The sequence below is a fragment of the Triticum urartu genome, chromosome 2A (genome assembly GCF_056163025.1).
Source record: "Triticum urartu cultivar PI428250 chromosome 2A, HENAU_Tu73, whole genome shotgun sequence".
NCBI lineage: Eukaryota > Viridiplantae > Streptophyta > Magnoliopsida > Poales > Poaceae > Triticum > Triticum urartu.
Window position 1 is genome coordinate 202,808,762 of NC_141874.1, and position 72,089 is coordinate 202,880,850.

At 45.1% G+C, this 72,089-nt stretch overlaps 2 protein-coding genes and 1 pseudogene across 2 annotated transcripts; 2 read left to right on the plus strand and 1 right to left on the minus strand.

Annotated features, from left to right (window-relative positions):
• The first annotated feature begins 6,317 nt into the window (after positions 1-6,317).
• LOC125541401 (phenylalanine ammonia-lyase-like) lies at positions 6,318-16,228 on the plus strand (annotated as a pseudogene).
• A 32,144-nt stretch (positions 16,229-48,372) lies between these two features.
• Positions 48,373-54,116, plus strand: LOC125536726 (proteasome inhibitor-like protein). Its single transcript, XM_048699969.2, has 9 exons — positions 48,373-48,705; positions 50,060-50,246; positions 51,236-51,412; positions 51,654-51,698; positions 53,042-53,119; positions 53,207-53,235; positions 53,326-53,386; positions 53,471-53,548; positions 53,850-54,116. The coding sequence occupies exons 1-9, from the start codon at positions 48,543-48,545 to the stop codon at positions 53,917-53,919; spliced, it is 888 nt and encodes a 295-aa protein (XP_048555926.2). The 5' UTR covers positions 48,373-48,542; the 3' UTR covers positions 53,920-54,116.
• A 3,515-nt stretch (positions 54,117-57,631) lies between these two features.
• On the minus strand, positions 57,632-59,157 carry LOC147984546 (uncharacterized). Its single transcript, XM_087539774.1, has 2 exons — positions 58,361-59,157; positions 57,632-58,256 (listed from the first exon to the last, which is right to left on the minus strand). Exons 1-2 carry the CDS (start codon positions 59,155-59,157, stop codon positions 57,632-57,634), a joined length of 1,422 nt encoding a protein of 473 aa, XP_087395900.1.
• Between the last annotated feature and the right edge of the window lie 12,932 nt (positions 59,158-72,089).

Sequence of the window (72,089 nt, forward strand, 5' to 3'; positions counted from 1 at the left end):
AATCATCTTGTACCTGGCATTCCACTTTGGTAGCTTGATGCAGTAGCTCGATGAGGTTCGAGTATGGTTGGAAGTCGGTGATCTTCTTGATAGGATGGTTGAGTCCATTCAAGAAACGTGCCATTGTTTGCTCATCATCTTCTGTGACATTGGCTTGTATCATGGCAATCTCCATCTCCTTGTAGTACGCTTCAACGCTCTTGGTTCCTTGCTTGAGTAGTTGGAGTTTCTTGAAGAGGTCGCAGTTGTAGTAGGTAGGCACGAAGCATGCTCTTGTGACATCCTTCATTTGCGTCCAAGTAGTGATGGGTGGTTCACCTCTTGACTCACGGCGCTCGATGACTTGTTCCCACCAAATGAGGACATAGTCTTGGAACACAAGGGATGCCATCGAGATCTTCTTCTCTTCGTCGTAGTCGTGAAAACGTAAGATCTTGTCAACTTTCAATGCCCATGATAGGTACTCTTCGGGATCGTTGCTTCCATTGAACTTGGGCATGGTGAAATTGAGCTTGCCGTAGCGTTGCTCTTCATTGTGTTGGGGTCGGGGATGATGCCCACATTGTTGATGGTTGTCCAACTCGTGCTGCTCTTGGCGCGGAGGGTTGTCGACCTCATGTTGGTCTTGTGGTGGAGGATTTCCATTGTCTTCATGCTCTTGATGAACTTGATGTTCTTGGCGAGCTTGTGGAGGAACTTGTCGAGCTTGACGTTGCATGCGAGCTTGATGTCGTCGTTCATGAATTTCTTTGTGAAGTGCTTCCTCTTGTTCACGAGCTTGTCGGCCACGGTTGGCTACGACTCGACTTGAATCTTGGAGGGCTTGTTGCGCCTCAAGTGCTTGAGCTTCACGGAGTTGTTGTTCGTGACATTGTGCCTCGGCATCTTGTGCAACTTGGTGTAGATGCGCTCGCTCTTCCTCTTCATGTTGGCGTTGCCGTTGCCGTTCTCGTGCTAGTGCAAAAGCCTCTTGGATTTGATGTTGTCGGTGCTCTTGAGAGTTGGTGTCACGTAGAGGATTGAGGCTTGCTTGACGATCGTTGCGCGTGGCACGGCGAAGAGTGTTTGATGTCGGTGTACTTGAGCCGGAGAGGGTGAAGTCGGAGTGGCGACTTGAACGGCTCCTTCGTGTAGAGGACAAAGTGGAAGAAGAGCGGTTGAGCAACAAAGCCTGAATCTCGTCCATTCTTGCGTCGTTCTCTTGCTTGTGATCGCCGAGCTTGTGGTCGAAGTAGTCCCTTGTGCATTGCTCGGAGAGTCGCAAGTCGGCAGCGAGGTTGTCAATGCGTTCACTCATAGCTTGTTGCTCTTGATGCAAAGCACGTTGTGCGCCAAAGAGGTGACTCTTGGTGACGTAGGAGTTCATGTCGTCCTCGTGCTCAATGAAGAGTGGGTTGGTAGAAGTACTTGGCCTATCCATTATTCCAAGAAAAATGTGAGTGGTAGAAAGAGAACAACGAATACCAAATGTACCTTGACCGAAGTTGAAAGTGGATCAATGATCACTCCAATGTAGGACAAGGAAATATCACAATTGGTACTAGCTCTTGTCGGTTTCTCACACCTACACAAGTAAAAGCTTATGGTGGAGCTTGGTTAGGATGGTGGCACAAAATTTGATGCAATTGTAAGTGAGCTTCAATAATTTTGGAAAGGATTTGCAAGATTGCAATGTAACAAGTAGACCAAGCAAAAAAAAACTCAACACGACTAGTGAATTCAAATTAGAGTCACTTGCGGATTTCTTCAAATTGTTGTAGTGTAGTATTGTGGTTTTTCAGTAAAGACCCCGACCTATAAATATTCACAGCCCGGCTCATACGGGCGGACATATAAGGTACACGGAAACACACATGCAAAAAGATAAGTGGGGTCGTGCAACCAAGGATGAGCCAAAATGTGGAATCCACAAAAATGCTCTTGTTGCACAACACTAGAGAGACGCTAGCACGATTGCACAATAGGCAGATACAAAGACTTGTGCACAATCTACTTAGCAAAAATGCAACGACTTCTATCCCAAGTATGCTCTATGCAAGGTGTTTCTATGATATGATCCAAGATGATCTAGTATGACAATCTTAATGTTGTATGATGCTATGGTTCTTGCTTAAAAGCTCTTTGCTTATCGTTCCTTTTTGCTGAAAAGCTTGTTTGGCTCTTTGTTGTTTGAGCTCTTTTCTCATGCAATGCTTCACGAACCAAGATAGCAATTGTGTATGCGATGACAACCTTGTGACACAACAGATGATACCGAGATATGCAACAATGATGTATGTATGCTATGGGAAGAATGATCACTAATGTGCACAAGTCTCGTTGCCGGCAATACTCAAAGGCTAGTCTCGATGGGTAAGCAACGCAAAGGAGTAAGGCTATGATGGCTATCAATGTAATGGCAAGAATGATATGTCCAATACCAAGGTGAGGTTACCGTTCTTGCTTACGGTATGGTGTCAAAATGGTGGCACGAATACCAAGATATAGTCGATGTTGTCGTTGTTGATGACGCGTCCGTGGAGAAGATGAGCGACGGTGATGTTGATGTCGAACCGTACCTAAATAGCCGAAACACAAGTAGGACTCGGTACCGCAACTCAAATTCTCAAAGCTCGAAGTGGCAAACGTGTCGGAGAGCGAAATGGGTAAGCAATGGTGGTGGTATGCGGAAGTGGTGATGGTGTAAGGATTGTGGGAGTGCGTATGCGGAAATGTGGGGCGGTGGTGATGACTAAACTGAAAAGGTTCAGTTTCGTCAGGGATCATCGGACGTCCGGGCTGGGTCGGACGCCCGGTGCCTGCGTGACTTTCGGGCACGGGATGAACTTCACGTGTTCGAGGTGGAGAGGTGGAAATTCGACAATTGCGGGTGATTTTGTGGATGGAAAGGGTGGAGACAAGGGGGAAAAGCTAGATCCACTCAAAACAAAGCAAATCCATGGATCAAAACTAACAAAATTTCAACACACCAACAAATCACAAAACAAAAATTTGGGGCTATTTTTGTGGGGATTTTCGGATTAGGACGGAAAACAACAAAAACAAGGCTAGAAACACAACGGGAAGGCTCCGAAATCGTGATCAACGTGGCTCTAGATACCAAGATGATGTAGGGTAGGAACCCTAGGGGCCGATCTTTCACGAAAGGAGCGGATCCCGCGAAGAACACGAGGGGAAACCACAAAGAGGAACACTCAAACCAACATGAAATAGTCACACATGTGCTAGATCCTCGAGTACATAAGGGGAGATACACGATCCACGATCAATTAGGGACGATACAAAAGGTAGCCGGTCTTCTCCGTGAGGAGGTCTTGAGTTCTTCCCTAAAAGGGGTCTTGAATCCACTTGGGGGATCTTCTCCGGTGGAGGCCCGAATCTCCGAGGAGAAGGTAACCAAGTGGATGAGCAAAGCTCTCACACAAAATATGAGCTAATCCTTTGCTGACCCTAGAAAGGAGGAGGGAGAGGTCTATTTATAGTCTTAGTGTAAAAGGGGATGAAGTGGGGGGTACATGGGCTGCGGCCCAACACGTAACAGCACACAGGCGTCGGACATCCGGGAGTCACCGATCGTCCGGAGGCTCGCGAGGGTCCGGACGTCCGGTGCCTGTCGGACGTCCGTAGATTCGGCTCGGGTGGATTTCGGTCGGACGTCCGGTCGGGGTCGGACGTCCGGAGCCTGGAGGTCGTCGGTCGTCCGTAGCGCTTCGGAAGTCCGTAGTTTTGTCTCGGGTGTGGAAACGTCGGTCGTCCGGAGGGGGCCGGGCGTCCGGAGCCTGGAGGTCGTCGGATGTCCGGGGTTCGTCGGCCGTCTGGGGCCTGGGACTTCGAGTAGTTCTTCTTCTTGTCCCATGAACTTGGCGTCCTCACCGTCTTGTCCGTTGAGTGTAGATGGTTCGTGGCTTCCCTCAAAGCACCTGATCACACATAGGGTTTCCACTTGAGGTAGTAGCCAATTCTCATGCATGGAAAATGGAAGTTCGGAGAGGTGTGAGTTCACCTTATCTTCGATAGCCTTGGCTCGAGCTCTTGTCATTGGTCCAAGTGGTGTCGTTGGAGGTGTAGGCGCGTCCATAGAATGATCGTGAGATGCTCCGCATCAAAAAAGAACTAGTCTCACCTAATCATGGCCCGTGAGGGTTTCACCTAACATAAGTAGCAACATAATATGTGAATTGCCGATATGTTGTTTTTTCTTTTTTACGAGATTGTTGGTGTTTTGTGTTTTGGTTATGCAAAGCTGAGTGTTGTTCTTCTCACAGAAAAAAAGCTGAGTATTGTTCGTGTTTTGTGTTTTGGCTATGAAAAACCCGTTTGATGTTTTATTTTAAGTTAATATAAAATCACCCTCCATATTTATCCAAAAGACCAAACTCATGCAAATCTCCCATGTGAACTTGCCATCTTCAAGTCATGATCAAAAAGCCATGCTATAAGTCAGAGCTCCGCTACAGTATGTACCATGCATTTGCGAAGGATTAGTCTCACTTAGGGCCTATTCAGAAACACCCCGGCTCTCAACTCCGCTGCTGGAGTAGGCGGAGCGGATCCGAACTCTCCATATCCGCGGAGCTGAAGTCGCAGAGTGGAGCCGCGCGGTTCATTTTTATGGAGAAGCACTTCTGTCGCTCCATGTTTCAGCAGAATCTGAATCAACTCGAAATTACAGAAAATGCCATCGCCAAGTGAGAGACCTGAACCGGTACCCTCCCATTTATCTCATCTCTCTCTTGCACTTGAACGCTGTATTTGCCTGCAATGGTCTGGCAGCCCACACTTACGTGGAGCGGAGCCAGCCGAACGCACCACTACCGCTGTCGCTCGCTGGAGCGCTCCCAGCATTGAGCGGAGCGGAGTGAGTGATTTCACTGGAGTGGTCCGTTGCCGAACACGCCCCTAATCATACAAGAATCAGACTAGGACGTACTCTCTTTGTTTCTTTTTAGTTCGTATATAAGATTTGGTCAAAGTCAAGTTTTGTAGAGTTTGACTAATTTTATATTAAAAAATATAAACATTCACAATATGAAATCAACATTATCAGATGCATCATGAAACATATGTTCATACTATACAGTTTTAGTATTGTAGATGTTAATAAAATTTTTATATAAATTTGGTCCAACTTTATGCAGTTTGATTTTGACCAAATCTTATATGCAAAGTAAAAAGGAACGGAGGGAGTACTTCCTCCGTCCGCGAATAAGTGTACATCTAGCTTTTGTTCTAAGTCAAAGTTTTAAAATTTTGATCAACTTTATAAAAAATAATAGTAACATATATGACATCAAATTGATATATTATCAAAGTATATTTCAAAACGAATCTAATGGTACTAATTTGGTGTCATAAATGCTTTTACTTTTTCCTAAAAAAATGATCAAAATTTTAAAACTGTGACTTAAGACAAAAGCTAGATATACACTTATTTACGAATGGAGAAAGTACCTAATAACTGAAATAAATCTAAAACGGACTGGAACAATGATGGGAGCTCATCTCCAAACCAGACTAAAAGATGGCCGCCGAATGGTTAATCAGCGACCTAAAAATGGCAGACGAAAACCATCACCATCACGCAGCAACCGCGTGCAGGGGCGTCGACTCGTGCGTCCCCCTCGCACAGCACATTTGCACTGCATATTATACTAACATCCCATCGTCGCAGCAGCTGCGTGTCTTGGCCTTGTTCAAAGTCCGCACGTACGAGGCCAGGCAAATTTTCGTGTTTTGACTCTTTTCTAAACTTATTCAAGATTTGACCTTGGTTTAAATTTTTTTTGAGATCTGATCCTTTTGCTACCGCCAGAGTCCATGGCGGTAGGGTCTAACAACCTATCGCCAGGGACTTTGGCGGTAGGAAATATCGCTACCGCCAACCGGGCTGACGGTAGCCTGCACAACCCTATCGCTAAGGTGCTTGGCAGTAGGCACGAGCACGCACTGTGTTCAATACTTAGAAGGTTTTTAGTGGTAGGGCATGCAACCCTACAGCCAGGGACTTTGGCGGTAGGCTGTTATACCCTACCGCCATGATCCCTGACAGTAGCAAAAGGTCAGATCTTAAAAAAAATTCAAACTAGAATCAAATCTTGAATAGGTTTCAAAAAAGGATCAAGACACGAAATTTAGCCACGAGGCCACCAACCCAACCTTTGTGCCAAGTCCGGCGGTCAACACAACCATCCCGGTCATAGTCCACACCAATCCCTAGTTCCCCACCCACCCTGCTTGCACTACCTATTTAAATCCTTCCCTCTCCTCCATTCCCATCCAAGAAGAGCATCCTGACCTCTCCTACTCCAATGAGCTCTTCTCTCTCACGGCTGCTCCACAATTTCATCAGTCAATCGCCACATAAAAAATCCAGCTGACACAGTCGAGCTCTTCTCTCTCTCACAAGTCACAACTGCTGCAAGCGGGACTTCAAGATACAGTGTTGATCAAACCAATGGCCGCCAACGGCAGCGATGGTATTTTCGTGGCCCAGCCACGGAGTGCTGACCCGCTCAACTGGGGGAAGGCAGCGGAGGAGCTGTCGAGGAGCCATCTGGACGCCGTCAAGTGGATGGTGGAGGAGTACCGCAGGCCGGTGGTGGTCATGGAGGGCGCCAGCTTGACCATCACCCAGGTCGCGGCTGTGGCCGCTGCCGACGGTGCCAGGGTGGAGCTCGACGAGTCCGCCCGCGGCCGCGTCAAGGAGAGCAGCGACTGGGTCATGTCCAGCATGGCCAATGGCACCGACAGCTACGACGTCACCACCGGCTTCGGCGCCACCTCCCATCGGAGGACCAAGGAGGGCGGCGCTCTGCAGAGGGAGCTCATTCGGTTCCTTAACGCAGGGGCGTTCGGCACCGGCAGCGATGGTCACGTGCTGCCAGCGGCCACCACGCGCGCGGTGATGCTTGTCCGCGTCAACACCCTGCTCCAAGGGTACTCCGGCATCCGCTTTGAGATTCTTGAGACAATTGCCACGCTGCTCAATGCCAACGTTACATCGTGCCTGCCGCTCCGGGGCACCATCGCCGCTACCGGCGATCTCATTCTGCTCTCCTACATCGCGAGACTTGTCACCGGCCGCCCCAAATGCCGTGGCTATGGCTCCCGATGGTACCAAGGTTAATGCCTCCAGGCATTTAAGATTGCGGGCATGCAGCACGGCTTCTTCGAGCTATGATGTCTACTACACAACCTTCTTCTTGTAGACGTTGTTGGGCCTCCAAGTGCAGAGGTTTGTAGGACAGTAGCAAATTTCCCTCAAGTGGATGACCTAAGGTTTATCAATCCGTAGGAGGCATAGGATGAAGATGGTCTCTCTCGAGCAACCCTGCAACCAAATAACAAAGAGTCTCTTGTGTCCCCAACACACCCAATACAATGGTAAATGTATAGGTGCACTAGTTCGGCAAAGAGATGGTGATACAAGTGGTATATGGATGGTAGATAAAGGTATTTGTAATCTGAAATTATAAAAACAGCAAGGTAACTAATGATAAAAGTGAGCACAAACGGTATTGCAATACATGGAAATAAGGCCTAGGGTTCGTACTTTCACTAGTGTAAGTCCTCTCAACAATAATAACATAATTGGATCATATAACTATCCGTCAACATGCAACAAAGAGTCACTCCAAAGTCACTAATAGCGGAGAACGAACGAAGAGATTATGGTAGGGTACGAAACCACCTCAAAGTTATTCTTTCCGATCAATCCGTTGGGCTATTCCTATAAGTGTCACAAACAGCCCTAGAGTTCGTACTAGAATAACACCTTAAGACACAAATCAACCAAAACCCTAATGTCACCAAGATACTCCAATGTCACCTCAAGTATCCGTGGGTATGATTATACGATATGCGTCACACAATCTCAGATTCATCTATTCAACCAATACAAAGGACCTCAAAAGAGTGCCCCAAAGTTCTACCGGAGAATCACGACGAAAACGTGTGCCAACCCCTATGCATAGGTTCATGGGCGGAACCAGCAAGTTGATCACCAAAACATACATCAAGTGAATCACGTGGTATCCCATTGTCACCACAGATACGCACGGCAAGACATACATCAAGTGTTCTCAAATCTTTAAAGACTCAATCCGATAAGATTACTTCAAAGGGGAAACTCAATTCATTATAAGAGAGAAGAGGGGGAGGAGAAACATAGGATCCAACTATAATAGCAAAGCTCGCGATACATCAAGATCGTGCCAAATCAAGAACACGAGAGAGAGAGAGATCAAACACATAGCTACTGGTACATACCCTCAGCCCCGAGGGAGAACTACTCCCTCCTCGTCATGGAGAGCACCGGGATGATGAAGATGGCCACCGGAGAGGGATTCCCCCTCCGACAGGGTGCCGGAACGGGTCTAGATTGGTTTTCGGTGGCTACGGAGGCTTCTGGCGGCGGAACTCCCGATCTATTGTGCCCCCGGATGTTTTTAGGGTATATGGAGATATATAGGCGGAAGAAGTACGCCAGGGGGGCCACGAGGGGCTCGCGAGGGTGGAGGGTGCGCCCAGGGGGGTTGGTGCGCCCCTTGCCTCGTGACCTCCTCGCAGATCCCCCGACGTGCACTCCAAGTCATCTGGGCTTCTTTCCTTCCAAAAATGAGTTCCGTGAAGTTTCAGGTCAATTGGACTCCGTTTGGTTTTCCTTTTCTTCGAAACCCTAAAACAGGGTAAAAACAGAAACTGGCACTGGGCTCTGGGTTAATAGGTTAGTCCCAAAAATGATATAAAAGTGTATAATAAAGCCCATAAACATTCAAAACAGTAAATAATATAGCATGGTGCAATCAAAAATTATAGATACGTTGGAGACGTATCAGCATCCCCAAGCTTAATTCCTGCTCGTCCTCGAGTAGGTAAATGATATAAACAGAATTTTTTGATGCGGAGTGCTACTTGGCATAATTTCAATGTGATTCTTCTTAATTGTGGCATGAATATTCATATCCGAAAGATTCAAGACAAAAGTTCATATTGACATAAAAATAATAATATTTCAAGCATACTAACTAAGCAATTATGTCTTCTCAAAATAACATGGCCAAAGAAAGTTCATCCCTACAAAATCATATAGTTTAGTCATGCTCCATTTTCGTCACACAAGAATGCTCTCATCATGCACAACCCCGATGACAAGCCAATCAATTGTTTCATACTTTATAAATCTCAAACCTATAAACTTTCACGCAATACATGAGTGCGAGCCATGGATATAGCACTATGGATGGAATAGAATATAATGAGGGGGGTTATGTGGAGAAGAAAAAAAGGAGAAAGTCTCACATCAACGAGGCTAATCAATGGGCTATGGAGATGCCCACCGATTGATGTTAATGTAAGGAGTAGGGATTGCCATGCAACGGATGCACTAGAGCTATAAATGTATGAAAGCTCAACAAAAGAAACTAGTGGGTGTGCATCCAACTTGCTTGCTCATGAAGACCTAGGGTACTTGAGGAGGCCCATTGTTGGAATATACAAGCCAAGTTCTATAATGAAAAATTCCCACTAGTATATGAAAGTGACAAAACAAGAGACTCTCTATCATAAAGATTGAAGCACAAGTATGGAAAAGGATAGTAGCATTGTCCCTTCTCTCTTTTTCTCTCATTTTTTTGGGCCTTCTCTTTTTTATGGCCTTTCTCTTTTCTTTTTTTATGGCATTTCCCTTTTTTTTGGGCCTTCTCTTTTTATGGCATTTCTCTTTTTTTATTCCTCACTTGGGACAATGCTCTAATAATGATGATCATCACACTTCTATTTATTTACAACTCAATGATTACAACTCGATACTAGAACAAAGATGACTCTATATGAATGCCTCCGGCGGTGTACCGGGATATGCAATGAACCAAGAGTGACATGTATGAAAGAATTATGAACGGTGGCTTTGCCACAAATACTATGACAACTACATGATCATGTAAAGCAATATGACAATGATGATTGTGTCATGATAAATTGGATGGTGGAAAGTTGCATGGCAATATATCTCGGAATGGCTATGGAAATGCCATAATAGGTAGGTATGGTGGCTGTTTTGAGGAAGATATAAGGAGGTTTATGTGTGAAAGAGCGTATCATATCACGGGGTTTGGATGCACCGGCGAAGTTTGCGCCAACTCTCAATGTGAGAAAGGGCAATGCACGGTACCGAAGAGGCTAGCAAGGATGGAAGGGTGAGAGTGCGTATAATCCATGGACTCAACATTAGTCATAAAGAACTCACATACTTATTGCAAAAATCTACAAGTCATCAAAAACCTCGGCACTACACGCATGCTCCTAGGGGGATAGATTGGTAGGAAAAGACCATCGCTCGTCCCCGACCGCCACTCATAAGGAGGACAATCAAATAACACCTCATGTTTCAAATTTGTTACACAACGTTTACCATACGTGCATGCTACGGGACTTGCAAACTTCAGCACAAGCATTTCTCAATTTCACAACTACTCAACTAGCACGACTTTGATATTATTATCTCCATATCTCAAAACAATCATCAAGTATCAAACTTCTCTTAGTATTCAATACTCTATGTGAAAGTTTTTACTATTCTTATATACCTAGCATATTAGGATTTTAAGCAAATTACCATGCTGTTTAAGACTCTCAAAATAATATAAGTGAAGCGTGAGAGTTCATCTATTTCTTCAAAATAAAACTACCACCATGCTCTAAAAGATATAAGTGAAGCACTAGAGCAAATGACAAACTACTCCGAAAGATATAAGTGAAGATCAATGAGTAGTCGAATAATTATGCAACTATGTGAAGACTCTCTACCATTTAATAGATCTTGGTATTATATTCAAACAGCAATCAAAACAAAATAAATGACATTCTAAGAATGGCAAACATCATGTGAAGAAGCAAAAACTTAGGATCAACCGAAACTAACCGATAGTTGTTGAAGAAGAAAGGTGGGATGCCAACCGGGGCATCCCCAAGCTTAGATGCTTGAGACTTCTTGAAATATTATCTTGGGATGCCTTGGGCATCCCCAAGCTTGAGCTTTTGTGTCTCCTTAATTCCTCTGATATCATGGTTTCCCTAAATCTCAAAATCTTCATCCACACAAAACTCAATAAGGACTCGTGAGATAAGTTAGTATAAACCATTGCAAAAACCTTATCATACTCTACTGTAGCAAATAACTAAAATTATTATTCAACATTGCATACTAAATTCCTTTGCATATTTAATAGTCCTATCCTCAAATAGAATCATTAAAGAAGCAAACATATGCAAACAATGCAAACATAACAGCAATCTGCCTAAACAGGATAGTCTGTAAAGAATGCAGCAACATCCATACTTCCCTAGCTCCAAAAATTATGAAATAAAATTCCCACTGTAGTAAATTTATCAGAGCTTAATATTCAAAAGGTTTAAACATTTTATTACATTCTGACTTTTCTAGGGAATTATTGCAACAGCGGTAAACTTTCTGTTTTCAAACAGCAACATGAAGACTTGTAAAATAGGCATAGTAAAGGCTATCTATGCCACTTTTATTGAAATAAAAGATGCAAAAAATTGTTCTAAATAATAGCAAGCAAATTCTAACAAAATAAATTGACGCTCCAAGCAAAACACATATCATGTGGCGAATAAAAATATAGCTCCAAGTAAAGTTACCGATAGAAGTAGACGAAAGAGGGGATGCCTTCCGGGGCATCCCCAAGCTTTGGCTTTTAGGTATCCTTAGATTATCTTGGGGGTGCCTTATTTATTTATATTGGTGTTAAACCTACTGTATTACAACTTCTCTATGGTTTATAAACTATTTTACTAGCCATAGATTCATCAAAATAAGTAAACAACACATGAAAAACAGAATCTGTCGAAAACAGAACAGTCTGTAGTAATATGGATCAAACGTATACTTCTGGAACTAATAAAATTCTCAAATAAATTTCTGTACCTGAGGAATTTATCTATTAATCATATTCAAAAAGAATTAACTAAATATCACTCTCCAAATAAAAATTGCAGCAATTCTCGTGAGCGCTAAAGTTTTCTGTTTTTTACAGCATGATCACAAAGACTTCCCCCAAGTCTTCCCAAAGGTTCTACTTGGCACAAACACTTATTAAAACATAAAACCACATATAAACAGAGGCTATATGAATTATTTATTACTAAAAAGGAGCAAAAAGCAAGGAATAAAAATAAAATTGGGTTGCCTCCCAACAAGCGCTATCGTTTAACGCCCCTAGCTAGGCATGATGATTTCAATGATGCTCACATAAAGGATAAGAATTGAAACATAAAGAGAGCATCATGAAGAATATGACTAGCACATTTAAGCCTAACCCACTTCCTATGCATAGGGATTTTTTGAGCAAACAACTTATGAGAACAATAATCAACTAGCATAGGAAGGCAAAACAAGCATAACTTTGAAACTTTAAGCACATAGAGAGGAAACTTGAAATTATTGCAATTCCTACAAGCATATATTCCTCCCTCATAATAATTTGCAGTAGCATCATGAATGAATTCAACAATATAACCAGCACCTAAAGCAATCTTTTCATGATCTACAATCATAGAAATTTTATTACTCTCCACATAAGCAAAATTCTTCTCATGAATAATAGTGGGAGCAAACTCAACAAAGTAACTATCATGGGATTGAAAATTGAAATCAAGATGACAAGTTTCATTGTTATTATTATTCTTTAAGGCATACGTGTCATCACAATAATCATCATAGTTCATAGATAGGAGGCATGATTTCATCATAATAAATTTGCTCATCAAAACTTGGGGGACAAAAAAATATCATCTTCATCAAACATAGCTTCCCCAAGCTTGTGGCTTTGCATATCATTAGCATCGTGGATATTCAAGGAATTCATACTAACAACATTGAAATCATGCTCATCATTCAAATATTTAGTGCCAAACATTTTATAGATTTCTTCTTCTAATACTTCGGCACAATTTTCCTTTCCATCATACTCACGAAAGATATTAAAAAAGGTGAAGCGTATGAGACAAACTCAATTCCATTTTTTATAGTTTTCTTTTATAAACTAAACTAGTGATAAAACAAGAAACTAAAAGACTCGATTGCAAGATCTAAAGATATACCTTCAAGCACTCACCTCCCTGGCAATGGCTCTAGAAAAGAGCTTGATGTCTACTACACAACCTTCTTCTTGTAGACGTTGTTGGGCCTCCAAGTGCAGAGGTTTGTAGGAAAGTAGCAAATTTCCCTCAAGTGGATGACCTAAGGTTTATCAATCCGTAGGAGGCGTAGGATGAAGATGGTCTCTCTCGAGCAACCCTGCAACCAAATAACAAAGAGTCTCTTGTGTCCCCAACACACCCAATACAATGGTAAATTGTATGGGTGCACTAGTTCGGCGAAGAGATGGTGATACAAGTGGTATATGGATGGTAGATAAAGGTATTTGTAATCTGAAATTATAAAAACAGCAAGGTAACTAATGATAAAAGTGAGCACAAACGGCATTGCAATACGTGGAAATAAGGCCTAGGGTTCATACTTTCACTAGTGTAAGTCCTCTCAACAATAATAACATAATTGGATCACATAACTATCCGTCAACATGCAACAAACAGTCACTCCAAAGTCACTAATAGCGGAGAATGAACGAAGAGATTATGGTAGGGTACGAAACCACCTCAAAGTTATTCTTTCCAATCAATCCGTTGGGCTATTCCTATAAGTGTCACAAACAGCCCTAGAGTTCGTACTAGAATAACACCTGAAGACACAAATCAACCAAAACCCTAATGTCACCTAGATACTCCAATGTCACCTCAAGTATCCGTGGGTATGATTATACGATATGCGTCACACAATCTCAGATTCATCTATTCAACCAACACAAAGGACCTCAAAAGAGTGCCCCAAAGTTCTACCGGAGAATCACGACGAAAACGTGTGCCAACCCCTATGCATAGGTTCATGGGCGGAACCCGCAAGTTGATCACCAAAACATACATCAAGTGAATCACGTGGTATCCCATTGTCACCACAGATACGCACGGCAAGACATACATCAAGTGTTCTCAAATCTTTAAAGACTCAATCCGATAAGATTACTTCAAAGGGGAAACTCGATCCATTACAAGAGAGAAGAGGGGGAGGAGAAACATAGGATCCAACTATAATAGCAAAGCTCGCGATACATCAAGATCATGCCAAATGAAGAACACGAGAGAGAGAGAGATCAAACACATAGCTACTGGTACATACCCTCAGCCCTGAGGGAGAACTACTCCCTCCTCGTCATGGAGAGCACCGGGATGATGAAGATGGCCACTGGAGAGGGATTCCCCCTCCGGCAGGGTGCCGGAATGGGTCTAGATTGGTTTTCGGTGGCTACAGAGGCTTCTGGCGGCGGAACTCCCGATCTATTGTGCCCCCGGATGTTTTTAGGGTATATGGAGATATATAGGCGGAAGAAGTATGCCAGGGGGGCTACGAGGGGCTCACGAGGGTGGAGGGCGCGCCCAGGGGGTGGGCGCGCTCCCTGCCTCGTGACCTCCTCGCAGATCCCCCGATGTGCACTCCAAGTCTTCTGGCTTCTTTCCTTCCAAAAATGAGTTCCATGAAGTTTCTGGTCAATTGGACTCCGTTTGGTTTTTCTTTTCTTCGAAACCGTAAAACAGGGTAAAAACAGAAACTGGCACTGGGCTCTGGGTTAATAGGTTAGTCCCAAAAATGATATAAGAGTGTATAATCAAGCCCATAAACATTTAAAACAGTAAATAATATAGCATGGAGCAATAAAAAATTATAGATATGTTGGAGACGTATCAAGCTGCAGCCCAAGGAAGGCCTTGCTATGGTTAATGGCATGGCGGTGGGCTCTGGACTCGCGTCCATAGTTCTCTTTGAAGCGATTGTCCTTGGTGTGCTTGCTGAAGTTTTGTCAGCCGTGTTCTGCGAAGTGATGAACGACAAGCCAGAGTACACTAACCATATGACACACAAGTTGAAGCACCACCCTGGACAGATCGAGGCCGCGGCAATTATCTAGCACATCCTGGAGGGAAGCTCCTACATGATGCTCACGAAGAAGCTTGGTGAGCTCGACCTATTGATGAAGCCAAAGCAAGACAGATATGCTCTCCGCACATCGCCGCAATGGCTTGGGCCACAAATTGAGGTCATCCGTGCAGCGACGAAGTTGATTAAGCGCGAGATCAACTCCGTCAATGACAACCCACTCATTGACGTATCTCGTGGAAAGGCAATTCACGGTGGCAACTTCCAAGGCACGCCCATCGGTGTGTCGATGGACAACATGAGGCTTGCGGTTGCTGCTATTGGCAAGCTCATGTTTGCCCAGTTCTCGGAGCTAGTGAATGACTTCTAGAACAATGGTTTGCCCTCCAACCTCTCAGGTCGCCGCAACCCAAGCCTGGACTATGGCTTCAAGGGTGCCGAGATCGCCATGGCTTCATACTGCTCGGAGCTCCAATTCTTGGGCAACCCTGTGACCAACCATGTCCAGAGTGCGGAGCAACACAACCAAGACGTTAACTCCCTCTGATTAATCTCGGCCCGGAAGACTGCCGATGCCATCGACATTCTAAAGCTCATGTCCTCTACATTTTTGGTTGCGCTGTGCCAAGCCATCGACCCGCGCCACCTCGAGGAGAATGTCAAGAATGCCGTCAAGAATTGTGTCACAAGAGTGGCCAGGAAGACATTGATCACAAATGACATGGGTGGTCTCCACAACGCACTTTTTTATGAGAAGGACCTACTCCAAACAATTGACCGCGAGGCGGTGTTTGCATACGCGGACGACCCTTGTAGCGCCAACTACCCTCTCATGAAGAAGATGCGCGCGGTGCTGGTGGAGCATGCTCTGGCCAACGGTGAGGCTAAGCACAATGTGGAGACCTCGGTGTTTGCCAAGGTTGCCAAATTCGAGCAGGAGCTCTGCGCGACACTGCCTCGGGAGGTTGAGGCTGCTAGAGGTGCAGTGGAGAATGGCACTGCTGCAGAACCGAACCGTATCACTGACTGCCGATCATACCCTCTGTATCGGTTCGGCGCGAGGAGCTTGGAATGGTGTACTTGACCTGAGAGAAGACGCGATCACCTGGGGAGGAGGTGGACAAGGTGTTTATTGCCATGAACCAGGGTAAGCACAACGATGCGCTGTTGGAATGCCTCATGGAGTGGAACGGCGAGCCTTTGCCTATCTGCTAATCAAGGAGATGAAGAGAAGATATGCTGTGCTTCAGAACACTGAAAGGCACCACAATTTCTAAAGTGATAATACTATTGTTTGATTTCATTTTTTGCTCTCCTAATACTTGTAGCGCCACGCAGCAACTAGAGCCTGTGTTGATGTAAGCAAAAGGGCACAAATTTTCATGACAAATGTTGATGTTCTTGAAAAGTGCCGAAAGAAGCCAGTCTACTACTGAATCAGCAGGTTGAAACTAATGGATCGGAAATTCAGGATGACATGATGTTAAGGAAGATATGCTGATACTCACATCTGTCACACTGTCATTTTCTCCAAGTCCAGGTATAACCTCTTCATAGTCCGCCGTGTGCGAGCCTAACAAGATAGCTGCTACTAACCTGAGGAAAACAAAAACTGACCACCAAAAATGTGTCAGAAACATTAATTGGGATGAACTGAGGGAAAGATAGGTTGATGACTGAAGGATAAGTTGAAAAGTGTTTTCTCACTGTCTTCTGTTCGATCGTCAGTGCTAAAGAACTTGAGAAGTTTCCGCATAAGGTATCTGACAAAGAAGCAGATTAAGTCAGTGAGATGGAAGCATTTGGCCACAATACCTGGCCGGAATTGCAGAAAACCAAGCATATCAAAAACCTGTCAGTTAATACGGGGATCAATGTGCGTTTTTTCTTCCAGCTCTTTACTTTCTTTATCAACTCCTTAAATGGCTGAAACAATTCCATGAGTTAGCATATCGCATTTGGTAACCATTCCATACAGCTATGTAAGGCGATACCATCGGTTTCAAAAGTGCTTACATACACTATTGATACTAAATAACATGATATTAACAAACATAACTAGGGTAACAAATCACCTGAAAAACTTCAGTTATTAACAATCTAGGAGTACTATAAAATAGTTAAAGAGTATGAATACTTAGTAACAGAATGTTAAGATGGCTACATCATGAGAAGCAGCAGGTCTGAAGCATTTCAGTGTTCAATGAAGCATAGAATTATACTCTTGCGGTTTACATTGTCACACTAGTATCCCTTACAAATAAACTTAAGGTGCATTTTTGCTAAGTTGGGTTTCAGGTTGTAACATTATAATAAGCTTCAGACTTGAGTTTGCCTCAGCAGGGCGTAAACTGCAATGCCATGTCACTACTGCTAAGCAATTGTGCATCTCCTTCAAACGATACAACAATTATGGTTAGACAGCTGAATCTATTTTGGCATGTACAGTAACTTGAAGAGAATTGTCCCTTATGGATATGTTTATCCAAGAAAAAACACAATTGTGGAAAAAGTCAGGAACTTACTTTGTGGGCTATTAGAAAATTCAGAGGCCCATCCAAAACGTGCATGTTCCTCCTCAGCAACCTCTTCGATAGCTGCAAGGAGGCATTCTTCCTCATTTGTGTCTTGCCTATCAAGAAGTTGCTCCTGTCGTACATCGGCATAAACAAAGATAGGAAATTATGAAGCTCCTGTAGAAACACTCATCGTCAATTTCCACTGGCCTAAAGTCTGAGCAGAGACCACAAAAGTCCAACGCATTCACAGGATCTACTCTTTCGTGTAAATGAATTGCACGAATCTGCTCAACACAATAATCAATGGCGCCCTCGAAAGACATTGCCTGCACCGCGCAGGCAGATAAGAGGATTCAGTTTATGTTGATTAGAACTAGGAAATAACATATCTAAAGCCTGATGGAAATTTTGTTTTGCAGCAACAGATCTAAAACGTGATCCAAATTTTGTTTTGCTTCTGGTTTTCTGGTTTGCACGTTCTCCGGAATTGGTTGAAACTACTAGTAAATGTAAGAAACCTTCATTGACATTGATTGGCTGTTGCTGAGTAAAAAAATTGAGAAATATGTGCAATGTTTTATACACTCAAGGGTATAAGGTCTATTGGTTCCATCACATTGCAAAGTTAACATACTATTAAGCATTCAGACAAGAAAGTAAGAAGCATATTCCACAAAATCAGTTAGTTGTACAGTAATCATGAATGTCCACAGTACCATCTGACCTGGGGTTTTGATCCCGACATTTCATGGGTTTCCACTTTGAAAATAACCAAAGACTAAAAGGAGTCAAAACTGTCGATTCATGTGAGGTCTCTCATGTTGGATAATGAGCCACTGCCATTCACAGGGGCCCCTTCCTTGGGTCCCACGCGCCATTAACCAGACGAGACACAGAGTGGCTACAGTAATCGTCCTCCAGGCGGCGGAGCTGTAGCCACGATCCCCTGACCAAGCCTGCGTCATTAGTGTCACGGCTACAGTGATCAGCAGCCGACAAGACTCGAGAGCGGCGGAGGCGGCCTGTCGGCCCCGTACCTGACCAGTTGGTGGGGCCCACCAGGCGGCGGGCCCCAGCAGCCGGCGGAGAAGCCGGCGGACAAAGAGACTAACAGCCGGGCCCTACGCCCGGCTGGATTACCATTGTACCCCTGGGGGTAGGTCTATATAAACCCCCAGGGCACCCATGCAAAGGGTTCCCAACCTGTTAGAACTAGACCAGCCCATAGAGGAAGGAGAGAGCTAGCCTTGCCTTCTCCTACCTCTAGCATACAGCTCAAGGAGCACCATTGTACTCACTTACGCCTTAGTGATCATGCGGTGACCCCGCAGAGCAGGACTAGGGGTGTTATCTCCTAGGAGAGCCCCGAACCTGGGTAAAGTACGCCGACGTTCGTGTCTACGCCTCATCCCGCTTCCGGGCACCGACGACGTTCTACTCGCTCCCACCATGATAAGCCATCCATTGGCATATGTCGCACCCAACCCCCGACACTCTGCCTTTTCAATTCCCTACTACCGATATATCCATATGGATGATGACATACACTTGTAGTTCATACAATTACTCTGAGTTTCTCTTGTTGTTACAAGATGCATCGAGTTGCTCTCAGACTTTTAAGAATCCCTTGTACCACTGCCTTGTAGTTCCTTGCCGCAGAAATACCCTTACGGATAATTCCTCAGACTTATTGAGTATCCACTCATTCCCAGTTGTTCTTGTGTTCCGCAAAACACTTCGAAATACTATTTGATCTTTCGAAAATCCTCAACAACCTGTTGTTCTTGGAATTCTTGCATACTTGCATTCCAGTTAATTCCATTGGTCTAGCAATTTACTTTAAAAACCTTTGTGATTGTCATTCTGATCCTTTTGATTCAACATGTGTGTGAATGCACACAATTATCAGTTGTTCCCTGGAATTTATCCTTCTGACTCAGACGTCATTTTAAACACGAGCTGGATCTCGACCAATCAAATTTTACCATCGATTGTACCACTAAGGCTATTCAACTTATCCATCCCTAATGAGAGCATTGCTTCTGATCCCTTGTCTTGGAATTGATAATTCCTTTGCATTTGAATTTTGAGTTAGTCAGTTGTTTCTATAAACTGATCTCCTTGCATTCCTTCTTCCTCTGGTTGAGTACCGATGCTCACATCAGATCCCTTGTGGACCACCAGATCCTTTTTTGGATTTTATCCGACAACATCCTTCTTATTCTATAAGCTTGTGAGTCTTTCCTCGGATACATAATGCCTTTGGTAAATTGTATCCTCTGCTTTCTCCAGCATGCTCTACTATCGAGCTTGTGTTATTTATTCCTGAAATTGTGGTATATGCTTGTAACGCCCTTGATGCGGCTATAGCTCCCACGTGTCGAGGCACGACTTAGAGACATAACCGCATTGAAAGCAATGTCGCAAGTTAGGCAATCTTCACAACATGCCATGTAATATAGATAATAAAAGGGGAGATACATAGTTGGCTTACACTCGCCACGTCAATCAAAGTACATAAATAGCATTACAACATTCAAACACTCATGGCCCGACTACGGCGCCAAAATAAAAGAACAACCCAACATGCGACACGGTCCCGATCGCCCCAACTGGGCACCACTACTAATCATCAGGGAAAGACACGTAGTATCAGCGTGAGTCCTCGTCGAACTCCCACTTGAGCTCAAGCGCGTCATCTGGAACGGAATCATCAGGCCCTGCATCTGGTTTGGAAGTAATTTGTGAGCCACAGGGACTCAGCAATCTCGCACCCTCGCGATCAAGACTATTCAAGCTTATAGGTAAGGCAAGGAAAATATGTGGAGCTGCAGCAAGCGACTAGCATATCTGGTGGCTATCCTGTTCGCAAAAGAGAGCGAGAAGAGGAGGCAAAGCGCGAGCAACTAGAGGGCATCCTGCGGCAAGCATTACTCCAACACCGTGTTCACTTCCCGGACTCCGCCGAGAAGAGACCATCACGGTAACTCACACGGTTGATTCATTTTAATTAAATTAAGGTTCAAGTTATCTACAACCGGACATTAACAAATTCTCATCTGCCCATAACCGCGGGCACGGCTTTCGAAAGTTCAAATCCCTGCAGGGGAGTCCCAACTTAGCCCATGACAAGCTCTCACGGTCAATGAAGGAATAGACCTCCTCCCGAGACATTCCGATCAGACTCGGTATCCCGGTTCTTCAAGACACTTCGACAAGTTAAAACAAATCCAGCAACATTGCCCGAATGTGCCGACAAATCCCGATAGGAGCTGCACATATCTCGTTCTCAAGGCACACTCAGATTGTCCAAACTTCCGGTAGGCCAGCCCAGAGTTGCCCCTAGTGGCCACCGGCGGCTGACAAGGTGGACCAACACTCAGAGGAGCACTGGCCCGGGGGGGGTTTAAATAAGATGACCCTTGGGCTCCGGAAACCCAAGGGAAAAAGAGGCTAGGTGGCAAATGGTAAAACCAAGGTTGGGCATTGCTGGAAAGGCTTTAATCAAGGCGAACTATCAAGGGGTTCCCATTATAACCCAACCGCGTAAGGAACGCAAAATCCGGGAACATAACACCGATATGATGGAAACTAGGGCGGCAAGAGTGGAACAAAACACTAGGCGAGAGGCCGAGCCTTCCACCCTTTACCAAGTATATAGATGCATTAATATAACAAGGCAATATAATGATATCCCAACAAGTAAATAATGTTCCAACAAGGAACGGTCTCCAATCTTCACCTGCAACTAGCAACGCTATAAGAGGGGCTGAGCAAAGCGGTAACATAGCCAATCAACGGTTTGCTAGGACATGGTGGGTTAGAGGTTGAACATGGCAATTTGGGAGGCATGATAAGCAAGTGGTAGGCATCGTAGCATAGGCATAGCAAAAGAGCGAGCATCTAGCATAGCAAATATAGTAGTGATTTCGAGGGTAAGATCATCTTGCCTGCAAAGTTGTCAGAGTTGACTGGATCCTTGAAAGAAAACTCAACGGGCTCCTCGTTAGCGAACTCGTCTCCCGGCTCTACCCAAACGAGACAAACAAGCAACAAGGACACAATCAACCACGTGCAAAGCTCAAACAATATGATGCAAACATGGTATACTATGCGGGATGCGATATGTGATGCATATGCGAGATTTGACAAGGAATGGATGAACCTAGCCTCAACATGGAAATCCAAGTGTGCCACTGGAAAGATGAGATGAAATTGCTTGAAAACGATATAAAGATCACCGGAATCGGAGTTACGGTTTGAAAATGGCAAGCAATTCAAATATAACCACGTTCTGCGATTTACAGCAAGTAGCCATCTAAATGCAACAAGAAGAACATGCTACAGCACCCAATCATGACAACAAAATACATGGCAGGGATCCACCCATGATGCTTAACAAAAGACTAGCACTGAGCTACGGCCAATTCATCCATTAACAGGTTCAAACAAGCATGGCAAAAATGCATTTGGCAAACAGATTTCAGACTTAGTGAAATCAACACTTGTCTGGAATTTCAGATCAGATAGCACTCTTTGGAGCATGAAAACTATATTCTACAGGACCTGAACATGGCAAAGTAAAGCATGGCATGGAGATACTCAAAGAGCTTAACAAAAGTCCCTTAGTGACCCTGAGCCAAAAGGGATCAGGAAATACATTTGCAAGCACGTGAACATGGCAAAAACATAATCAGTTCTCAGACTTAGTGAAAACTGGAGCATGCTGAAACAGATATCAAGTAGGCATGTTTACGAGCTCGATGCACTCACTACAGAGCATTTCATGACAATCTAAGCATACACCCATCAAGAATACACATTATACAAACTAGACATGGCAAGAAAAATAGCATAGCATGCACGGATCAACTACAACATCCTCGGCAAAATCGCTAACAAGTAGACAATCTGCCCAGATTCACGAAATGGCAAAAGTAGAGCTCGATTGACTCAAGCTAGGGTGCTCCATAATTGCAAACAAAGACATGTATGGATAGAGCACTACAAGATTAACAAAACATCCTTACTGATCATCCTCAAAATAGGCACGGATCACTAGGAAACAACATGAACATATGGCATAATGAGATAAACAGACCAAGGACTTAGTGGAAATGCTAAGTCCCTGAAATCAGCATTAACGAATGCACCACTTTGCAAGCTTGTGCTAGTCACCACACACATCACAAAAATACATGGTTGCACCTCTGGATAGATGTCAAAACATATAACAAAACTCATGAAGAGCTCAGGGGCATAACATGCACACATTAATCATGGCAAAAATGACAAATATCTAATTGGAGCAGCAGATCTGACAATTATCTCAAATAGCACTCTTCCAACAGCATTTCGGGCATCAAGATGAACTCAAATGAAAATGATGCAATGAGATGAAATGATGTGCTCTCTGAGGCGAACATTTTGATATGCTAAACGTCCAAAACGGAGCTACGGAGAGAGAGTTACAATGCTGTGAAATATGCAAAAAAATATAGAGGAGAGGGGGAAAGTCAACCATGCGAGATCTAGGGTTTACTATAGCAGCCGGGTGCACGCGAACCGAGGCGGCGGATCTCGCCGGAATCGCTGCCGGAGAGGAGGAAGGTGACCGGATCCGGAGCGGGGCTCGCCGGAGGGGGGCCTCGGGGCCACGGGGAGGCGCCGGCGACGAGGTGCTGGGGCGGCGCCGTGGTGCGGCGGGGTCGGCGGCGGAGCAGCGCAGGCGGCGAGCGGGTGAAGGGCAGTGGCGGAGCACGTCGGCGGTGGGCGGCGCAGCGAGCTGGGCGGCGGGGCGGAGGAGAGCCGGGCGCGGTCGGGCGGCGCGAGAAGCCGGGCCGGGAGGGCCCGCGGCGGGCTCGGCGGGCCTGCGGCGGAGGAGATGCGGCCGGACCAATGGGGCGGTGACACGTGGCGGCGGCGGGGCAAGTCGGACACGTCCGGCCCGGTTCGGACGCGTCCGGCGGCGCGGGGAAGATGGATCTAGGGTTTCGGGGAAGGGGAAACGGGAATTTCGGAGGGGGTGTATTTATAGGCATAGAGGGAGTTAGGAGTGTCCAAAAGAGGTGCGGTTTTCGGCCACACGATCGTGATCGAACGCTCTAGATGATGGAGAGGGTTTTGGTGGGTTTTGGGCCAACTTGGAGGGGTGTTGGGCTGCAACACACACGAGGCCTTTTCGGTCACTCGGTTAACCGTTGGAGCATCAAACGAAGTCCAAATGGTACGAAACTTGACAGGTGGTCTACCAGTAGTAAACCAAGGCCGCTTGGCAAGTCTTGGTCCAATCCGGAAATGTTTAATCCCCACACACGAAAGAAAGGTAGAAATGACCATCGGAGGAGAACGGAGCGCCGGAATGCAAAACGGACAACGGGGAAAATGCTCGAATGCATGAGACGAACACGTATGCAAATGTAATGCACATGATGACATGATATGAGATGCATGACAACGACAACACACACGGAGACAAAAACCCGAACCCGAGAAAATAAAATAACTTAAGGCCGGAAACGGCAAGAGTTGGATTACATATTGGGAAAATTATATCCGGGGTGTTACAATGCTCCTAAGATGCCTCGATGGGTTGAACCTATGCCTTCCCCAAACCGTATGAACCCGAAAGTTTTCGCGAGTCATACTCTTCTATTGTTTCGCCAGATAAAATTTCTACACTACAGCCTCATCAAAAGCGAGAAGTAAAATGAAAGGTTATGCATTGAAGAAGTGGGAGTCAACCTTGAACTTTGTGTTCATGCCCATGGACACGATGTATATCCTATCATGGAAGCTTCTTGTAATAATAACTATCCCTTTGATATAATATCATTTGGTATCTGTGAATTGATCCTTGCACCCGTGGTTCCGACCATATGTTCTTCTTTGATCCCATTTCTCGGGCAAGTTTAAGCACTTGTCTTGTGTGGATCAATACACCAGTCCAACCTTTACTTTGATCTAGCATCGAGTATTACACCCTGGTATCTCGGGAATATCATGGAACATCATAACTTCTTATGGGTTCTTCATCAACTATTATTACTCACCGGATCCAATTGTTCCTAGGTTCTGGGTTGTCGTCAACCGAGAACACCGAATAGTGAATCGAGTCCGTAATTCGATTCATTAACTCTAAGTAATTTTCGTTGCTTATGAGTTTAATAACCCTTCAAGTCATTCCTAGCCTGATTGGCCATATCATTATCGTGCAAAATTTTAAACTATGCTACCTGGCCCTTCTTCTTGGAGTGAATTTTCGACGATGAGCTAATCTTACGTAGAACTTCCTCGTCATATCATTTCTCCTTGAACATCAAACTTGATTTCGGGTTTATGTTGTACCCTTGGTTCCCATAACCTTTTGCTTCATCATCATTTGACTTGATGGCATCGCCTATCGATTACATCTTCATGACATCTCTCGACAACTGTGTCGTGATCATCATCAACATCCTAAGCTCTTCCAAGATATATATCGGATTCTTGATGGGTATTACCATCCTTGCCCCTCGATGATTTGTGTTATCATCAACCCCTTTATTGACTTTCGTTCAACACAAAATTGTTCGTATTTTGTGTTATACCTTGAGATCCTTGCTACCCAGCAGTTGTTCTTCTTTACCTTGGAAGTATTATCATCTTTTATGTCAAGAAAGTCGTGAGGATTTCACCACCTCTTAAGAGATCTTGATACAGGTGATACTTCTTGCCATATCTGTTCAGTCCTTGGTCCCCTGTTGTTTCTAACCAGAAAACCGACAATTGAACTATGATGTGCGACTTCAAAACTTTTAGCAACCCTATTGCTTTGAAGTTAATGGTCGATATGTCATTCTTAGACCATTGGTTATCGAATCACCATTCTAACATTGATCATGCTACCTAAGCCCATATGTCGGGTGCACCTTTCAATCAATGATTAACTGTCTATGTTTTCCTCGAGCATACCTCATTATATATTTTGATCTGACAAATGTTATCTCCTTGTTCGAATACTGGTGGGAATCCATCCTTTGGAAATCTTGATTAATTGTCGCTGAGTTCATCAGCCACCTCCTCATCCTCTCCTTGGGTTATTGATGAACTCATGATTCGGAACTTGCTTCCATAGTTCATTTCCTGAGAATATTACAATGTCATCTCGTCAATTTGTGTCGCACCCTTTTTCTTCCCAGGCATCCTGAGTCTGTGGTATCCTGACACCTATCAAATCTGAATCTCGGTCAAATATGATGGTTGGAACTGTTGGGGAACGTAGCAATAATTCAAAAATTTCCTATGTGTCACCAAGATCAATCTACGAGATACTAGCAATGAGAGAGAGAGAGAGTGCATCTTCATATCCTTGAAGATCGCTAAGCGGAAAGAACGCGGTTGGTGGAGTCGTACATGCAGCGATTCAGATCGCGGTCGATTCCGATCTAAGCGCCGAACAACAGCGCCTCCGCGTTCAACACACGTACAGCCCGGGAACGTCTCCTCCTTCTTGATCCAGCAAGGAGAGAGGAGAAGTTGAGGGAGAACTTCGACAGCACGACGGCGTGGTGGTGATGGAGCTCGTGGTTCTCCGGCAGGGCTTCGCCAAGCGCTACGGAGGAGAAGGAGGTGTAGGAGAGGGGAAGGGGCTGCGCCAGGGGAAGGGTGCAGCTGCCCTCTCTCTCCCTCAATATATATAAGGGGAAGGGGGAGGAGGAGGCGCCCTAGGGTTCCCTAGGGGAGGGGCAGTGGCCATAGGGGAAACCCTAGATGGGTTTGGGCGCCCCACCCCTAGGAAACTTGCCCCCAAGCCGGGAGGGGTGGCTGCCCTAGGGGAGGCGCCCCCACCTCTCCAAGTTACATGAGATGGGGTGGGAGGGGCGCTCGGCCCCTTAGTGGGCTGATGTGCCCCCTCCCCTTGGCCCATAAGGCCCCCCAACGCTTGTCGGGGCCTCCGAAACCCCTTTCGGACACGCTGGTCGTTACCCGGTACCCGCGGAACAATTCCGGACTCCAATACCCTTCGTCCAATATATCGATCTTCACCCCCAGACCATTCCGGAACTCCTCGTGATGTCCGGGATCTCATTCGGGACTCCGAACAACCTTCGGTAACCACATACTATTTCCCATAACAACTCTAGCGTCACCGAACCTTGAGTGTGTAGACCCTACGGGTTCGGGAACCATGTAGACATGACCGAGACATCTCTCTGGCAATAACCAACAGCGGGATCTGGATACCCATGTTGGCTCCTACATGTTCCACGATGATCTCATTGGATAAACCACGATGTCGAGGATTCAATCAATCCCGTATACAATTCCCTTTGTCTATCGGTATGTTACTTGCCCGAGATTCGATCGTCGGTATCTCTATACCTTGTTCAATATCGTTACTGGCAAGTCTCTTTACTCGTTCTGTAATGCATGATCTCGTGACCAACTCCTTAGTCACATTGAGCTCATTATGATGATGCATTACCGAGTGGGCCCAGAGATACCTCTCCGTCATACGGAGTGACAAATCCCAGTCTCGATTCATGCCAACCCAATAGACACTTTCGGAGATACCTGTAATGCACCTTTATAGCCACCCAGTTACGTTGTGACGTTTGGTACACCCAAAGCATTCCTACGGTATCCGGGAGTTGCACAATCTCATGGTCTAAGGAAATGATACTTGACATTAGAAAAGCTTTAGCAAACGAACTACATGATCTTGTGCTACGCTTAAGATTGGGTCTTGTCCATCACATCATTCTCCCAATGATGTGATCCCGTTACCAATGACATCCAATGTCCATGGTCAGGAAACCATGACCATCTATTGATCAACGAGCTAGTCAACTAGAGGCTTACTAGGGACATATTACGATCTATGTATTCACACATGTATTACGGTTTCTGGTTAATACAATTATAGCATGAACAATAGAAAATTATCATGAACAAGGAAATATAATAATAACCATTTTATTATTGCCTCTAGGGCATATTTCCAACAGTCTCCCACTTGCACTAGAGTCAATAATCTAGTTCACATCGTTATGTGATTAACACTCATAGTTCACATCGCCATGTGACTAACACCTGAAGAGTTTACTAGAGTCAATAATCTAGCTCACATTGCCATGTGATTAACACCCATGAGTTTACTAGAGTCAATAATCTAGTTCACATCACCATGTGATTAACACTCAATGAGTTCTAGGGTTTGATCATGTTATGCTTACGAGAGAGGTTTTAGTCAATGGGTCTGCAACATTCAGATCCATGTGTTCTTCGCAAATCTCGATTTCATATTGTAGATGTTGCTACTATGCTCCACTTGGAGCCATTCCAAATGGTTTCTCCACTATACGTATCCGGTTTGCTACTCAGAGTCATCCGGATAGGTGTTAAAGCTTACATCGATGTAACCCTTTACGCCGAACTTTTTATCACCTCCATAACCGAGAAACATTTCCTCATTCCTAAGAACAATTTTGACCGTTGTCCAATGATCCACTCCTGGATTACTCTTGTACCCCCTTGCCAGACACGTGGCAAGGCACATCGCGGTACACAGCATGGCATATCGTATAGAGCCTATGGCTAAGGCATAGGGGACGACTTTCGTCCTTTCTCTTTCTTCTGTTGTGGTCGAGCTTCAAGTCTTAACTTCACACCTCACAACTCAGGCAAGAACTCCTTCTTTGACTGATCCATCTTGAACTCCTTCAAGATCATGTCAAGGTATGTGCTCTGTGAAAGTCATATCGGGCGTCTTGATCTATCTCTATAGATCTTGATACCCAACATGTAAACAGTTTTACACAGGTCTTCCTTTGAAAAACTCCACTCAAACAACCCTTTATGCTTTCTAGAAATTCTACATCATTTCCGATCAACAATATGTCATCCATATATACCTATCAGAAATGTTGTAGTGCTCCCACTCACTTTCTTGCAAATACAAGTTTCTTGCAAACTTTGCATAAACCCAAATGCTTTGATCGCCTCATCAAAGCGTATGTTCCAACTCCGAGATGCTTGCTCCAGTCCATAGAAGGATCGCTGGAGTTTGCATACCTTTTAGCATCCTTAGGATTGACAAAAACCTTTTGGTTGCATCACATACAACCTTTCCTCACGTAAACCGTCAAGGAAACTTTGTTTTGACATCCATCTGCCTGATTTCATAAATGAAAATGCAGCAACTGCTAACATAGTTCTAACAGACTTTAGCATCGCTATGATTGAGAGAGTCTCATCATAGTCAACTCCTTGAACTTGTCGGAAAATTCTTTGAGACAAGTCGAGCTTCACAAATGGTGACATTACCATCAGCGTCTGTCTTCTTCTTGAAGATCCATTTATTCTCAATGGCTTGCCGTTCATCGGGCAAGTCCACCAAAGTCCATACTTTGTTCTCATACATGGATCCTATCTCGGATTTCATGGCTTCTAGCCATTTGTTGGAATTCGGGCCCACCATCACTTCTTCATAGCTCATAGGTTCTGTTGGAAATATGCCCTAGAGGCAATAATAAATTAGTTATTATTGTATTTCCTTGTTCATGATAATCGTTTATTATCCATGCTATAATTGTATTGATAGGAAACTCAGATACATGTGTGGATACATAGACAACACCATGTCCCTAGTAAGCCTCTAGTTGACTAGCTCGTTGATCAATAGATGGTTACGGTTTCCTGACCATGGACATTGGATGTCATTGATAACGGGATCACATCATTAGGAGAATGATGTGATGGACAAGACCCAATCCTAAGCATAGCACTAGATCATGTAGTTCGTATGCTAAAGCTTTTCTAATGTCAAGTATCATTTCCTTAGACCATGAGATTGTGCAACTCCCGGATACCGTAGGAGTTCTTTGGGTGTACCAAACGTCACAACGTAACTGGGTGACTATAAAGGTGCACTACGGGTATCTCTGAAAGTGTCTGTTGGGTTGGCACGAATCGAGACTGGGATTTGTCACTCCGTGTGACGGAGAGGTATCTCTGGGCCCACTCGGTAGGACATCATCATAATGTGCACAATGTGATAAAGGAGTTGATCACGGGATGATGTGTTACGGAACGAGTAACAGAGACTTGCCGGTAACGAGATTGAACAAGGTATCGGGATATCGACGATCGAATCTCGGGCAAGTATTGTATCGATAGACAAAGGGAATTGTATACGGGATTGATTAAGTCCTTGACATCGTGGTTCATCCGATGAGATCATCGTGGAACATGTGGGAGCCAACATGGGTATCCAGATCCCGCTGTTGGTTATTGACCGGAGATCGTCTCGGTCATGTCTGCATGTCTCCCGAACCCGTAGGGTCTACACACTTAAGGTTCGATGACGCTAGGGTTATAAAGGAAGTTTGTATGTGGTAACCGAATGTTGTTCGGAGTCCCAGATGAGATCCCGGACGTCACGAGGAGTTCCGGAATGGTCCGGAGGTAAAGATTTATATATGGGAAGTCCTGTTTTGGTCACCGGAAGAGTTTCAGGGTTTATCGGTAACGTACCGGGACCACCGGGAGGGTCCCGGGGGTCCACCAAGTGGGGCCACCTGCCCCGGGGGGCCACATGGGCTGTAGGGAATGCTCCTTGGTCTACATGGGCCAAGGGCACCAGTCCCACTAAGGCCCATGCGCCTAGAAGGGGAGAGGGGGCAAACCCTAAGGGCAGATGGGCCCTAAGGCCCATATACCCTGCGCCTCCCTCTCCTCCCCCTTGTGGCCGCCACCCTTAGATGGGTTTGGGGCTGCCGCCCCTCTAGGGGTGGGAACCCTAGAGGGGGCGCAGCCTCCTCCCCTTCCCCTATATATATGAGGCCTAGGGGGCTGCCCATAACACACGTGATTCGATATCTCGTTGGTGCAGCCCTGCATCTCTCTCTCCCTCCTCTTCTATGGTGCTTGGTGAAGCCCTGCAGGATTGCCACGCTCCTCCATCACCACCACGCCGTTGTGCTGCTACTGGATGGAGTCTTCCTCAACCTCTCCCTCTCTCCTTGCTGGATCAAGGCTTGGGAGACGTCACCGGGCTGTACGTGTGTTGAACGCGGAGGTGCCGTGCGTTCGGCACTTGGTCATCGGTGACTTGAATCACGACGAGTACGACTCCATCAACCCCGTTCACTTGAACGCTTCCGCTTAGCGATCTACAAGGGTATGTAGATGCACTCTCCTTCCCCTCGTTGCTGGTTTCTCCATAGATAGATCTTGGTGATACGTAGAAATTTTTTGAATTTCTGCTACGTTCCCCAACAGTGGCATCATGAGCCAGGTCTATCGTGTAGATTCTATGCACGAGTAGAACACAAAGTAGTTGTGGGCGTTGATTTTGTTCAATATGCTTGCCGTTACTAGTCTTATCTTGATTCGGCGGCATCGTGGGATGAAGCGGCCCGGACCAACCTTACACGTACTCTTACGTGAGACCGGTTCCACCGACAAACATGCACTAGTTGCATAAGGTGGCTGGCGGGTGTCTGTCTCTCCCACTTTAGTCAGATCGGATTCGATGAAAAGGGTCCTTATGAAGGGTAAATAGCAATTGGCATATCACGTTGTGGTCTTTGCGTAGGTAAGAAACGTTCTTGCTAGAAACCCATAGCAGCCACGTAAAACATGCAAACAACAATTAGAGGACGTCTAACTTGTTTTTGCAGGGTATGCGATGTGATGTGATATGGCCAAAGGATGTGATGAATGATATATGTGATGTATGAGATTGATCATGTTCTTGTAATAGGAATCACGACTTGCATGTCGATGAATATGACAACCGGCAGGAGCCATAGGAGTTGTCTTTATTTATTTATGACCTGCGTGTCAACATAAACGTCATGTAATAACTTTACTTTATTGCTAACCGTTAGCTGTAGTAGTAGAAGTAATAGATGACGTGCCAACTTCATGGAGACACGATGATGGAGATCATGGTGTCATGCCGGTGACGATGATGATCATGGAGCCCCAAGATGGAGATCAAAGGAGCTATATGATATTGGCCATATCATGTCACTATTATTTGATTGCATGTGATGTTTATCATGTTTATACATCTTATTTTCTTAGAACGACGGTAGTAAATAAGATGATCCCTCATTAAAATTTCAAGAAGTGTTCTCCCCTAACTGTGCACCGTTGCTACAGTTCGTCGTTTCTAAGCACGCCGTGATGATCGGGTGTGATGGATCCTTACGTTCACATACAACAGGTGTTGACGAGCCTAGCATGTACAGACATGGCCTCGTAACACATGCAAACACTTAGGTTGACTTGACGAGCCTAGCATGTACAGACATGGCCTCGTAACACAGAAGACCGAAAGGTCGAGCATGAGTCGTATGGTAGATACGATCAACATGAAGATGTTCACCGACGTTGGCTAGTCCGTCTCACGTGATGATCGGACACGGCCTAGTTGACTCGGATCATGTAATCACTTAGATGACTAGAGGGATGTCTATCTGAGTGGGAGTTCATAAGATGAACTTAATTATCCTGAACATAGTCAAAAGATCTTTGCAAATTATGTCGTAGCTCGCGCTTCAGTTCTACTATTTAGATATGTTCCTAGAGAAAAAAATTAGTTGAAAGTTGATAGTAGCAATTGTGCGGACTAGGTCCGTAAACTGAGGATTGTCCTCATTGCTTCTTAGAAGGCTTATGTCCTTAATGCACCGCTCAGTGTGCTGAACCTCGAACGTTGTCTGTGGATGTTGCGAACATCTGACATACACGTTTTGATAACTACATGATAGTTCAGTTAAACGGTATAGAGTTGAGGCACCGAAGACGATTTTGAAACGTCGCAAAACATATGAGATGTTTTGAGGGCTGAAATTGGGATTTCAAGCTCGTGCCCACGTCAAGAGGTATAAGACCTCCGACGATTTTCTTAGCCTGCAAACTAAGGGAGAAAAGCTCAATTGTTGAGCTTGTGCTCAGATTGTCTGAGTACAACAATCATTTGAATAAGGTGGGAGTTGATCTTCTAGATAAGATAGTGATGTTTCTCTGAAGTCATTACCACCAAGCTGCTAGAGCTTCGTGATGAACTATAATGTATCAGGGACATATATGATGATCCTTGAGATATTCGCGATGTTTGACACCGCGAAAGTAGAAATCAAGAAGGAGCACCAATTGTTGATGGTTAGTGAAACCACTAGTTTCAAGAAGGGCAAGGGCAAGAACGGATACTTCATGACACGGCAATTCAGCTGCTGCTCTAGTGAAGAAACCCAAGGTTGAACCCAAACCCGAGACTAAGTGCTTCTGTAATAAGGGGAACAGCCACTGGAGCAGAATTACCCTAGATACTTGGTAGATGAGAAGGCTGGCAAGGTCGATAGAAGTATATTGGATATACACTATGTTGATGTGTACTTTACTAGTACTCCTAGTAGCACCAGGGTATTAGATACCAGTTCGGTTGCTAAATGTTAGTAACTCGAAATAAAAGCTACGGAATAAACGGAGACTAGCTAAAGGTGAGCTGACGACATGTGTTGGAAGTGTTTCCAAGGTTGATATGATCAAGCATCGCACGCTCCCTCTACCATCGAGTTTGGTGTTTGCGTTGATCATAGACATGATTGGATTATGTCTATCGCAATACGGTTATTCATTTAAGGAGAATAATGGTTACTCTGTTTATTTGAATAATACCTTCAATGGTCTTACACCTAAAATGAATGGTTTATTGAATCTCGATCGTAGTGATACACATGTTCATGCCAAAAGATAGTAATGATAGTACCACCTACTTGTGGCACTGCCACGTAAGTCATATCGGTATAAAACGCATGAAGAAGCTCCATGTTGATGGATCTTTGGACTCACTCGTTTTGAAAAGTTTGAGACATGCGAACCAAGCCTATTGGTGTATATGCATGAAGAAACTCCATGCAAATGGACCGTTTGGACTCACTTGATTTTGAATCACTTGAGACATGCAAATCATACCACATGGGCAAGATGACTGAAAGCCTCGGTTTCAGTAAAATGGAACTAGAAAGCAACTTGTTGGAAGTAATACATTTTGATGTGTGCAGTCCAATGAGTGCTGAGGCATGTAGTGGATATCGTTATGTTCTTACTTCACAGATGATTTGAGTAGATGTTGAGTATATTTACTTGATGAATCACGAGTCTGAATTATTGAAAGGTTCAAATAATTTCAGGGTGAAGTTGAAAGATCGTCGTGACAAGAGGATAAAATATCTATGATATGATCATAGAGATGAATATCTGAATTTCGAGTTTGGCACAGAATTAAGACATTGTGGAAATTGTTTCACAACTGATACAGCCTGGAACACCATAGTGTGATGGTGTGTCCGAACATCATAACTGCACCCTATTGGATATGATGCATACCATGATGTCTCTTATCGAATTACCACGATAGTTTATGGGTTAGGCATTAGAGACAACCACATTCACTTTAAATAGGGCACCACGTAATTCCAATGAGAAGACACCGTATGAACTATGGTTTAGAGAAACCTAAGCTGTCATTTCTTAAAAGTTTGGGGCTGCGACACTTATATGAAAAAGTTTCAGGCTGATAAGCTCGAACCCAAAGCGGATAAATGCATCTTCATAGGACACCCAAAACAGTTGGGTATACCTCCTGTCTCAGATCCGAAAGCAATAAGGGATTGTTTCTAGAATCGGGTCCTTTCTCGAGGAAAAGTTTCTCTCGAAAGAATTGAGTGGGAGGATGGTGGATACTTGATGAGGTTATTGAACCGTCTCTTCAACTAGTGTGTGGCAGGGCACAGGAAGTTGTTCCTGTGGCACCTACACCAATTGAAGTGGAAGCTTATGATAGTGATCATGAAACTTCAGATCAAGTCACTCCCAAACCTCGTAGGATGACAAGGATGCGTACTACTTCAGAGTGGTACGTAATCCTGTCTTAGAAGTCATGTTGCTAGACAACAATGAACCTACGAGCTATGGAGAAGCGATGGTGGGCCTGGATTCCGATAAATGGCTCGAGGCCATAAAATCCGAGAGAGGATCCATGTATGAAAACAAAGTGTAGACTTTGGAAGAACTACTTGATGGTCGTAAGGCTGTTGAGTACAGATGGATTTTAAAAGGAAGACGGACAATGATGGTAAATGTCACCATTAAGAAAGCTCGACTTATCGTTAAGAAGTTTCTGACAAGTTCAAGGAGTTGACTACGGTGAGACTTTCTCACTCGTAGCGATGCTAAGAGTCTGTTGGAATTATATTAGCGGTTACTGCGTTATTTATGAAATCTTGCAGATAGGATGTCAAAAACATTGTTTCCTCGACGATTTTTCTTGAGGAAAGGTTGTATGTGATACAACCGGAAGGTTTTGTCAATCCTGAAAGATGCTAACAAGTGTGCAAAGCTCCAGCTATCCTTCTAAGGACTGGAGTAAGCATCTCGGAGTTGGAATGTATGCTTTGATAATATGATCAAAGTTTTGGGTGTATACAAAGTTTATGAGAAACTTGTATTTCCAAAGAAGTGAGTGGGAGCACTATAGAATTTCTGATGAATATATGTTGTAGACATATTGTTGATCAGAAATGACGTAGAATTTCTGGAAAGCATATAGGGTTATTTGGAAAGTGTTTTTCAATGGAAAGCCTGGATTAAGCTACTTGTGCATTGAGCATCAAGATCTATAAGGATAGATCAAAACGCTTAATGGTACTTTCAAATGAGCACATGCCTTGACATGATCTTGAAGGTGTTCAAGATGGATCAGTCAAAGAAGGAGTTCTTGCCTGAGTTGTAAGGTATGAAGTTAAGACTTAAAGCTCGACCACGGCAGAATAGAGAGAAAGGACGAAGGTCGTCCCCTATGCTTTTATCATAGGCTCTCTACAGTATGCTATGCTGTGTACCGCACCTGAAGTGTGCCTTGCCATGAGTCAGTCAAGGGGTACAAGAGTGATCCAAGAATGGATCACAAGACAGCGGTCAAAGTTATCCTTAGTAACTAGTGGACTAAGGAATTTTCTCGATTATGGAGGTGGTAAAAGAGTTCGTCGTAAAGGGTTACGCCGATGCAAACTTTGACACTAGTCCAGATTATTCTGAGTAGTAAACTGGATTCGTATAGTAGAACAGTTATTTGGAATAGCTCCAAATAGAACGTGGTAGCTGCATCTAGGAGATGACATAGAGATTTGTAAAGCACACACGGATCTGAAAAGGTTCAGACCCGTTGACTAAAACCTCTCTCACAAGCATAACATGATCAAACTCAGAACTCATCGAGTGTTAATCACATGGTAAATGTGAACTAGATTGTTGACTCTAGTAAACTCTTTGGGTGTTAGTCACATGGGGATGTGACCTTGAGTGTTAATCACATATCGATGTGAACTAGATTATTGACTCTAGTGCAAGTGGGAGACTGTTGGAAATATGCCCTAGAGGCAATAATAAATTAGTTATTATTGTATTTCCTTGTTCATGATAATCGTTTATTATCCATGCTATAATTGTATTGATAGGAAACTCAGATACATGTGTGGATACATAGACAACACCATGTCCCTAGTAAGCCTCTAGTTGACTAGCTCGTTGATCAATAGATGGTTACGGTTTCCTGACCATGGACATTGGATGTCATTGATAACGGGATCACATCATTAGGAGAATGATGTGATGGACAAGACCCAATCCTAAGCATAGCACTAGATCGTGTAGTTCGTATGCTAAAGCTTTTCTAATGTCAAGTATCATTTCCTTAGACCATGAGATTGTGCAACTCCCGGATACCGTAGGAGTGCTTTGGGTGTACCAAACCTCACAACGTAACTGGGTGACTATAAAGGTGCACTACGGGTATCTCCGAAAGTGTCTGTTGGGTTGGCACGAATCGAGACTGGGATTTGTCACTCCGTGTGACGGAGAGGTATCTCTGGGCCCACTCGGTAGGACATCATCATAATGTGCACAATGTGATCAAGGAGTTGATCACGGGATGATGTGTTACGGAACGAGTAACAGAGACTTGCCGGTAACGAGATTGAACAAGGTATCGGGATACCGACGATCGAATCTCGGGCAAGTATCGTATCGATAGACAAAGGGAATTGTATACGGGATTGATTAAGTCCTTGACATCGTGGTTCATCCGATGAGATCATCGTGGAACATGTGGGAGCCAACATGGGTATCCAGATCCTGCTGTTGGTTATTGACCGGAGATCGTCTCGGTCATGTCTGCATGTCTCCCGAACCCGTAGGGTCTACACACTTAAGGTTCGATGACGCTAGGGTTATAAAGGAAGTTTGTATGTGGTAACCGAATGTTGTTCGGAGTCCCGGATGAGATCCCAGACGTCACGAGGAGTTCCGGAATGGTCCGGAGGTAAAGATTTATATATGGGAAGTCCTGTTTTGGTCACCGGAAGAGTTACGGGGTTTATCGGTAACGTACCGGGACCACCGGGAGGGTCCCGGGGGTCCACCAAGTGGGGCCACCTGCCCCGGGGGGCCACATGGGCTGTAGGGAATGCTCCTTGGTCTACATGGGCCAAGGGCACCAGTCCCACTAAGGCCCATGTGCCTAGAAGGGGAGAGGGGGCAAACCCTAAGGGCAGATGGGCCCTAAGGCCCATATACCCTGCGCCTCCCTCTCCTCCCCCTTGTGGCCGCCACCCTTAGATGGGTTTGGGGCTGCCGCCCCTCTAGGGGTGGGAACCCTAGAGGGGGCGCAGCCTCCTCCCCTTCCCCTATATATATGAGGCCTAGGGGGCTGCCCATAACACACGTGATTCGATATCTCGTTGGTGCAGCCCTGCATCTCTCTCTCCCTCCTCTTCTGTGGTGCTTGGTGAAGCCCTGCAGGATTGCCACGCTCCTCCATCACCACCACGCCGTTGTGCTGCTGCTGGATGGAGTCTTCCTCAACCTCTCCCTCTCTCCTTGCTGGATCAAGGCTTGGGAGACGTCACCGGGCTGTACGTGTGTTGAACGCGGAGGTGTCGTGCGTTCGACACTTGGTCATCGGTGATTTGAATCACGACGAGTACGACTCCATCAACCCCGTTCACTTGAACGCTTCCGCTTAGCGATCTACAAGGTTATGTAGATGCACTCTCCTTCCCCTCGTTGCTGGTTTCTCCATAGATAGATCTTGGTGATACGTAGAAATTTTTTGAATTTCTGCTACGTTCCCCAACAGGTTCATCGTTGTCCAACAATATGACCTTTAAGATAGGGTTACCACTTAGAAGTTGTACATACCCTTGTCGACCTACGATGTTTGATAGTAATTTGATCTGAAGCTTCATGATCATCATCATTAGCTTTCTCCTTAAGTGACGTAAGTGCCACAGAAACATCTTTCTGTGATGCGCTACTCTCTGGTTGAAGTGAAGGTTCAACAACCTCATCAAGTTCTATCTTCCTACCACTCAATTCTTTCGAGAGAAACTCTTTCTCGAGAAAGGGCCTGTTCTTAGCGACAAACACTTTGCCCTCAGATCTAAGATAGAAGGTATACCCGATCATCTTGTTTGGGTATTCTATGAAGACACAATTTTCCGCTTTGGGTTCGAGCTTTTCCGACTGAAGCCTATCGACATAAGCATCGTAGCCCCAAACCTTAAGAAACAACAACTTTGGTTTCTTGCCAAACCATAGTTCATACGGTGTCGTCTCCACGGACTTAGATGGTGCCCTATTTAAAGTGAACGTAATTGTCTTTAATGCATAACCCCCAAAACAGCGGTAGATTGGTAAGAGACGTCATACACCATATCCAATAAGGTTCGATTATGACGTTCGGACACACCATCATGCTATGGTGTTCCAGGCGGCGTCAACTGTGAAACGATTCCACCTTGTCTTTAGTGATTGCCAAACTCATAACTCAGATACTTTCCCTTTGATCAGATCGAAGGAACTTGATCTTCTTGTTACGATGATTCTCAACTTAACTCTGAAATTGCTTGAACTTTTCAAACATTTCAGACTTATGCTTCATTAAGTAAATATACCCATATCTACTCAATTCACCGGTGAAGGTGAGAAAATAATGATATCCACCACGCGCGTCAACGCTCATCGGACCGCACACATCAGCATGTATGATTTCCAACAAGTCACTTGCCCGTTCCATTGTTCCAAAGAACGGGGTTTTAGTCATCTTGCCAAAGAGGCATGGTTCGCATGTGTCAAGTGATTCAAAATCAAGTGACTTCAAAAGTCCATTAGCATGGATGTTCTTTCATGCGCTTTACACCAATATGACCTAAGCGGCAGTGCCACATGAAAGTGGTACTATCATTATCAACTCTACAATTTTTGGCATCAATGTTATGAACATGTGTATAACTACAACCGGGATTCAATAAACCATTCACATTGGGTGCATGACCATAGAAGGTATTATTCATGTAAACAGAATAACCATTATTCTCTGACTTAAATGAATAACCGTATTGCAATAAACATGATCTAATCATGTTCATGCTCAACGCAGACACCAATGTAAACAACATTTATTTAGGTTCAACACTAATCCCGAAGGTAGAGGGAGCGTGCGATGGTGATCACATCAACCTTGGAAACACTTCCAACACACATCGTCACCTCGCCCTTAGCTAGTCTCCGTTAATTCTGTAGCTTTTGTTTCGAGTTACCAATATTAGCAACTGAACCGGTATCTAATAGGAGTACTAGTAAGGTACACATCAATAACACACATATATCAAATATACTTTTGTTGAAGTCGACAGCCTTCTTATCTACCAAGTATTTGAGGCAGTTCCGCTACCAATGACCGTTCCCCTAATAGAAGCACTTTGTCTCGGGTTTGGGTTCTTGGGTTTCTTCACTGGAGCGGCAACTGGCTTCCCATTCAAGAAGTTTCCCTTCTTGCCCTTGCCCTTCTTTGAAACCAGTGCTCTTGTTAACCATCAACACTTGATGCTCCTTCTTGATTTCTACCTTTACGGCCTTAAGCACGACGAACAGCTCCGGGATTATCTTCCCTTGCATGTTATAGTTCATCACGAAACTCTAGTAGCTTGGTGATAGCGACTGGAGAACTTTTCTCAATCACTCTCTTATCTGGAAGATTAACTCCCACTTGATTCAAGTGATTGAAGTACCCAGACATTGTGAGCACATGCTCACTGGCTGAGCTATTCTCCTCCATCTTGTAGGCAAAGGTCTTGTCAGAGGTCTCAACCTCTCAACACGGGCATGAGCCTGAAATACCAATTTCAGCTCTTCAAACATCTCATATGTTCTATGGCGTTCAAAACGCTTTTGGAGCCCGGACTCTAAGCTGTAAAGCATGTCGCACTAAACTATCAGGTAGTCATCAGAATGTGTCTACCGGATATTCACAACATCCACAGACGACGCTAGAGGGGTTGGCACACTGAGCGGTGCATCAAGGACAGAAGCCTTCTGTGTAGCAGTGAGGACAATCCTCAGACTACGGCCCTAGTCCGCACAATTGCTTACAATATCTTTCAACTTAGTCTTTCTCTAGGAACGTATTAAAACAAAGAGCTAAAACGCGAGCTATTAATCCACAACATAATTTGCAAAGACAATTCAGACTATGTTCATGACAATTAAGTTCATCTAATCAAATTATTCAATGAACTCCCACTCAGATAGACATCCCTCTAGTCATCTAAGTGATACATGATCCAAATCGACTAGGCCGTGTCCGATCATCACGTGAGACGGACTAGTCATCAACGGTGAACATCTCCATGTTGATCGTATCTTCTATACGACTCATGTTTGACCTTTCGGTCTTCTGTGTTCCGAGGCCATGTCTGTACATGCTAGGCTCGTCAAGTCAACCTAAGTGTTTTGCATGTGTAAATCTGGCTTACACCCGTTGTATTCGAACGTTAGAATCTATCACACCCATGATCGAAACTTGACTCTCCTGTACACCCCCTGTTCCCAAAGATACTCCTCGCGCGTGTCCTCGTAGGTAATACACGAGCCACCTTCCGAGAAATCGTCAATTCTGGTATCAGACTCAAAACTAATTCTTGTTGCTCTGAACCCCTTTTACGCGATGTTTCAGGCAACGACGATTGTCTATCCGCTTGAAACTTTTTATGGTACCTTCTTACTTTGCTCTCGATGTGTTTCATTTGTTCAACTCGAGAGATACTCCTATGTTCATTCTTGGGATACCCCCCAGGTGATTTTCCTTTATAACATTCTATCGTTGTAGAGCTACCCCCTTATCCTTTTCGTAAGCACGATGGAGTTCCCGAAGAAAGGATGCCGGCGTCATCATGATGACCTGGAGCAGAGAGTTGAAGACATCAACGAAAGGGATTAACTTCTTCGAGAAGAGCAGCCAAGACCGAGAAGATCCGTTAGAATTTTGAAACCAGACTTTTCCCCCTTACTTTACCTCTTAAATCTCGGGACGAGATTTCTTATAGTGAAGGATAATTGTGATGCCCGGATAATTAAGCTACAGTAACCCTCGACTAATGTTGCCACCTCACCACGATTACTGTTGATAATCTCGCGTTGATTCAAAACTTGTTAAAATTCAAATTTAAACAAAGTCAAACTAGAAGTTTTCAAACATTTAAAACTAAAATGTTCTAAACAAGTCAACTAAATCATAAGTAATTATGGTGAAGAATCCACATCTTTATAATGTAATTAAAGGCTATATAATAAATAAAACAGTAGTTAAAACCACCAAATAAGGGCCTTTCGATTTTTATAAAATATTAAACTGCTTTTATTTTGGGATAAGAATTATTGTGACAGTAGTATATTATAAACACTAATTTAGGTATTGTTTATGTATTTTATAAAACAAAATTAAATAGAGAATAAAATAGAAAACTACTAATAAAAAAATAAGTAAAACAAAATAGTAAAAAGGAAACACCCGGCCAACTGGGCCAACTTGGCCCAGCCGAACTGGCCCAACAGTCCCCACCTACAAAGCCCCCCACTCTCCCGTAACCCTATCCCCACCTCCACTTCCCCCACTCCCCACGATCCCCTCGCTCCCTCTCCACTCCCTCCCCCTCCCCCAATCCAGATTAGGGCAGCGGACACCGGCGACCGCGCCGCCTCGCGCCCCGCCGCTGGCGCCCAACCCCAGCATTGCCCCGCCACCTCGTCGTCCTCCTCCTCGTGACCCCGTCCCCTCTCCCTCGTGGCCCGACTCCTGCTCGACGCCGTCAACGTCGCTGCCACCTCGCGCCGTTGTTGGACCCAGCCGGAACGCCTCCTTGACCCCACACCTCCTCCTCGACTCCCGTTGCCTAGTCCCTACACCGCCGGTGAGACCACGACCTCCCTCTCCTCTTCTTCCCCTCCCTGTTGCATGCCGCCTCGCCGCGCCCGAGCTCGCGAGCGCTCACCGCGGTCTCGACCCGCCCGGCGTGCCGTCACGCGTGCCCACGCCGCCGCCCCGCGGTCGCCGCCCGCGCGCCGCGCTCGCAGCCGCCCGCTGCCGCGCTCGCGCCCTCAACCACCCGCGCCTCCTCCGGCCTTCTCTCCAGTCGCCCGTACCCACCGCCGCCGCCAACTGCGGCCCCGCACCGACGCTCGCCGTCGCAGCCCCGCAACCTGCTGCGCGCCCTGCCCCCTGCCCGCGCTGCCGTCCGCCCCTACACGCGCCTGCCGCCGCGCTGATGTGGCCCGACCGCGGCCTCCGCTCGCTGGCCCTGCCGCCCACCGTTGCCGACGCCGCCCTGTCCCCTCGCCCCGCCGCGCTTGCTCTGGCCGGCCGTGGCCGCCGGCTGCGCACCCCCCGCGGCCATCTCCCGCGACCGGCACTGGCACCCTGGCGCGCCCCTTCGCCCGTGACCGTTCGGGCGGGTTCGCCCGCCCGTTACCCGCGCCCAAACCCGCTAGGCCTCCCCTGGGGCCAATGACACGAGGGCCCCGCCTCCAGAACGTTTTTTAATAAATAATAATAATAATTAATTAATTAATTAATTAATTTTGATTAATTAAGCTAAACAATTAATTAAACTAATTAATCATAATTAGATTAATCTAATAACTAATTAAACTAACTAGTGTTAGTTAATTAATCAACCAATGACAGTGGGGCCCACCCCTAATTAATCCTGATTAGGTTAATTATAAATGGTTAATTAAAATGTGTCACTGACCAGTGGGACCCACTGGTCAGGTTGACTGGTCAACCTGCTGACTGCTGACGTCATGCTGACATTAGCAAGCACTGTTTTGGATAATGTTGAATTAAAATAATTAAATAAATCTTAAAAATGATTTAAATCTTTTAAAAATAATATAAAATAAACCGTAGCTCGGATGGAAAAACTTTGTACATGAAAGTTGCTCAGAACGACGAGATGAACCCGGATACGCAGCCCGTTCGTTCGCCACGCATCCCTAGCATAGCTAACACACAACTTTTCCCCTCCAATTCATCTATCCGAAAACGGGAAACACCGGGGATACTTTCCCGGATGTTTCCCCCCTTCATCGGTATCACCTCATACCGCGTTAGGGCACCCCTAGCACCGCTACTTGTCATGTCATGCATCGCTATGCATCTATTTGCATTGTATTCATTGTTTCTTCCCCCCCTTCTCTCCGGTAGACTACGAGGCTAAAGCTGCTGCTGTTGACGACCCCTCTTTCTTGCTAGAGCAACCAGGCAAGCCCCCCCTGATCACCAGATATCGCCTACTCTTCTCTCTACTGCTTGCATTAGAGTAGTGTAGCATGTTACTGATTTCCGTTAATCCTATTCTGATGCATAGCCAGTCATTGTTGTTACAGCTGTTGATACCTTACCTGCAATCCTAAATGCTTAGTATAGGATGCTAGTTTATCATCAGTGGCCCTGCATTCTTGTCCGTCTGCCATGCTATACTATCGGGCCGTGATCACTCGGGAGGTGATCACGGGTGTATACTTATATACGTATTATATGATACCTATGGTGACTAAATTCGGGTCGGCTCGTAGAGTACCCGCGAGTGATTCACGGATTGGGTCCGAAAGGACGTTTGTCCGGACGGCCCTCTGAGTGAACCTTTATGGCGGAGCGACATGAGGCAGGGTGAGACCACCTAGGAGAGAGGTGGGCCTGGCCCTGGTCGGCGTCCGCGGTTATTTCAAGATAACACGCTTAACGAGATCGGGGTATTTGATCTGAGTCTGGCTACTGGCCTATACACACTAACCAACTATGCAAGAATAGTTATGGGCACTCGACGTCGTGGTATCAGCCGAAACCTTCGTGACGTCAGCGACTGAGCAGCGCGCGCCGGGTTGGACTAGAACGCCTGCTCTTGTATAAGGGAGGCTAGGTCTGCTCACCGGCCGCGTACACAACATGCAGGTGTGCAATGGGCGATGGGCCCAGACCCCTGCGCCATAGGATTTAGACCGGCGTGCTGACCTCTCTGTTGTGCCTAGGTAGGGCTGCGACATGTTTATCTTCCGAGGCCGGGCATGACCCAGGAAAGTGTGTCCGGACAAAGGGGATCGAGCGTGTTGGGAAATGTGGTGCACCCCTACAGGGAAGTTAATCTATTCGAATAGCCGTGATCTTCGGTAACATGATGACTTGGAGTTGTACCTTGACCTTATGACAACTAGAACCAGATACTTAATAAAACACACCCTTCCAAGTGCCAGATACAACCGGTGATCGCTCTCTCACAGGGCGACGAGGAGAGGATCATCGGGTAGAATTATGCTATGCGATGCTACTTGATGAACTTACCATCTATTCTCTTCTTCTGCTGCAAGATGGAGGTTACCAGAAGCGCAGTCTTCGATAGGACTAGCTATCCCCTTCTTATTCCGGCATTCTGCAGTTCAGTCCACATATACTACCCCTTCTCCATTTGATACCAATGCATGCATATGTAGTGTAGCTCCTTGCTGCGAGTACTTTGGATGAGTACTCACGGTTGCTTTGCTCCCCCTTTTCCCCCTTCCTATACCCGATTGCTGCGACCAGACGATGGAGTCCAGGAGCTAGACGCCACTGTCGATGACGACTGCTACTACTCGGGAGGTGCCTACTACTACGTGCAGACCGCTGACGATGACCAGGAGTAGTTTAGGAGGATCCCAGGCAGGAGGCCTGCGCCTCTTTCGATTTGTATCCCAGTTTGTGCTAGCCTTCTTAAGGCAAACTTGTTTAACTTATGTCTGTACTCAGATATTGTTGCTTCCGCTGACTCATCCATGATCGAGCTCATGTATTCGAGCCCTCGAGGCCCCTGGCTTGTAATATGATGCTTGTATGACTTATTTTATTTGTAGAGTTGTGTTGTGATATCTTCCCGTGAGTCACTGATCTTGATCGTACACGTTTGCGTGTATGATTAGTGTACGGTTGAATCGGGGACGTCACAAATACTCCATGGAGTATATTGTTTCCTTGCATCAAAGTAGTTTGAGATGGTCGGACGATATGGTCAGCAACCGTGTTGAGTCTATTAGTAGAATCTTTTGTAAAGATCTTGAAGCTAACCTTGAGAAGGCATACATGTCTACATTTCCGAATTCGCTCAGCCTCCTTAATTTTCGGCAACAAGACATTCTCGCCAAAATTTAGTCTGGATAGATCAAGTTGGACGACACGAAGACAATTAAACAACTCCATTACGTCAGACTCGATGACATCCCAAAAGTTCTGACAGAATTCTGCGAAAGCCAACAGGGCCTGGAGCTTTGTTATGTTCCAACCGGAATACTGCAGCTCTCATCTCCTCTTCGGAGAAATGTGTCATGCAGATATATATTTTTTGATGTGACTTGTGGGATATTGTATGTTCTGGTCTCATCGAGGGTGAAATTCCAAAACCTCGAACGGAGACTTGTAGTATTTGGAGATATAAGGTTTTAGCTCTGACTGACATTTGATCCGCCCCTTATCTTGTTGGAGACTAAAATACACTTCTTGTTCTCTTCCTATGCTGATGATTGGCAATCATTTGGAAGTATTGTGTATTGTTGTCTCCCTCAAAGATGAAGTCTACTTTTGATATGTGGTACCACTTGATTTTCTCTTCCCGCATTAGGCGTGCAAGTTATTAGGTTTGGATTGCAACTTATATTTGGAATGTTGTTGCATTGGAATATTTATCTTTGGACTTTTCATGAATTGTACTATTTAGGATTCTTGATGCATTGGAATAATATATATGTTTTTTAAAAAGAGCCATGTTTTGAGGGATAGGGTTGGATGACGTCCGCCCGACTAGATGTTTGCGGATATGTCCGTGGGCATTTGGGTCGTCTGTTCGATGAACGCCCGCCACTAGATGTGCCGTAAGGACGATGTTGCCCGCACTGCCCATTTGGGTCCTATAAACCGAAAACCGAATCCGAACCGACTAGATTTGACTGACTTGTCAGGTGATCGGCCTTTTTGTTTTTCGGTTCAGTTTCTGTTCACATCGTTTTTTTTTGTTCTGGTTTTCGATGTAAATTCAGGTTTCCTTGGCCAATGACCCGAATAACCCACTTTTTTGTGGGTGAATGAATAGCCCACGTAACCCAAAATAAGATTAAAAAGCCTTCTTATGCCTCAAAACAGGCCCGTCTGGCCAACTCATACAGCAAATCCATGGGCAATTCCTAACCGGCGCATGCACCAGCATATACACATGATAGACTGCAAAAAATGGTGTGTGATCCGTGATTCGAACCAGCGTTGCGGGTCACCACATATAGACGTGTAACCAACTGGACCACCACAAGAGTTGCGATAAGATGCATGTTATGTTTTCATCGATTTCTATATTCCTCTTTTCCCCTTTTTTCATTTTTTCTCTATCATTTTCTACTTTCTTTTTCCACATTCGTAATTGTTTTCTTCAAATAGATGAACTTCTTTTCTAAATCCTTCAACTGAATTTTACGAAACTCATGTTTTTTTTTCAAATTGATGACCTTTTTCAAAATTTAGGAACTTATTTTCAAATTTGATGAGCCTTTTACAATTTTTTGAACTTTTTCTCAAAATTGATGAACTTTTTCTCAAAATTGATGAACCTTTTTCAAATCAATGAACTTTAAAAAAAATCAATGAACCTTTTCCAAATTAGATGAACTTTTTCAAATTGATGATTTTTTTTCAAATTCGATAAACTTTTTCGATTTTGGTGAACCTTTTTTTTGCATGCTCATGAACTTTATTGGTAATATGTGAACATGTTTCCAATATTTAGAAAATATAAACACTATAGTGTGATGCGCAATAAATTGCGCGTCTAGTTACTATGCTTTAAAGACTTCGCGCTGTCAATGTTCACAAGCATTAAGTTGTTTCAGTGGTTAGCCTTTAGACTAGCCACAATGGGCAGTAACATAGAGTAGTAACATGCCCATGTTCTGGGTATGTTACTACTCTATGTTACTACCTTTATAGTGGGGAGTAACATATGTGTGGTAACATGCAATACTTCATTTATTATGCTATAGACTCATCTTGCCTTGATATGTGTGATGTTACTCATACTAGTAGTAACTAGCTACGTTACTACATGCCTCTCTTTCTTCATTTATTGCTTGCCACATCATCTATTTTATCTAGATATGTGTGATGTTACTATCTATGTTACTCTCATTGTAAGACTAGTCACAATGGTGAGTAACTTAGACTAGTAACATCATATTTTACTAGGTTATATTAGTACCTCTATAGTGGATAGTAACATATTTGTGTTGTCATGTTATGGTTCATTTATTAGCCTATAAACTCATATTGTCTTGGTATGTGTGATGTTACAGTAACTAGCTAAGTTACCACCATCACCTCTCTCATCATTAAATATGTGCCACATAAGCAAAATTATCTAAAAAAGCGTGATGTTACTAGTGATGTTATGCTAGTCATAGTGGGGAGTATGTGTTACTAGTCTATTACTATCTTCATAATGGAGAGTAACATATACTCCCTCTATTCCTAAATATAGGGTATATAGTTTTTGGCATGGAAATTAAAGAACACACGTGGAGTGAAAATTTCACAAGTTTTGGGCGAGGTTACACCTGACTAATTGACATGAGAAAATAGAGAATCTTGCCTAATGTAAGTAAATGTAATCAAATCTCTAAAAAATATATCCAAATGATTGGTGCAACGCAAGACACCTTATATTTCAGATTTTTTTTCTCAAAAATCTATACTCCTTATATCAAAGAACGGAGGGAGTATGTGGTATCATGCAAGACATCATTTATTAAGATGTAGACTCATTTTGTCTTGAGATGCGTTATTTTACGGTAACATATTATGTTACTCCAAACACCTCTCTCCTCATTAAGTACATGCCACATAAGCAAATTTTTCTTGGGATGTACTCCCTCCGTTTCTAAATATTTGTCTTTTTAGATATTTCAACAAGTGACTACATACGGAGCAAAATAAGTAAATCTACACTCTAAAATATGTCTACATACATCCGTATGTGGTAGTCCATATAAAATGTCTAGAAAGACAAATACTTAGAAACGGAGAGAATATTATGTTACTTGCTAAATTACTTCCACTGTTACCAGCCTTACTCACACTGTGGCGCCAGCCTAAGTAGTCTTACGTATCGAAGCTCGAGGTCGCGAGTACGAATCCCAGTGGCGTGGTATTTTTGGCGGTCTTTTTTTCGCGTTTCGCGTTGCGCCTTGCGCGGTTGTGGGCCGGCCCATCCAGCGGCTGCTGCGGGCGCCCGTTCCCTTGCGCGGCGCTGAAGGCGCGCAATAGGAAGCTCCCAAAATCCATGGCCCAACTACTCTAACCCTCGGCTTGTGGCCCAGCCGTCCGTGCTGTGGCCCCCGATCCATGTCTCCGCCTCCGTCCCTCGGCTTCTCGTGCTTTCCGTTTTGCTCAGTTTGCTGCCCAAGAAGCCTGACGCTGAGAGCAGTTCGTCCATAAATAAAGTTCTCCAGAAACCCCGAAACCCCGCGACCACCGCCTCGCCGCTTCCCCGACCGAGTGCGCTGACCGACGACGCCTCCGCTACCGCCTCTCACCCCTCCACAGCGTTACGATGGTGACAGACGCGGCCGCGATGGCGGTCGTGAAGGCCGCGCGCCCCGTCTTCCGCGGCGCCCACGACGGCGTGGCGTTCGCCGCAAACGCCGCGTTCCTCGCCGCGGGATACTCGCTCTGCGCCGTCGGCCCTGCCGCGCTCACCGACCCCCTTCCCGCAGGTGCGTTCCGCTTTACGCCCTTAGCCCTAGCCCCTAGGGTTACGTATATGATTTAAGTGTGACCGTACTATCGCCTACTTGTTAGGATTTGACGGACCCCATGTTTAGGGCTCCTGTTGCATCTGTGATGATGACTTTCGGGTTGAGTTCCCGGGTGGATGGATGTAGAACTATAATTCGTTTATATTCAGGTGTTAATGGTGCAAGGTCCTGAACCAGTAGCAGTTTGTGCTGCTTCAGGCGTAATTGGCTGACTTGGGAAATTTGTCCCTGAGTCAATCAAAATGTTAACAGCTTAATTGTTTCTGTAAATTCACTCGGATCCTTTCAGTCCCTTCCCTAAATCTATGGTCTATGGTTTGATCTTCTCTGGTAGTAATAAAACACTTTGGAATTCTGAATCAGCTTACCGCTTCTTGTACTGTTGTTTGCGTTTATATGTTCTGATCTAAAGTTAGCAGTTCAATCCATCCAGTTGAGTGAAATTCCTATTTCAGAGTTAGTATTTGCATGTGTGACTGAACCTTGTAACAACAATGTTCTTATCTGCTTTAGTGAGAGGGGTTGGCCCCTTTATATTGTAGACAAGACTTGACCTACAAACTGGTTAATCTATTCAAACTCTAATAAGATCTCTAAACGGACATAACCCTAATTACTGAAAAGTAACAGCAATATTCGTCTTTTCTAGCAAAGTTGCTTAATCATTTGGACTCTAATTAAGGGAGAAGACTCCATGCTTGATAGGCTGGCCAACTTAACATTATTGACTTACCAAAGAAACATGATTTTATCTGGTAAGCCAATAAGGCACGGGGAAGTTGAGTCGGTATTCAAGGAAAACCGGTGGGAAAAAAAATCAATAAAACCGAGGTGGAATGGGGAGAGAGGTAGGTAGGGTGAGGTGAGGGGAGTTGGACGAAAAGATGACGTAAGACAGAGATAAGTATATTTTTTAAGTAGGAGAGATAAAATTAGGATTGTTTTCTAGTCAAACTTATCTTAATAGGCAGGAATAGACATCTAAATTTGGAAACTTAGCTTTAAGCTAAATAGTTGTTGCCAGTCGTGGGGAGCTGGAATATTCCAGTCATTAAAGGAATGCAACACGTGGCTTCTTATTCCTGCTTGTATTGTGGAACTAATTTACCAGTCATTCTGGCTGGAATATACCAAGTGTAAGTTCCAGTGGGAGTTTAAAGTCTGTAATTGGTTCACTCATGGGAATTTAGTTAGATTTTGTTGTGAGGTGAAAGAGGAAAGTGACTCCTGTGCAGACTGCAGAGTTCTGACTTGTATTGTAATTGCCAGCCTTTCATTATATAACTAATGTTTTTATTTTGCTTAATTCTAGTTGACGAGGAGGTGGGAATTGATGGGTGGAACACTATGGACAATTGCTATGCCTTTCTGTACTCCAAGGAGGAGGGGGGCAAGAAGAAGCGCATTTTAGTGAAATGTCTAGTGATTGATGACTTCCTTGCTATTGATGCGCTGGATCTTGAGGCACAACACAAGGAACCCTGCAATGTCCAGATAAAGTATGTTCCAGTCTTACTTGTTATTATTATTTAGACATTCTTAGGTTCCATGTGATTTGCTTATTGTTATAACATTACTAGAACACAATGGACACTAGCAGCATTAGACTATGCCAGAGCAATGTAATAACTTACTGGAACACATGTTACTTGCTTCATGAAATATGGTTCGTGATCTAAGACATGTATGTTATGTGCTAATCTTCACTCCAATTAATATTTCAGTTGGTAGTGATGATTTGTTCACCTTCCCACTATTTGGTTACTAAGTGGGGCTAAATTGTAAATTTGCTTTGCTACTATACGTATTTCAGTTTGTGGTGATGGCCCATTTACTCTGTCACCATCCTTTCCACCTGGACTAACTAAAATATTTGGTAAAATAATAACATGAATTGTAAGCCATGCCATTTTAACTCAACGCCTGTTTCCATGTTCTTTTTTTTACGCGTGTGGAGATTTTTTTATATGTAAGATTACTCCGATGGTTTTTTGTGCTTTGTTGTATGCACATGAACAGTGGTAGTCAGTACGAAACACATTCTTTTGTTAAGTAGCTTCACTTGTATTAACTAGCATTATAGAAATGATGTTGCTATAAACTGAACAGTATAAATGATGTAACAAGTAAGGACGAGCTGGACTTGCAGGGTCCGTTTATGATTTCTGCTAACATGTTAGTGTGCTATAAATACCTTAGTCTAGAAATGTATTTTGTTCAATTGAGTATGATTTTCTGCACAAGCTATGGATATGTATCCACGGTTTGATACAAGGTGCAGTAAGTAATATTGCATCCATTTCTAATTTCTTTGTTAAGCAAGACCCAGTACAGCCAACAGGACAATTCTGTCGTGTTTTAGTTTATCATTATGTAAAATATTTTGGGTGGCTGCTCTGTTGGCTGGCCTTCTGTTGAATAGTTCTGCTCAAATGTGGATCTTCCAGTTTATAGTCGTGAGTTTTTGACTCTGGTTCCTCGTATATAGTGTGAAGGATTTCTTCTCTGAAGAACAGCCGAAGAATTATAAGGATATGTACAAGAATTTTCCGGGCTTCATTAACACCCTTTACTCAAGCTTATTAGTTGAATTGGATGGTAAGGCTGCTGCTGCTGCTGCTGCTGCTCAGAAGCCTGATGTTGAGAGCAGTTCATCAATAAACAGGTAGTTCTGTTTATCTTCTTGCGAACAGAAAATCTAGTATATCGCCCTCTGTAAATACTTCCATGTTGCATTTTTTTGCTTTGTACGAATGAAACAATATCATTGTTTCGGAAATTTGGGCTTTTTTGGTTATGTTCTGATGGTTTTCCTCCTTTGCCTAGAATTTTACTTTCAAAGCTTTTCTGTTGTAGCTGACTCCATTTGCTAGTAATTCTCTAACATGTGGCACTTCTCCTTCCAGTTCTGAAAATGTTCTGCGGGATACAAGGACTGCTGAACCTGCTGGGTATGAGAACAACCATTTGTATTTCCTCTTCTTCTTTTGTGTGTCACTCCTTTATTACTTTTTTTTGTACTCTGTAGTTATTTTTATTGTGTCCTGTCCAATATAATTAGAATCTAAATGTATTTGGGTTTCTAGAAATAGTAGGATATCATGACAGAAAAGAGAAGACACAGTGCGCTAAGGCTTAGCCACTGGTTAGTCTTTTCTAGTTTTTTGCTGCCTTCTTTCAAGCCTACACCGCCTCAATCACAAGCTGAATGTCTTGGTCCATACCTTCGGTCTTGATATCATCTGGCCTTGTTCAATTTTGATGAGCATGCACGTCCTTGCACATATTCTATTGCCATCTAATTTTAGTACAACTTCATAATTTTAAGTACAAGCATATATATATATATATATATATATATATACCTCATATACGCATTAATTATACCTCTTTATCATTCTCAATATACTTCATTAAATATTCTAAGTTACCCCAATACGAGTTTTGTTGAAAAAATATCATCTGCGACGTACTTTTTGTAATATACCTTTTTCATGTACAAACACGTCAGTATATATGTAAACATTTAAAAATATGTAGACTCACATGAATTTTTTCATGAAACTCATTTTGGGGTATCTAATAATTCCTAGTGAAGTATATTAAAAATAATAAAGAGGTATAAAAGATTCATCTATGTGGTATATTAGGAGCGGGAGTACGTACTCCCAGGAGTACACAACCATTTTCCTATATATATATATATATATATATATATATATATATATTCTCCCAAAAATTTGATTAAGATGACAGTGAACTCATGTCCATATGTACCCCCTTGTGAGTTTATAGATTCCAACATTCTCGAAATTCTCAAAAACATTATGGCACTACAAAATGTTAGTTTAGGCATATATACAAAATCTCGATAGAAATTATGATCATATTTGTTCTTTATACGTAAAAAAAATATAAGAGAATTTTGCTTCGTTTCACCCCCCAAGGAAAGTTTACGGATTTCGATGCAGATTAGAAGGGGGGGAGTACCGAAGCAAAACTCATAACGTTTTTTTGTTGTATAACTTATACTCCTGTCATTTTGCTACATCATGCATATGATTTTTTTTTGAAACATGTGCCTGAATTACCATTTTATAGTACTATGAATTTCCTGAGAATTTTTCTGAATTTACAAGTGCACAAACTAGTGAAGGAGTTCATGTGAACTTATGTTTGGTTTTACCAAAATTTGCACTCCCTAGCGCTCTTATAGGATAAATAGGCTATTAGTGAATCGGTTATAGGATATTGATAACGGGGCTAATATTTCCTTTTATGTATTGTGGTACAGCCTGATATATCCTCCAGTAGCTCCGTTTGGTCATGATGACACCTTCCCTGCTCCTGGTGCAGGCTTCTACCCTCACAGGTCTGTCTCCTACCATCATGTACATGTAAAAACATCGACAGATCAGTACTTCCACACATAATTAACCATGTGTCTTATTGTTCGCAGTGGTGGGCCGGGTGGTAGTATGCACGTTGGTAATATGTTGTCAACTGAATACCTATTGAATCTCTTTACATTTGTACCTCTGTACTGTCTCTAACTTACAACCTATTTGATTACTACAGGCCCAAATGATCCACGCTTCTTTCCTTCAAATCCTTTTCCTGCTGCTTTTGGTGGTCCTGGGTATGTTCAGTTCTCCTATTTAATTGAAGTATTTGTTTTGTCATCTCTGCTGCTGTCGTAAACGGAATCAATATTTCATAACAGGAGTGTTCCACCTGGCGGCCGTTACGATCCAATCGGCCCGCCAGATGTTCCAGGATTTGAACCATCTCGCTTTGTGAGGTAAGTTGGTTATTCTTAACATGTTTGATAGACCCACTTTATGCTTGGCAACTGGCAAGGCTCAAGATGGCCTATTATTGTACTTTATTTATAACGCTTTAGAAAGGTCTTCTATCTCAAGGAAGAAACAAACCATTCTTATAGTTCATTTTTTGTCATGCTAACTTGCATCCGGTGCAACATTCAGTATAATACATATGTCAATACGTCATGGAAGTCATAGTAGTATAATTGAAGGTGCCATGATTATTTCTACTTGATGAACAGCTGATGCCAACCTCCTCATTTTCTGTTCACGCAGGCGTCCAAGGCATCCAGGTGGAAGCACTCACCCAGACCTCGAGTTCTTCCAGCAAGGCCCAGATTTCTGAGACTCGGCTTCATGCCCACCTGCACCTGCACCCTGCGCTGAATGACTTTGCTTTGTTGCTGCTGCGCTCATGAACTTTGTTTCAGTAGACCCTGCTTGAGTAGTTGGGAACATGAATGCAAAACTTTTGTATTCACCTTCTAGACAATGCTTTGTGACGGTTGACTGTACAATTGTATATAGACCTGTCTTCGTATCCCTCTGTGCTTCTTACCTATGTATTGTTTTTTTTTTCTTACCTAAACTATTGGTGCGAGTCCCAACATCTGCAATGTTTCTATGGGCGCTCCAAGCGATCCTCCAAATCTTGTTGTCATGTATATATATTCAACTTGTAAGCATTTTATTACTATACTGCCTCTACAATAGTTTGCAAAAATGTCTTAAATTATGGGATGGAGGGAGTATTTCATAACCGTTTATGCTCTATTTTACGGGGACTGTTACATGTCGACATTTTTTTAAAGATACGCCGCCTTGTGAGCCGTCAGGCATGACACAATCTAGTGGCCAAATGCTTTTACTTTGCAACAAATATCTTGTTACAGAAATATTTGCAATAGAGGTCGTGTTATGGAATACTCCTTCTGTAAACTAATATAAGAATATTTAGATTATTAAAGTAATAATCTAAACGCTTTTATATTAGTTTATGAAGGAAGTATATTTTTGCAATATAGGTTGTGTTGTGAGATTTTTTTTGCAACATAGGTTGTGTGTAAACTAATATAAGAATGTTTAAATTATTAAAGTAATAATCTAAACGCTTTTATATTAGTTTACGAAGGGAGTATATTTTTGCAATATAGGTTGTGTTGTGAGATTTTTTTTGCAACATAGGTTGTGTTGCAATAAAAGAAATTCTAGCTTCATTTCTTTTGCGGAAAAATTTGCAGTTGAAATGATGTGCAGAAACATTGCCGCCATTGCATGCGCCATGCAGCAACGCCATCGCTCCCGCTGTTGCAGAGTCATGCCTCGCCTGAAAGTGATTTGAGGCGAGTGCGCGCTGACGGTTCAGTGTTAGAGCCTCGCCCCTGCTACAATACCTTTTGGAATCCCTTGCAGCCGCGATCTTTGTAGCCACGATTTGCAACATGGATGCGCCGCAGCCTGCTCCCGTACAACCAGGGCAACTAGTTCGGCAGTTCAGATGAGGCCGGGTGATGTGAGGAAGGAGTGATGCCGATGGTACTAGAAAGGAAAGGGATATGACTTGTGGATGTGCAACGAGGAGATATGGTTGAAAAGGACAAGCGGTTTTGGTGGGACTTGTGAGGACAAGCGTCGTTTGCTCGAGGAAGTCCGATGTTTTAACTGTTTATCCGCCGGCTGATCGCTATCATTTCCCCTATTTTATTTGCAAGAATCGTATTTTTCATGTCCACGTACTTAAATTGGAAACATTGAGATGCTGCTAGGTAGAGGAAGAGAGGGAGGGAGAGAGAGGGAGAGAGAGAGCAATAGGGTGCATAGCGGCGTCCCGCATGCATGCAAGAGAGAGAGAAAGAGAGAGCAGCAATAGGGATGCAGAGCGGGGTCCCGCAAAGGCGCCCTAGAGTGTTGAATTAGCGCAAAAAATAACCTAACACACCATAGCTTAGCTAGAACTAAGGGCATCTCCAACGTTGACCCACATATTTTCTCCCGCATCCGTCCGCGGACGCGGTGGGACTAGTCCGCAGACACAGATGCGGAAGGCGACCATCCTACGTGACATGCATATATTTCAACTACTTTATGAACCAATCGGACGAAATTCGTGCAAACACATTGGACTTTATATAGACCAGACGACATTCATGCAAACACAACGGGTTTTCATTGGATTTCGAACATTTAAAACAAAAAAGAACCGTTCTGACCCGACCCTAAACCTATCATACTGTAGCGTCCGGCGCCCAAGTCCTTGTCGTCCTCCATCCGCCATCTTCATGAGCACCGACGATAAGACCAATGAAGTGAAGCTGCGGTCTCGACGAGAAAGAGTAGAGCAGGGGAGACAGACTGACCCACATGGGACACAACGCCCTGCCGCCTCCCGTACCCTACTCATCCTCAGAGCAGTCTACGCCTTTTCTGTCGTCGGTGGACGTGAGATCCATGATGGAAATGATGGTGCCCGCTCTGTCGTCGTCCCACCAGGCTGCCTGATAGTTCGGCGGCGGCGCGTAGGAGGCGCAGCTGGCGACCTGGCTTGTTCTCGTCCGCGATCACCTTCAGTCGCGCCTCCGTGGTGGCTGCTTCCTAGCGAGCAGCGGCTTGAGCGCAGATGGCCTCATAAATCGCACGCTGCTCCGCGACGAAGTTAGGGTTCACCGTAGCCGTGGTTGCCATGGTCTCCTTGCTCGCGCGCTCGCCGTTGATCTGGCGCTCCACCAGCCGGTGCTGCTATAACCAAAAGAGTTGCTGCTATAACCAAAAGAGTAGAAGGTAACAACACAAGGCATTGCAAAACGTTTGGAAAAAAGAAAATCAGAAAGTAACTGTAACAATATACTATGCTATAAACAAAAACCGAAAAATTGTGTCCAAACAGAGTAGATTCTTCTCATCCAATGTATAGTATTTTGCTCATGGATATCGATCGATCCTCCCATGTACAACACCTAGCTTCTATCTGCCGACACACAAACAGATTAAATAAAGAGAAAAGTATACTTTTCATCCCTTAATTCTTGGCGAAGTCTAGATTTGGTCCCTCAACTTTAAAACCGGACAACTTGCGCCCTTAACTACTGAAACCGGCCAAGATTCATCCCTGGTCACGGTTTTGACCGGTTTTGGTGCTGTCCCAACCCGGTTTTGACCGTGCCGACTCAAATTCGCATACCTTTTCCAAGTCCGTTTAATGTTTTCAAATTCGGGTATTTTTTTCAAATACGTGAACTTTTTAAAAATTTGTGTACTTTTCCAAATCTGCGTACTTTTTCCAAGTTCACGTACTTTTTTTTAAATCCACATACTTCTTTAAAGTTCCTGTGGTTTTTTTTAAATTCATGTAATTTTTAAAAATTGGCATACTTATTCCTATTCACGTATATTTTTTTGGGTTTGAAAATTTTATGTGAAATTGAAAACGTATGCGGATTTGAATATCTTCGCGAATTAGAAAAAAATGTGTGGATTTGAAAATTTATGTCAACTTGAAACAAGTATGTGAATTTCAAACAAAGTTCATGGATTGAAAGGAACACGGATTTGAAAAAAATACACGAACTTTAAAAAGTATGCGGATTTGAAACAAGTACGTGAATTTTAAAAATAGATGGATTTGAAAAAAAATACTTGGATTCGATAAAATTACACGAAGTTGAAAAAATACACTGATTTGAGAAAATTACGCAAATTAAAAAAATCATGGATTTGGAAAAGTACACAAATTTCAAAATAGTTCACAGATTTGAAAAAGGTATGTTTATTTTTGAAAAAATTGCACGACCTTGAAAAACTATGTGGATTTGAAAAGAGTATGTGAATTTTAAAAAGTTCACGGATATGAAAAAATTACGCGAATTTTAGTCGGCACCGGTCAAAACCGAGGTCAGTCAGCACCAAAACCGGTCAAAATCGAGACCAGGGACAAACCTTGTCCGGTTTCGTTAGTTGGGGGTGCAAGTTGTCCGGTTTCGGAGTTGAGGAACCAAATCTAGACTTCACCAAGAGTTGAGGGACGAAAAATATACTTTTCTCTTAAATAAAATACATTTTCATCATGGATCGTTGTAAGCGGGAAGCAGATCCTCAACGCAAGGTGTATAGATGAATGACCCGAGGGTAGGCGCGGCGAGAGATCGATGGCGTAGCCCGCTATTTGGATAAAGTGAGCCCAAGTAATGCAATTTGGAGGCACCTAAGTAGTAAGCAAACCCGCTATAATGGCCGCCCAGGAAAACAATTTCCCTGTCAGGGTGATAGCCCAAAAAATCCATTGCATAGTAGCAATTTTTATAACCCTCATTACCGTTGGTCCCTTCTTCTCCTGCATCAATGACGCTGTCATCACTAGAGTCCCATCCATTGTCTTCATTGTCACTTGATTCTTCCATACAGGGATCCAATGTCCAAGACTTGCCAATCTCAGCTCCTATAAGGTGTCGGTTATAGTGTCGCTGAAAATCATGCTCAAGGTCATTTTGATGCCTTAGCGCCCACTCTAGGGTTTGACATGTCTCTGATGCCTCTTGTAATACCCATACCGAAATTTGGTACCCGCTGACAGCGGTGTAGTAGACCCTCTGCTTGGATTTTCCAAAATACCCATTGGATTTCTGGTCGAATGCTGGGGTTTTGATCACTGCATACTTTCCATCTTGCAATGACAACCTAATAAGTAATATTAGAGAAAGAGGCATCCGGTAAGAAGCAGTTAAATTAAACACATAAGCTAAAGACACGAGTAAACACGTTTTTAGATAACAAGCATGATACCTCACGATGAAGAAACATAGCAATGGAGATAGAATGCTCCCCGCCAGTACACAGCATTACGTCGAAGGGCCCTCGGTCCATGCCGCGCATGTGGGTCCGACCAAACGTCTGCCACTGTCACTGCCGCGTTGCCTTGTCGAATGAAGTGCCTCTCCTGCCACTGGCCAGTTCTTGACGAGAACACTTGCACTGCGTATAGGTGCGGTGGCCATTCCACGGACCCCAATGTGTTCACCTCGTCCCGATATTCCGATTTCAAAGACGGCGGCAATTTCTCAAAATCCCTAAAGGTGTACACTCTCGCCCATGATGATCCCTCCTTGCAATGTCTCTTGGGAGACTGATACGGTGGCGCCGGCCTTTCAGGCACGTTGGGGAAGCATAGCACGTCGTAGTGCAACGACACCGTTGGGTCGAACATGAGGTACGTGTGGTTGCGGAAAAAGGGTACGGGCGGCGGAGGCACCGTCGCCCACCGCCGCGTCGCGGGGTTGCACGCATGTATCGCGTCCCCACATGTGTAGAGGACGAGGCCATTCTGATGATCCAGGACGCGGACCATGCTGCTGCTGATGGGAATGCAGGGGGTCGTCTGCGGCTGCGCGTCACGGGAGAAGAAGCTGTGGCCCTGCTTGTGGAAGAAATTGATGAAGATGCCACGCAGTGGGCGCGGCGCAAGGTAGGCGCGCAGCAGCCCGCGGCCATCTACGACGGCCCGCCAGCTCTTGCAGACGCAGCGGCAGGCGGCGAGCTGCCGCGGAGGGACGTGCCCGAGGACTTGGTCGAGGAGCTCGTTGGGGAGATCCATGTCGAGTTATTAGGGTTTTGGAGTCGGGCTAGTGGCTGCGTGGTCAGAGGCGGAGGCGTGAATACTGAACTCGCGTGGTCGGTCGAGTATATGCCAGTCGATTCGTGGTGCTTTCTTCACGTACGGCCAGTTCGAATCACGCACGAACCCGTCTCGTGGCCAAATCCCAGGAAAGCAGGCCCCCGACCCGGTTTTGGCCTCCATCCGTGCGTGAATCCGGGAGCCACCCCGACCTTGCTCGGCACCACCCACCGGCCACCAGCGTTGGCCCCTCTGCTCCAACAACAGCAGCGGCCCGGCCAGTGCATCCGAGGTACTCGCGCGTACCTAGCCAGCCTGCCAAGATCGTCGCTCTGCTTGTCTTTGTGCAAGTGAGAAGGAATATACGTAACTTTGTGCTTCAGTTTACGTAACTTTGATAAGAATGAAGTTATCAGTTCTATAAGCATTAGGTGATGTTTGACCTTGGAATTGAAGGAGTCAAAAAATAAGTTCACTCAAACCCATATTATCGTGCCGATCATTCCAGAAAGGAAGTGTGTTAGGGAAGTGGAGTTTTTGAGCTCAAGCTCGACTGAGCTTGCTGAACAGTAAAATCAGATATATATATATATTTTTTGAAAAAATTCAGAAAAAATGATATTTTTTGATGAAAACATTGACAAAAGTTTTACGTGCTTACAGAATTTCATGTTGAAATCACATTCTTGGAAGTAGTGGCACAAAAACAAAATTGATGCTCTAAAAGTGTTATTTTCGAATGCATTTTTGAGTGCTGATTTTTTTTTGCCACGACTTGTAGGAATGTCTTTTCAAGTTGAAAATGTGTGGGCGCGTAAAACTTTTGAATGTTTTTTATTTTACTGTTCATTCCAAGCTCAAATGAGCTCGGGAGCAGAAGATGACGTTTGGAACATACTTCCATGATCTCTATATTTGAACATGTACAGTCTAACTGACAAACCTCTGTGATAAACACTCCACGCTTGTTTCCTTCCAATCCTTTTCCCGCCCTGTTTTGAGATAATAAAAACGTCATTTATCGGAAAAAACAAGTTAATTACTTTAATCAATTTCCTGTAGCATTCGAGAGGAAAGCAGCGGACACTGCAGCCTCGCGGGTCCGCCCCTATCGGTGGCGGTTGGCGTAATTTCCGGAGTGGCGATCCCGAGGGCGATCGCGTGGAGGGTAGGGTTCCTGGCGGCGGGGATCTCGAAATCGATGACCCCCCCTCCCTTGCATCCATCACCACAACAGGTGTCCACCAATCCATCCCATCCACGATAAGCCTTCCGCGTGCTAGGGAACGCGGTCATACATCACCGAGTCGTTCCCTAGGGTTTCTTGGTCTCTGGAGGTTGAAGGCGGAGGGGAGGAAATGGAAGGAGTCGAGGGGCTGTTGAGGGGGTTGAAGCTGTCGGAGGCAAAGAAGAGAGGGCTGAAGATTGGAGAGGAGGAGATAGGGAAGGCAGCGGATTGGGCGGCCAAAGAACCACAGGCGATGGGAAAACTCTTCTCGGAGAAACCCGCACATGCCAGCGTGATTGGGCAAACGCTGGGGAGGATCTGGTGTCCCATTAAAGGTTTGGATTGCAAAGAGGTGGAGTCCAATGTGTTCTTATTTACCTTCCGTCAACCGGCGGGTTGGAGGCGAGCACTGGAGGAAGGACCGTGGTGGTTTGATAAGGAACTCTTAGTAATGGAGGATTTCGACCCAGAGAAGACGATAGATGAATATGACTTCAACCTGATCCCAATATGGTTCCGTGTGTTTGGGCTACCACTCGGGTATATGAACAGAGCCACAGGTGAGTGCATTGGCGCGGGTTTTCACGAACTCGTCGAGGTGGATGTAAGGCATGATGGGAGAGCTGTGGGGAAGTACCTCCGCGTGAAAGTAAAACTGAATATTAAGGAACCGATCATGAGGGGCTTCATGCTGGACAGGGAGAGGAAGTCAGACGGCAACATGCTGGTGGAGGTAGCGGAGGGAGAGGACACTAGCAAGAAGAAGAAAAGGAAAGAGCTACTCTGGTGCCGTTTTGAGTATGAAGACATGCCAGATTTCTGTTACACCTACGGGATTATTGGACATGGGGAGAAGGAGTGTAGCATGAAACCTGTGAGAGGTGAAGAACCCCAGTACGGCCCATGGATGAGAGCAGAGGAGAGCCACAAGAAGGAGGAAGGAGGGAGAGGTAGATGGAATGAGGGGAGACGCAGCAACAGTGGTAGAAGTCTGAGTGGAGGGAGAGGAAGTGGGGGGAACTTTTCCCAAGGAGAACGTAGGCAGTACAGCTGGGGCAGAGGTTCCGGTGGGTCGGGCAGTGATGCCCCATCTTGGAGGAAGGAGGGGGTGGCATCAGGAAGCAATGATAAGGTAGCAGGAGGGGAGGAGAAGGAAGTAACAAACCCGCTAAAGCTAACGGAGAAAGGAGGGGAACAAACAGGAGGCAGCGTTGCCAGAGCTCTTCAATTCGGGCTAACCATGCAGAACTCGAAGGACACTGCACTGGAGAAGCCGAATGGTGTGGTGGAGGTTGCGCCTAATGGCGCAGAACCTGGCATAGAACCAAAAGAGTTAACTACAGGAGGGGAACGTGAGCAGGATAAGATGGAAGCTGCAGGCCGAACGGGGTTAAGTGGAGAAAGGAATGACGGTAAGAAAGAAGCGAAGAAGTTCAGAAGGAGGGAGAGGGTGGAAAGCGGTGTCCAACATGACCAACTGGGGGTTAAACTCGGGAAAAGGGATGGTGATTGCATGGAGGTGGAGGAACCATCTTCGGCGAAGAAGAGTAAGGCGGAGGGAGGCGGTACCAGCAGTAGCTTGGAAGTAAGAGGAGGGAAGGATACCAGTCCAGTAGTGGACGAGCACAACATGATCATATCGGCCGGGTTGCAAGTGCAGCCTCGCCGGGAGCAATGAAACTCGTAAGCTGGAACTGCCGGGGACTCGGGAACGGCCCGGCAGTTCAATCTCTTCTCGAACTGGGAAGAATGGAGGAACCCGATATCTTATTTCTTTGTGAGACTAGGCTGAAGGAAAAGGAGTTGGGAAGATTTCAGTGGCTGTTGGGGCTCGCCAACATGGTCTCTTGGAAGGATGAAGGAAGCGGTAGAGGGGTGGCACTGTTCTGGAGGCAGGGAGTTGACGTTACTCTTCAATCATACGGAAGGAGGCATGTGTATGTGGATGTAACCAGGGAGGATGGATCAGTCTGGCGGCTTACAGGGGTTTATGGAGAATCTGAATTGAAGAGGAAAACAGAAACATGGAGGCTACTAAAGATTCTGAAGCAACAACATCAAGCATATAGGCCGTGGTTGTGTTTTGGCGACTTCAACGAAATCCTAGCAAGCAACGAGAAGGTGGGGGTGCAGATCGGCCGCAACACTACCTTGATGCGTTCAGGGAGGCACTTGATCACTGCAACTTGCGGGATATTGGGTATGAGGGAGATACCTTCACCTGGAGGAACCATAGTAAGGAGCTGCGGACATACATTTGTGAGCGAATTGATAGGGCAGTGGCAAATAAGGAGTGGCGTGACATGTTTCCACAGTTTGTAGTTATCAATGGGGAACCACGACACTTGGACCATCGACCGATAGTTGTGCAATTGGAAGGGGAGGAAAAGAAATGGAGAGTTGGAGATAATAAATTTAGGTTTGAGGCTCGATGGCTGCAGGAGGAAGGGTGTGAGGAGGTGATCAAGAATGCATGGGAGAGAGGTTGCGAGGGAAGGAGGGGGAATGTAACCGAAGCCTTAAGAACGATCGCTGGGCAGATGGGGACGTGGAGTAGAGAGGTGGTGGGTGAGCTCGAGGGGAGGATCAAGAAGGCACGTAGGGAGTTGGAGAGGTGCATGAAGGAGCCAGTATCGGATGGGAAAATTAAGGAGGAAGCAAGGTTGAGGCTCTAGTCCACGACCTAAAGGAGAAGAAGAATACAAAGCTGAAGCAACGTGCCCACATGTGGTGGCTGAAGGGGGGCAACCGTAACATCAAATACCTGCAGTCGGTGGCGTCGGCTAGGAAGAGAACCAATAGGCTCAAGGAGATCAGAAGGGAGAATGGGGAAGTAGTAGCAGAGGGAGAGGATTTAACTAATTATGTGTGCTCCTTTTTTCAGGAACTCTTTACGTCCTCCAACCTCCACCGAATGCTTGAATTGATCGACAAGGTCCAACCACGAGTGACTCCAGAAATGCATGCAATACTGGACGCAGCGTTTACTCGGGAAGAAATCAAGGCGGCTCTAGATCATATTGGCGATCTCAAGGCGCCGGGACCTGATGGGATGCCGGCTGTTGTTTTTAAATGGCATTGGCATTTCATGGGAGATAAGATAGTGGAAGAGGTGCTTGCGGTCCTGGATGGAGGAGAAATCCTAGAAGGGTGGAATGATACAATGGTCGTGCTCATACCAAAGGTTAAGAACCCGAGAAGGATCAAGGATCTACGACCAATCAGCCTTTGCAACGTGGTGTACAAATTGGTGTCAAAAGTCATTGCAAATTGCCTGAAGATAATCCTCCCTAACATTATTTCAGAGAACCAGAGCGCTTTTGTGCCGGGAAGGCTCATCACAGATAATGTTCTTATAGCCTATTAACTCTCCCACTACTTGATGAACAAGAGAACCGGCAAGGTTGGATATGCGGCGGTCAAAGCAGACATGAGTAAAGCCTATGATAGGGTAGAATGGTGTTTCTTGGAGGCCATGATGATCAAGCTAGGTTTCAGTAGAAGGTGGGTCGAGCTAGTAATGGAGTGTGTAAGGACAGTGCGCTATCAGATCAGAGTAAACGGTGAGGTTACTCAACAGTTCAGTCCTTCTCGGGGTCTAAGGCAAGGAGACCCGACGTCCCCCTATCTGTTTGTAATTTGTGCGGAGGGTTTGACAGCAACGCTGATGGATGCAGAACGGAGGGGTGCATTGCATGGAGTTAAAATCTGCCCTAGGGCGCCGGGTGTGTCCCATCTCTTTTTTTGCGGACGACTCCATGCTGTTGATCAAAGCGGAGCAGCAAGAGGCAGCGGCCCTCAGGGAGGCGCTACAACTATATGAGGACAGTTCTGGACAATGCATTAACACGGAGAAATCTGCTATCATGTTCAGTCCGAACACGGGCGATGTTGAGAGGGCATCGGTCAAAGGAACCCTTGGGATCCAGAATGAGGATTGGACTAAGAAATATCTAGGACTCCCGGTACATGTCGGCAGATCTAGGAGGAAGGCGTTCAATTATATTAAACGCAACATGTGTGGGAGAGTCCATGGTTGGCAAGAGAGGCTCCTAGCAAAAGAAAGCAAAGAAGTACTCGTGAAGGGCGTGGCTCAGGCTATACCCGCGTTCGCCATGTCATGCTTCGACCTCACCAAGACCTTTTGTGCTGAATTGAACACGATGATGGAAAATTTTTGGTGGAGTCAACAGGACAAGGAACCCAATGCATTGGATAAGCTGGGACAAACTGGCTAGGCCGAAAGCAATGGGGGGCTTGGGATTCCGTGATATGCACAGTTTCAATATGGCGATGTTGGCGAGGCAAGGATGGCGCCTCCTACAGAACCCCGACAGTCTCTGCGCAAGGGTTTGCAGGCGAGATATTACCCCGGACGGCCCGTGTTCGATGCTGTAGCCCATGATGGAATCTCTTATTCATGGCGCAGCATTCTGCATGGCCTAGACCTCGTGAAGCAGGGCTACATTCGGAGGATCGGGGACGGGGCTACGGTGAATATTTGGTCGGATCCTTGGATACCCAGATCATGGTCAAGGCGAGTAATCACACCAAGGGGGGCGAACCTTCTTACTACAGTCGGTGAACTCATTAGCCCAATTACTGGCAGCTGGGATGAGGAGCTAGTCCGGGACACCTTTTGCGAGGAGGACACAAAACACATCCTCAACATTCCCCTTCAAGAGGGGGTAGATGACTTTAATGCTTGGCACTTTGATACGAAGGGCGAATTTTCAGTCAAGAGTGCTTACAAACTCCATGTTGAATTACGTCAACAAGCACAAACAGGGGCGCCCGGGTCGAGCACTGCTGGCGCGGGGCAGCTCGAGAGGCATGAAGACCCGACATGGAAACGGATATGGAAGATGCGCTGCCCAGTTAAGTTGCAGATGTTTATTTGGCGAATGAAGCACCAATCCCTGGCATTATGCACTAACCTGATGAGGAGAGGGATGAAGCTGGAGAACTCTTGTTGTTTTCTTTGCGGGCGGGTGGAGGAGGACGGGGCACATTTGTTCATCAAGTGTAAAACGGTCAAGGAAGGATGGCGGGCAATGGGCCTTGAAAAGGAACGTATGCAGCTTGAAGGTATTAGGGGGGTGCATGCAATGCTCGATAAATTGTGGGAGCTAGATGAGAGGAAGAGGATGCTTATTGTGATATTTTGGTGGCATTGGTGGAATAACAGGAACAAAAAACGGGAAGGGGAGCAGCCTATCCATGTATCGGAGGTAGTCTGACGAACGAGATGCGATGCACTGAAATATGAAGAAGTGTACAATCGGCCAGGGAAAGCGGCCTCAATAGCATGGGCCCCTCCCGCTAATGATGAGATTAAGATCAATCTTGATGGTGCCTTTACGCTGGGAGGAAGCATGGGTGGATGGGGCGTGGTCGCTAGGGACGAAGAAGGACATGTGATAATAGCCCGAGCGGGTAGGCTGGATCACACGGCGGACGCCTTTGCAGCTGAGATCGGGGCAATGACTGCGGCAGTGGCGACAGCAACAGACTTAGGCGCCATTAGAGTGGTTTTCGAAACAGATTCACAGCTGCTCGCGGAGGCTCTGGATGTTGGGAAAACGGACTCTTCACCGTATGCTGCAGCCATCGAGGACATAAAACTACAACTCAAAATGTGGTTTTCAAAGTTCACTATACGAGCATGCCATTAGGAGGCAAATTCTGTAGCTCATGAACTAGCTCAAATAAGCCGGATGTGCTTGCCAGACATTTGTATGGAGTGGAACACTACTATACCGTCCAGTGTGGCTGATCGTGTGTTGGGTGATATGCCCAGACACCGTTGAGTTATAAAGCTTTGCTTTACCTTAAAAAAAATATATCCTGTAGCATTCTGTCAGGTGCAAAGATGGCATGTTATTATACTCCACTCGGTACTGCTTTGCAAAGGTTTGTACTCCAGTTTCCAGGTAGACCGAGTCGAACCATTTTCACGGTGCCGGTTGCTATGCTATCCTAGCACCAGTTGCAAAACTCTGCTGATACTATACATATTTCCATGTTTGTCGACATAGTTACGGAAGCTTCAAGGGGGCAGTGACAACTGACATGAGTGAAGCTGTTGATGCGTACAAGTACTGTGGCACCGATGCCAATGACTGGCCGAGGCTGTGCTCAACAGCCGATGCCAACCTAACCTACTGATTTTCCTTTTCATTTTCATGCAGGCGTTCGCGTCATCCCGGTGAGAGCACTCACCCAGACCCAGTCGTTGTTCTTGGAAAGAATGATGCGGACTTGTGTTCGTGTATGCACCTGTGGTTGCGGTCGGTGGACCGTGCAATTGTATATAGAGCAGTCCGTCGTGTCCCCCCGTCGCTTCTCAACTGGACTAATGGCGCGCGCGAGACTGGACAGACTGTTGGACGGAAACCGGTTGCAAAGTATGCCCATGTCGCCTACCGCCGGGTGCATCTTCAGCCGGCAGCCCGCGGGTATATCCCCGTCCCCGTCGCCTGGGTGCCATCCAGATTGGCACAGCGCGACCCCGAAAGCGATGCGCGGTGGTTAGTGGCGTGGCCGATGGCGGGCCATAGAGCAAGCATTACTTTTCATCCTGACCCGGCGGGTGCCTGCGTGGTTTAGCAGTGATTGCGCGAGATGTTGGTGGTGCTAGGATGTTTTCATTCTTTCTGTTGCTCTTGTGCTCTCGTCGAGGCCTTTTGTATCGTTTCCCGTTGGTCTCGTCTCCGCGCTGCGATGCCCTCGCCTCCCCGCCGCTGCTGTGTTGCTTCTTTTGCTCTTTTGGTCCACTCCAGCGGCTTGTACTGCCGTTGCGGCACGGGTGCCGGTTGAAATCATTCGACGATGCTCCTTTTGGTAAAAATCCTACGTATGTTCCAAGCGGGCGCAGGCCGGATGGGGAGTGGGTCTTCGAGGACTCTGCTCGCGGCACACCGGTTTGGTCTGGGGGTCCCGACCATCATGCGCTGCGCCGCCGCCGGTGGACACAATTATTTAGTGCCTCCATCTCCATGCATACGCCTGCAATTAGGCAAGGCAAACCATGTTAAAGCCACTGGGTTAGCGTCCAAGCGCTAGCTACGGCTCTACAAAGGCGCAAACGTGGATGGAAGAGCGCCTCCCACGGACTCTCCCATTCCGTCCTTGTTTGATCGGACGGGACTGTCCCAAGTAAAACTGCAATCTAAGCGCATCTCCAACGCTGACCCCAGGACGCAAGGAGGTCGCAAAGGAAGCCCAACGACACTGGATTGCGAACCCGGGGCAGGGAGGCCCCAGGAGGCGGTATGACTGGACCGAGCTCCCAGCTAACCAAGAGGCAAAGCCGTGAGCCTGCCCGGGATGTCAAAACTCTCAAGCTCCGAATTGGCTCGGGGCTACTGACAATCCCACGCACCAGGGGGGAGGGGGGTGGCTTCTTCAAGCGGAGCCCGACAATCAGCCCAGCAGTGGGCCCTTCAGGCCCATCCAAGAAGAAATTGACAGGAGAGAGCCCGGGGTGACCTTTGTGGACTCCAAGTCAGGAGGGCGACTGGATAGATCGCATCCTTCTCATGTAGTAAAACCTAGTTCTCACCATGTATATAAGGGAGAGCTAGGGGGGCCTTGAACGCATCTACTCTCCCGACGAACAACTCTCAGTAGAATTATAAATCTTCACATACACCATTGTACTCCGTCGCATGATGTATCCCATCTCCATGAATAACAAGAACCAGCTGGACGTAGGGAATTACTCTCCGGAGGCTCGAATCTGTGTAACTTGTGCGTGCGGGCTATGTCCCGATACATCCGACCATGCTAGGCACCGTACCAAAGGTACTGACAACTTTCTGCTCTGTTATAGGTGTAAGAGGGCTGGTGTATATGTTTTTAAAGTGCTTTGACACAGAATTCGTCCACGATAACCCTTCTTAATAGTGTGTTTTTTCCTACAACTCAAATCGAACTAAAGCGAAAACCTTCGAGAAGCCGTTGATCTTTTTGGCTCAATCATCTCATGTTCTTCACGGAACCGATATCTTAACATAAACTTGAGCAATCGATATTAGTGACACCAAGATATAATTAAGTGCCACATGCACTTTCAACGTCGATTCGGTCGGGTCGTGGAACTCTGGCTCATCTACTACGGCGGAGATGGATTGGGCCTCGAGGCCAACCTTAGGAACACGATGGCATGGTGGCTCGACATCGTTAGCCACACTAGCGAGGATTGGCAGCGAGCTATGTCTCTCGGGTGACTGTGGGAGAGAGCTAGAGGAGGGAGAAGAGAGCTGCGAAAGGGGGAAATGGTCCAGGGGTTCTTTTGGGGTCTCACTGTTGTAGCTAGAAGAGACAAGCTGCCGTGGTGGAGGCAGTAGGTGGTCAGGGGCTTCGGCGCACTCGTCGCGCACCTGCCTCGCCTTCTTGCAGGAGGAAGAAGATGACTCCACCCCTGGCGGACTGGGTTCCCTCTTGCCAGGTAAGGTCGAGATAAGCTTATGTTTTTTAATTGGTTTTTCTTTTCCATTTTTCATTTAGCCATTGATTTAAATTCAAAAGGACTTCAAAATAGTTCCAATTTTTTTTGTAGATTTTTTGTTGCTCCTCTCGACCTTGCAAAGTGCACATAAAATATTTCAGAAGGTTTGAGCTTATATTCTATTTATTAGGAATATAAACCCAACTCCGATACCATATTGATTTAATTCAAAGCCAAAATTTCCTTTTAAACCTCCAAAATGTTGTCTTAAGTTCAACTATTTTTTATTAACTCTTGAAATTTTTCCAGGGTTTAGAAGGGCATTCCGTGTTCATTGAGAAATTTAGGGTTTTAGCCCTTGATACCTTCTTTTATTAATCCGGTAATGGAACAAAAAAGTGTATCCTGCACCTATTTACCTAGAGGTGACCCTGGGTTATCTTAACAACGAGAGGAAGATTCCCTTGAAGCGATGGTCTCTAGCAAGCTTTTGTTAAAGTGTCAAATCCAGCTTTCGATCGGATCAAGCAAGCAAATAGTGATTCAAACACTTGTAATAAGAAGAGGTACGAGTATGAGATCTTAATGCTTACAGCCATATATTTGTGTTTGGGATCAAATATGATTTAAATTTGTGCGCTGGATGTCACCCATCAAGATGTGCTTATTACGGATCGAAGTGGTGGATGTGTCCAAATAACATCTTGACCTGCACGAGTTCTGCATTAAGAATCAGTTGTCCTGACACATGCTCTATCCATCTCGCGGGGTTGCCTCGATAATTAAGATAAGGAAACCAAACAAGAGCTTTGGGCGCCTAATGACTACACCTAATGTATCCCCAAGGTTGTGATCCATGTTACCCTAATGAGCCTTACGGTCACCGATGTTTGGTATAACATTTCATGGTCTCCTTGCTCTTAGTCTCACCAGTGCTCGATCTCCATGATCCTGGGTACCTGCAGGGATGAAGATCGCTGACAAGACAAGAGACATGTACAGAACAATTTTATTTCACACATATGGGACGTTAATTCAAAGCCCTTCCATTGACCCGCACTACAGATACAGAGGGTTGCAAGGCTCATGCCTCAACCCATACCTTACTAAACTACTCACACATGGAGATCAGTTCGTGAGAAGAAAACATTGAAGAACATATCTTGAAGATTGATTTATTGCAAATATGTCTTACAATGAATGCCTTATGCGATGCAAGATTACAAGTATGAACTAGATGAGGAAGTGTTGGGAAATGTAGCATGCAATTTCAAAAAAAATTCTACGTCACGCAAGATCTTTCTAGGAGATGCATAGCGACGAGAGGGGGAGAGTGTGTTCACGTACCCTCGCAGACCGAAAGCGAAAGCGTTTGACAACGCGATTGATTAGTCGAACTTCTTCTCGCTCCGACCGATCAAGCACCGAACGTACTTCATCTCATGTTCTTCACGGAACCGATATCTTAAGATAAACTTGAGCAATCGATATTAGTGACACCAAGATATAATTAAGTGCCACATGCACTTTCAACGTCGATTCGGTCGGGTCGTGGAACTCTGGCTCATCTACTATGGCGGAGATGGATTGGGCCTCGAGGCAAACCTTAGGAACACGATGGCATGGTGGCTCGACATTGTTAGCCACACTAGCGAGGATTGGCAGCGAGCTATGGCTCTCGGGTGACTGTGGGAGAGAGCTAGAGGAGGGAGAAGAGAGCTGCGAAAGGGGGAAATGGTCTAGGGATTCTTTTGGGGTCTCACTGTTGTAGCTAGAAGAGACAAGCTGCTGTGGTGGAGGCAGGAGGTGGTCAGGGGCTTCGGCGCACTCGTCGCGCACCTGCCTCGCCTTCTTGCAGGAGGAAGAAGATGACTCCACCCCTGGCGGACTGGGTTCCCTCTTGCCAGGTAAGGTCGAGATAAGCCTATGTTTTTTAATTGGTTTTTCTTTTCCATTTTTCATTTAGCCATTGATTTAAATTCAAAAGGACTTCAAAATAGTTCCAATTTTTTTTGTAGATTTTTTTGTTGCTCCTCTCGACCTTGCAAAGTGCACATAAAATATTTCAAAAGGTTTGAGCTTATATTCTATTTATTTGGAATATAAACCCAACTCCGATACCATATTGATTTAATTCAAAGCCAAAAATATTTCCTTTTAAACCTCCAAATGTTGTCTTAAGTTCAACTATTTTTATTAACTCTTGAAATTTTTCCAGGGTTTAGAAGGGCATTCCGTGTTCATTGAGAAATTTAGGGTTTTAGCCCTTGATACCTTCTTTTATTAATCCGGTAATGGAGCAAAAAAGTGTATCCTGCACCTATTTACCTAGAGGTGACCCTGGGTTATCTTAACAACGAGAGGAAGATTCCCTTGAAGCGATGGTCTCTAGCAAGCTTTTGTTAAAGTGTCAAATCCAGCTTTCGATCGGATCAAGCAAGCAAATAGTGATTCAAACACTTGTAATAAGAAGAGGTACGGGTATGAGATCTTAATGCTTACAACCATGTATTTGTGTTTGGGATCAAATATGATTTAAATTTGTGCGCCGGATGTCACCCATCAAGATGTGCTTATTACGGATCGAAGTGGTGGATGTGTCCAAATAACATCTTGACCTGCACGAGTTCTGCATTAAGAATCAGTTGTCCTGACACGGGCTCTATCCATCTCGCGGGGTTGCCTCGATAATTAAGATACGGAAACCAAACAAGAGCTTTGGGCGCCTAATGACTGCACCTAATGTATCCCCAAGGTTGTGATCCATGTTACCCTAATGAGCCTTACGGTCACCGATGTTTGGTATAACATTTCATGGTCTCCTTGCTCTTAGCCTCACCGGTGCTCGATCTCCATGATCCTGGGTACCTGCAGGGATGAAGATCGCTGACAAGACAAGAGACATGTACAGAACAATTTTATTTCACACATATGGGACGTTAATTCAAAGCCCTTCCATTGACCCGCACTACAGATACAGAGGGTTGCAAGGCTCATGCCTCAACCCATACCTTACTAAACTACTCACACATGGAGATCAGTTCGTGAGAAGAAAACATTGAAGAACATATCTTGAAGATTGATTTATTGCAAATATGTCTTACAATGAATGCCTTATGCGATGCAAGATTACAAGTATGAACTAGATGAGGAAGTGTTGGGAAATGTAGCATGCAATTTCAAAAAAAATTCTACGTCACGCAAGATCTTTCTAGGAGATGCATAGCGACG

What these genes read in the sequence shown, in the direction of transcription:
- LOC125536726 (XM_048699969.2), top strand. Translation starts at nt 48,543, where the DNA reads ATGGTGACAGACGCGGCCGCGATGGCGGTCGTGAAGGCCGCGCGCCCC. An exon ending in CACCGACCCCCTTCCCGCAG is followed by an intron (nt 48,706 to 50,059) that starts GTGCGTTCCGCT and finishes GCTTAATTCTAG; the next exon opens with TTGACGAGGAGGTGGGAATT. An exon ending in GAACCATCTCGCTTTGTGAG is followed by an intron (nt 53,549 to 53,849) that starts GTAAGTTGGTTA and finishes CTGTTCACGCAG; the next exon opens with GCGTCCAAGGCATCCAGGTG.
- LOC147984546 (XM_087539774.1), bottom strand. Translation starts at nt 59,157, where the DNA reads ATGGATCTCCCCAACGAGCTCCTCGACCAAGTCCTCGGGCACGTCCCT. An exon ending in TATCTCCATTGCTATGTTTC is followed by an intron (nt 58,257 to 58,360) that starts TTCATCGTGAGG and finishes TCTTTCTCTAAT; the next exon opens with ATTACTTATTAGGTTGTCAT.